This window comes from Colias eurytheme, chromosome 1 (genome assembly GCF_061535395.1).
Source record: "Colias eurytheme isolate Ceu_HAF_F1 chromosome 1, ilColEury1 Martin Lab GWU primary, whole genome shotgun sequence".
NCBI classification, from domain to species: domain Eukaryota; kingdom Metazoa; phylum Arthropoda; class Insecta; order Lepidoptera; family Pieridae; genus Colias; species Colias eurytheme.
Genome location: NC_142980.1, coordinates 4,759,788 through 4,830,226, shown reverse-complemented (window position 1 = coordinate 4,830,226; position 70,439 = coordinate 4,759,788). Strand labels below are relative to the sequence as shown.

The 70,439-nt window shown below is 32.7% G+C and overlaps 2 protein-coding genes across 4 annotated transcripts; one reads left to right on the top strand and one right to left on the bottom strand.

The window, feature by feature from the left end:
- Nucleotides 1–12,973: 12,973 nt before the first annotated feature.
- Nucleotides 12,974–68,456, top strand: LOC149910980 (gamma-aminobutyric acid receptor subunit beta-like). Of its 3 annotated transcripts, none has more exons than XM_090101677.1 (11): nucleotides 12,974–13,059; nucleotides 23,192–23,194; nucleotides 62,947–63,047; nucleotides 64,073–64,140; nucleotides 65,826–66,052; nucleotides 66,131–66,213; nucleotides 66,536–66,673; nucleotides 66,905–67,189; nucleotides 67,437–67,618; nucleotides 67,715–67,867; nucleotides 68,035–68,456. In XM_090101677.1, exons 1-11 carry the CDS (start codon nucleotides 12,974–12,976, stop codon nucleotides 68,197–68,199), a joined length of 1,491 nt encoding a protein of 496 aa, XP_089957803.1. In that variant the 3' UTR covers nucleotides 68,200–68,456. The 3 variants fall into 3 exon arrangements, with proteins under 3 accessions (XP_089957803.1, XP_089957796.1, XP_089957788.1); XM_090101670.1 differs by having other exon boundaries at nucleotides 67,694–67,867; XM_090101662.1 differs by lacking the exon at nucleotides 23,192–23,194 and having other exon boundaries at nucleotides 67,694–67,867.
- Nucleotides 16,216–18,296, bottom strand: LOC149910981 (uncharacterized). The gene is made up of 2 exons (XM_090101603.1): nucleotides 17,833–18,296; nucleotides 16,216–17,455 (listed from the first exon to the last, which is right to left on the bottom strand). The coding sequence occupies exons 1-2, from the start codon at nucleotides 17,844–17,846 to the stop codon at nucleotides 16,720–16,722; spliced, it is 750 nt and encodes a 249-aa protein (XP_089957729.1). The 5' UTR covers nucleotides 17,847–18,296; the 3' UTR covers nucleotides 16,216–16,719.
- Nucleotides 68,457–70,439: the final 1,983 nt, after the last annotated feature.

Here is a 70,439-nt window from a genome sequence, read left to right as displayed (position 1 = left end):
ACATCCGCCAAACTGTTAACAGTTTTGTAAATTTTTAAGCCATCAGCGAAAAGTGCGTAATTGCAATGTTTGATAGAATCACAGATATCATTGATGTAAGCAACGAACAGAAGTGGACCCAAATGTGATCCCTGGGGAACACTAGATGTAGCAGTAAACACTTTAGATTTGAAACCTTTTACAACAACTTCTTGACTTCTTTTATCCAATAAGATGCAATCCATTGTAAAATAGGACCCATATCATAGTTACCATAGTTTTTTATCTAAATATCGAGTCAAAACTGGACAGATCAGCGATTCAAAAACCTTCGATAATGAAGATAAGATAGTTATAGGCCTGTAATAATTATTGACTGGTCGCCCTTCTTGTGTACGTGCACAATTGTAGAGGTTTTCCAATATTCAGGAAATATACCTTGTTTTAGTGACTCATTAATTATTATAGCGAGAGGGGAGGCAATGGGGACAGCAGCGCGTTTAAGAAATACAGGAGGAATTCGATCCGGACAAGCACCTTTGTTTCAACTTGAGATGAACCTCTTTTTTTGAGACAATAACTCTTGCACAAGAATCCCAAGCAGCTTCCCTGTTCTGAACACAAATAGTTGATAAGGGTTCAGAATATATAGAAGAAAAATGCAATGCAAAAAGATTAGCTATATCAGGGCCGTTGGTCGCGATTTTGTCATTTAGGCACACAACAGAAGGTATGGAAGATGTCGGATTGTTGCGTTTACTATTTATAAACTTCCAGAAAGCTTTACTATCCTTCGAGATTACATTTTCGATCTTTAACTTATAATTTTGATGACACTGTGTAATTAATTTATGGGAACGTTCTCGTAATAAATTAAATTCAAACAAATCGCGTTAAAAGTAACAAATTAAGAAATACGTAGAATCTGTCAAGTTATCAAGAACTGTTGACAAAAGAAAGTTCTCTAATTATTAATTCATGGAATTATTTACACGTTAGACCGGGAGATATTGACACAAAATTTCGAGTCATTTGTAACAGGATGGCGGTTCTACAGGGTTCTTAGTACGCAATGACAAAAAGAAAAATGATGGTATGAACGCTGGTACCGGCGGCTTAGTCGCGTGGGCGTTAGTCCTTAGTAGTTAGTACTTAGACCCCTGTAGAACCGCCATCCTGTTACAAATGACTCGAAATTTTGTGTCAATATCTCCCGGTCTACGTGTTTTCGTACTATTTTTAATTACATATTTATTTAATTAATATCTTGTGTGTTTTAATGTTATTATTCAGCGACCTTGAACCTCTAACAATGCCTCTCTCTCAATCAAATAATTATATTTATTAATTAATTGCGTTTGAACTAGAATGTACTGAATTTGTTATCAAAGCTTTTTAATGGTAATTGAAAATACATTTAAATATGGAAGTATAGGTACATAATTTCGATTTTCATTTAGTTTTTTAACGTAGATACGTCAATACCAGGAAATACTTTTAATATTTAATAACTTTTGATTAAACAATACCTACTATTGTGGATCCTTATTCTTATATTACTTATTTTTCTAAATTAGAAAGCATTTAACCTTCATTTAACATACAATCGCAACCCCAAAAAACTACTGCACTTTAAATCTACTTCTCGAATCGAAAATCTATAGACCAAATCAAGAACAACTTCAGGAATACATTTGAACCTGAATTAATAATATCAAAACATAATGTTACAAGGAGACTAATGAGAACATTCAATTTACTCACCAGACGATTGGCCTTGACTCCTGTTAATCTTCTTCAGGTTAAACAGTAATCAATAATATTAATCCCCACTGAATTAACGCATTGGCAATATTGTTGTAATTATATAACGCAAATTCATGGAAGCGTAGGCATAATAGTATTAATGTACAGGGTTGCAATTTCCAGGAAATTTAAAGATGATGCCGACTGCGCCGTGCCCCGTCCGTGTACCGATCAAATCTATACTAATATTATAAAGCTGAAGAGTTTGTTTGTTTGAACGCGCTAATCTCAGGAACTACTGGCCCGACTTAAAAAAGTCTTAGGTAGATTAGATAGCCCATTTACCGAGGAAGGCTATAGGGTATATATCATCACGCTAAGACCAACAGGAACGGAGCAATGTGGGTGAAACCGGGGAGCACAGCTAGTTATTTATAATTGTATACTTTTTGTTTGAAGTGATTCATGCCTGATCGTGGCTCGGAGACACACGGCCGGGGCACGGCGTTGAAATGTTGATGGATATTTTTTCAGTTTTTTCTCTGTCCCGGCACGCCTCGGCCCCTACCACGGTGTAGTTTGTATCATGCTTAGTGTGATTCGAACCGTTGGAAACAGTTAGGTAAATAGATACTGTTGGTCTAACTAGCGTAATTGAGTTGGCAAATGCAGGTCACATTTGGTGGATAATTTGCTTTGCATCGCGTTAGTTTCAAACAGGCTTTTCATTTAGCAATGGTACGGGATAGTTCAACTAAGCTTGTAATGAATATTTCGTGTTAGACTTTGTTTTATTTATTTGATTGCTACTATAAGCTCTGTGTGGCCTGTGGATTTGTTCAGTTAAATTTGAAATCATTTTTACGATGTATTATTTAAATAATTTGGTATCGTTTTATTTTTATAATTTAAATAGATAAAAGTACAAAAATGTTAAACATAATTCTTGTTTATATTACTTACCTATAGAAAAAAAAGACGGGTTGCACTTCGGGAGTGCCGGCAGAAGTGAAAACTTGATTATTAACGTTCAGCATGTTTGATATTTTAGAATGGTATCCGTCTTACGCTGTGGTCTTACGCATGGAATATAAGGGCTAAAAAAAATCCGTCTTACGCTTTTTCGATCAGGCCACGTGTCCTGACGCGAATTTAAGATTTTATACCCAACGCCGCTAAAGAAGTTTTCACTTCAAAAATATATTTACAACTTACAGTTTACACAAAACCATTTGAAGGTAGGTACCAAAATTATAATATAGGTAAACCAGAATCTGATGGCAATTAGGGAAATCAAAATTTTGAGTGTGCAACCCTAGGGAAAATGGACTGAACGATTTTGATACTGCGTATTTTTTATTTTGTCCTCAATATCATTAGTCACATTAAACAAGTGGATAATACTGCATTTAATAATGAGATATCCACGTAATATTATGTAGGTACTTATTACATGTAAAATATTATACATATTACTTTTTTAAAGGTAATGGTAATACATAATATTATGTATTTACACATACCTATATTTGAATATATGTATATCATTATGACATGTGAAAATATGGATGTAATGATAATGCAGATCAAAACTTATTTACTATATTAATTAACGATTGTTTATAATTTTTTATAAAATAAAACAATAATAAAATAAAATCATGTTTATTTTCGTAAGTATTAACACATTATAAAATTGACTTGTACACCTTGGACTTGACAAATAGCCGAATTGGAAACTCCGATAATAAGTTTTGCTAAAATTATATTTTAATCAACAAACAATATTATAGTTACCTATTTATAACATTTTTAATTTAAAGTATCAAAACGGGTAAGTCCAACTAAGCAATAAAATCTTTCACGCGCTTTAAAATTGAATATTGTGATGTGTTTGACCCTTCTTCATCGAATATTTTTCTATACACATTGTAAACAACACCTCTTGCTTGTGATCGCAGCGGTTTTATCGACATTTCGAAGATTTTGAAGACAAAATCCTAAAAATTAATCATCAACACAAATAATTTGACAACCAATTTGATAGTTGTCAAATAAAGTTGCCACATGAAAATCTTTTATTTTTAAAATGTAAATATGCCATCAGATTCTGGTAGACCTATAACATCATATATTCAAAATAGTTCTGCAATTTACCTAAATAAAAACTTCATGCTTGGAAAAAAAATGTATAAATCTGTCGAATAAATAGCGCGGTTATGGTTACAGTATTCTTTTCAATTACTATATTATTAAATAATTTGGAAAATCCAAAAGTGCACGCCTCATAATTTTTTTTTAATAAATATTTATTAATTATTATTTTTGTTTATTTAATAACAATTAAACCACATCGAATCAGACCCTGAAAAATGAAAGGGTTCTATTCCTGAGCATACTCAAGCGTAAGAGAAAAAAAAAGACTCGATTAGTAAAGTATTTCGGTCGCTATCGTGTTAACAAGAAAAAGGATCCGCACATACAGACACACGGACGTCCAAGACAGAACTTTTTTAAACTGTTTTTTAACTAGTTTAAACAACAAAAATGACATCAAAAATATCATGAACGTTAAAAATAGTGTTTTTTCTTAATATGTGTGTGTATGTATTATCTTACAAGTGCAATGTATGATACATAAAGACATTTTAAGTTTGAAAAATCAGATGTTTTGCGCGAAGTGACAGTAGTACCCACCTCAACGCTTCGCTTATGAGGCGTGCAATAGGGTGGATCAAACGCTCGAGGGACATATTTTCACAGATATGAGAATATTATGTCGAGAGAATATCCCGATTGTGGTACAAAATACAAATGAGAATTTTTATTTCAATTTCATCTCTTATCAAGTACAATAAAAATAGGAGTTTAGCTTAGGTTAGCGCCATATTGTGACGTCATATTTATTAATTAAAAAAATCATAATATTATTGATTAATAATGTTTGTATTTAAATTCGGTGTAAACTCAAATAATGTCATTGATTTGAAAAAAGTTTGCAACGCGAATGAAACGCGTTCTAAACAATATTATTAGAAATAGATATTTTATAAATATTTTTCGTATGAATAGAGGAACAGTTAGTTATCCTCATCTTGGTACGACTTTCTTAATTAAAATGTTATTTTTATTCTTCCCAAATACACATAAGCGTGTATTGAAAGAGAGACTTAAACCTACAGAAAGGTCCGTTAAACGGTCCAATAAAAACGTGGTTTATATTGATTTATTAACGAAATTGTGAAGGTTTGGTTGTTTAATATCTATATAATATAATAGAAGCAAATCGACGGAGGCAATCATTATAAATTAATTATTTTACTGTTTTCAGTATTGGTAAAATATAAATGAATTTCTGTAATTTTGCAAGTTTAATATACCTAACATGGCCTTCGGTTTTATAAAATTACCTAATTTTTACGTAATGTTTTAATTTCAGATCAAGATGTTCGGTTATGACAATTATTAATGTTCATCCCCAACTCTATTTTTAGTACATTTTACATTGTTATCAACATGAAATTCAACAGAATTCAATACGCGCGTTATCATAACACGGTGTAACCTAGAAAGTTCCATTGCATCTAACAATTTCTATATTTCTTGATAAATTTCACACGTGCCGGAGTTACCAGGGTCGCTTGTTACAAGTTCTCTCTCATTAGTCGTCTATTACCGAGAATTCTTGCTCTCGTGCGAACGAAGTTTTCTAACTGCAAAATATAAAACAATATTATGCTAGCCTTTGTTGGGAAGTCTTTCCGGAATGTTTGATGTCAGCGTGTTCTACTATCGTTTACGCAATTATTTTATAGGTGTTTTGGCATGTTATGCGCTAGATCATTTCTCGGTATACTTTGTGGAATCTCGATGGAGATAGGTTATTTAAATTTCCACGTAATTTCTACGCTCTTTTATTTTCCTACTGTTTATTCCTATGTTATCTTTTATCTTTGAAAGTACGTAACGGATTTTGAAGGGGTAGCTTTAAATAAATATACTGGAATGATCGGCCGAGAAAAGCGCCTGTGCTGCTTGGTAGACCTATTTACTAATTAATTTAACTTTTCTGATACTGATAATAACTGATTCATAATTTTCCAAATATAGCATGATATTGCAACAAATTTTTTCACAAATTTTCAATAGTAAAAGAGAACAAAATTTTCAAATGTAAACGTATTTATATCCCTAACAATATATAACCCTCACGTTAACCTAACTTCTGTTAACAAAAAGGGATACGAATCCCCGAACAGCTAAGTTCCACCTGTCCGAATATCAAATTAAAAAAGACAACGGTTCTTTAAATATCGCACGGAATTTTTAATCCCTTTTATTCGGTTAGCAGGAACCGCGAAAGCTCGAGTGTGAAAAAGTCCATAGAAAATATTGCAAAGCGAACAAAAAGTAGTGATTGTTCAGAAGCTAATCGGATTACCACGGTATTTCCGCGGCGATACTACAGTTTAGTTTTATTACTTTCACACTTCTAACGCCAGAGTAGTTAAAAAAGTAATTACAAGAGCGCACAATGGAATAGCCGAGTTTTTGTCGATAAGGGTGCTTTTCCACATGTGCGAGGATGTGTAGCGAGGAATGTGTTCGTAAATAACCAATCATATCGCTTCATTTACCTCGCCTCACTTAGCACAGCTCTGGTGGAAACGCCTCAGCAGTGCTAGGTTAGGGCGAGGAATGTGCGCGAGGAATGCGTGCGAGGTATGTTTATTAGTTACATAATTTAAGAGTAATAGAATATATTTAAACGCACAGCAAAGCTAGACATCCTCGCACGACACATTTTGCACATTAGTGGAAAAGCACCCTAAAACAACACCTATTCGATATGACGTTGACGTTTTTATTTGCTCTCCGACTCTGAGTACACGATTGCTTTGTTCTTTGCAATCAAATAAAACCGCGCATTTACGTTTTCCGCCCTTTATAAGTTACGGGTTTTGTGGCTTGTAAATTTGTATGTCTATTCACGTATCTATGTCAAATTGTCGTTTTGATGAAGGCTGTTTTTTGTGTATTAATTGGGTTTTGTTTTATTTAAAATTTGACAATCTCTTTTGTTTTTGTTTTATACGTAAATTTATAAAATTTAAAACCGTTTTCGTAGTGTGTAAATTCTCCTTTTGAGGATTGGCGTATTCTACATCTTCTACATTAGAATCTACGGTGTAAAGACGTTCCGTAGACCGTGTACAGCGTCTACGGCGTAGATCGAACACAGGACCATCTCTTATACACACTAACCACGATACCAAAGAACCTATAACAATAATAATAACGTGTGAACACATCTAGAAAAGTGTTCAACGAACCACACATGAATGCTTCGAGGGCGTTTATCAAATCAATCCACTAGGTAATTATTGTTGTATTGATAATTGTGACATTGTAGGCGTAGCTAATTGATGTATTGTTGTCGCCTCACCATGCGAAGTAATCAACGAGATATGTACATATGTGTGTGTGTGTGTTTATTGCAGATATGTAATCTACATGTATGTGTGTTTGTTCTAGACACGCACGCTATGCCTAATGATTTCTATGAAGTGTTAAGGTACGATAAACAGATAGAATAATGTGATAAATTAATATACTTATTAGGTACTATTTATAGACTTGCTTTACAGGTATAAACTCTATCGCCCTGAACTGAAATTTGACAGAAAATGGTGAACGCAAAACGAGATGAAATATGAAACTACTAGAATAAACAAATGAGAAAAGAAATTAAAATTGTATTTGTACTCAATGCGGGTGCCATTTTAAAATCTACGCTTTATGCGGGTAATAAAACCTTGTGAATTTTTCAGCATATCTATTTTATCATATCAGAAAACAATACAAAAAAAAATCACTAATAACCCACGATAAATCAATAACACAAGAATTGTCAACTTCTATTAGAATGATAACAGTTCCAAGTCGTTCCTAAACGATTCATTGGAAAGTTCTAGAGGTCCTTCCCAAATACCCGCATTGTTCATAGGAGAACTAATTGGACGAACGGAGTAATTAACGTAGCGGTCAAAACGCAGTCCCCATTAGATTGCTATTGCTTTATGTCATGCATGAAGCAGTTAGTTGTAATAATTGAGAAACGTGACGTTTGTCCTTGTTTCATATGTGGGTACTAGGATAGCACTTCAGAGCCTAAGGAGTAATTCAAGCATTATGTATGCACCCTTCAAGTCTATGAGCTTTTAATTATATTTGATAGTTTCAATATTCAATAGGCTTCCCCACAGAGCGAGTAGCCTTGTGAAGCAATTGCTACGCGAAGCAGGTTTAAATATAAAACAATAGATGAATTAAATTCAATCACCAATATATTTTGTAAGATGTTTCAGAAAAAACAAAAAAAAAAGTACTCTTTATTTATCATTTAGCTTATAAATTACTTCTCTGTTCTTCCGCATCAAGAACATTATTCGTTAAAACATATATTCACTAAAGATTTGACGTACTTCGTAATCTTATTTCTTTTTCATTTCGTAAATGTACTCATTTTCTCTGATCTTAATGCACTCGTGTCTTTTTCTGGTTTTGCAAGCATAGAGTATTTCATGTTAAAATTTTTACCATTACGCGAGTTCCGAGTATTAAATTCCTTGCCTTTTTGCTGCCTTGGGGCTTAAAAGGAAGTGCATTTTAACTTTTCGCTACAAAGTGTACACGTTTATTAATTCATGGTATTATAATAAGAAGTTAATGTAAATTGATATTCTTTTTCATAACAAGTAACATGTATAAATGAATATTTGCCATAAAAAGATAATTTTATGCACAAATAATTAAATTTAAGTTAATAAACAGATTAACAATTCTAAAGATGCAAAACATTCGTAACCACTCATTCTCCTATAACAACAGTAAAATTACATTTCTCTTTAATTAGGTTTCCCAAGTGGTTATAAATAAAACAAATAGTACCTCAATTTTAATTGGACGTGTAAATAATACCTTAATTGCGTCCACATTCTGGTTAAAATTTTTCCCGCGGTTTCATGCAATCGCACTAGCTTACCGCGGAATTTTGTCGCGCGTGGTTTTTATGTGAAGGCATATTAACGGTCCGGATTAATACGATATTTTAATATTTTATTGAATGTTTTACAAAACTTTTGATAAAATATGCTCTAAGTGATCTGTATATTTTGACTGATTGATACAGATACTTGATTAATTATTTTTTTAAAATAATTTTTTTTAAATAAAGACCGTTTAGTACATTTCTTGAATCTACGTCCTACAGACCATAAAACTGAGTTGGACCAGCATACTTGGTAGCAATTCATGTATTTTCATTACAATTTTCCAAAATACAAGAAAAGTAAATCTATCCAATCAAAAATCATAAAACTGCGCTATCAACCCTATTTAATACAAGTGCTACAAGCAATTTAACCATATATAACACTTTAGTTTTCAGTTTTAACACAGTTATTAGTTTTTCTTATACAAGAAACACGTGTAAGTTTGAAGTGGGAGGCATTTGTTTTGTAGTGAACTGTGTCATCTGAGCCTTAGCTGTTACGTTATCATATTTTATTCGCAGTTATTCGTATGCTGGTATTATAGTTTACACGTTTAACCTTTTGTAAGCGTTAGGTCTTAAAACTATTTTTATTTTTCATATAAAGTGTATAGAACGTCTTATATGTTTCTTAGGTAGTTATTTATAGTTTCTAAGATATAATCTTTATCTAAATAATATGTTTTACCATGCCATTTTTGAGAAAGTTCAAAAAGTTAATTGAGATACGCACGCGGGTCATTTTATTTTAAATATATCCTAAACAAGAAGTTATGTAGAACGTAAAATAATACCTACATGATTGAATTAGTCCAATTTTCACAGTCTTGATACGTCCTGTTCAACACACATTTCCATTATTTACCAATAAAAACGCACCTACATTTTCCATGTGTCATTAAAATATTCAAAGCCCCGTTTAATCAAATAGCTTCCAACATATTTAGCAAAATTACTTGTCATGGTAAAGCAGCATGAATACGTCTGCACAATTCTTAGACACAATGCGCCTAAATTACCCAGCCCCTTGAAAAGAACTGGGCAAGCAGGTAAAGATATACATGTGTAGCCAGCGGCTATACGTAGTAGTTTGATTTCAGTTCTGTTAGTGATCCAATATTCGGAATCTGGCCGTGAAAACCTTTTAGTGCAATGAACATGCTAAACTTGAACTTTGTTGTAAACAAACACGTTTGTTTATGGACAAAAGCGCTTCCAGCGATGTTTCTTATTTCGAACGAAAACTTGGAATCCTTGAAAAACGAGTTTCTGATACACTGACCGTGGAATGGTTTTAGCTATGCAATGAACACGAACTTGAACTTTTTTTGTAAATAAATACGTTTGTAACGGTTCCATTACAGTAAAAGCGCTTCAAGCGATATTTTAATTAAAATCTTTGATATGAGAGCTTTATTTATATATAGATATGTTGGTCTCCAATCAGTTTATCACCGAGTCTATATCATTACATAGTATAAAACAAAGTCGCTTCCCGCAGTCTGTCTTAAGCTGTTTAGATCTTTCAAGTTTTATCTTAGTTTCCTATGCTTAATCATGTATTTTAGCCGACTTTCCCAATAATGACGGCGGTTCTCACTTCGTAGCTTATAGTTTTATGGATATTCTTCTATCTTGCTAACATTTAGGGACTTAAAAACAGTTAAAAGTAGCTCCGTGTTCATTCTATTACAATATAGATATATAATAGGCAACAATAGTGGCATTCCATGTGTTTGATCTATCGTTAAACGAGCGCTTAATAAGAAAGTGTCAATTTGATTCCAGCACATACAGAAAATGCAAACATAATTATTTTCAAAGTCAACACCCAGTAGGAATATTTGCTTATAATATGTAATGGGCGACACCAGCCGCTAGTTATTTACTAGGAAGTAACTCTACCTCTATTTACACTCTTAATATACAGTATGACGATATTGCTCTGATTTATTAAAACATTATTGTTCAAAAAGGTATTAGAGAATACAAAAATCTCGTAATTAAACGTTTACAGATTATTTCGGCGCGTAATATTTTGGCTTCTTAAGCTTGTTAAGATTAAAGTAAAACAATATTAGTATTTATTAATTGAGCTTCACGGTATTTAATAAAGGTGTATAAATCCTTTTATAAGCTCAACAAAATGTTTTATTACAAAATAACTTCGTTGAAAGCTTTTTATTTATGTAATAGTTGAATGGCTATCCATTCATTGTGAACAGTTGGAATTTTATTCTGTTTAGGTCAATTTAAATTGGATACGATTCACGTTATCTGAAATATATCCGCTTTTTGAACAAAACCTTTTTTATCCAGTTTGTTAGAGCTGTGGAAGTTTTTAATCCTTTTTGTTTTATATACGTTAGTTCGCTGTTAGTAACTTTCAGCCGAATCGTATTCAACCTTTATTTTGTCTGGACTTGTAGAATTGTAAAGATTTTTTTATATAGTTAAAGGTAAAAGGTTGATAGTAAATATCATAAAAAAGTGGATTCAGTTAGCAATGTTATACCATTTGTTAGGCTTTTTTGTTATTATTAAAGTTATAGGTATATACCTATAACTTATATAAGTTAGCTATATTATGGAATAGGTTAAGTAACTTTATTTTTAACATAAAATACGCAATAATATTATAGTATCTTAAAAATAATTTTTCCCCTAATGGGAAGGCCATCAAGATTGATGTTAATTTTGGTGCCTAAATCTTCGTTCGCCTTCATAAGTTTTCTGCCTCCGGATTCTATTCTCTGGACTATTTGTAATTAAAAAAATGCGTCCGCTTATATAAACAAGGAAATATTTTACGGTGATGCCATAAAGCTGTTATAAATTCTTTGTTAAAAAAACAAAACAGCGGTTTATGAAAGAAAGAGTAGAAAACTTTTAATCAAGGAAGATTTGCGTCACTTTTTAATTAAAACTTTTTATGTCGGATTTAAAATATATAAACTGTATGACGTTGTTTTTTTATATTTAAATACTTTTAGTTTTTTTTTTATATTGAAACATTAGTTAGACTTATTCAAAGCGTATCTTCATTCAAATATTAAAAGTAAGTTCGATCGATTGAAAATAAGAAAGTTCGTCGTTCGCGCGTTCGTCGGCGGCTTCGGAACTTTTGGCGCCAAAACGCAACGTGATTCGCGAATATAAACAAAATATTTCAAAATTCAGTTTATTATGCCTTTTCTGTCATGTCTGTTATGTTTTTTTTTGTTATTTAAGGAGCGGTAAAAGTATTCAAATTGAAGAAAATTTATTTGAATTGTGGATGCAGTCTCGTTGATGTCTGCTCGTCTATATTTCGTCTATGCGCCATATTTATGTATTCGACGTTTCTACAGGCAAGGATTTTGCTTCTTAGTTCTTTATTAATTACTTATATTTAATTTTCGTTAATTTTATATTTTTGCCGGGGGATTTCACTTAATTTGCTATGAAACCACACCACAGATTACATAAAGATGGGGAAAAACGGAATACTACTTTTTTACTGCCAAAAATAACAATATGTGTACCTAGGTGAAATCGTGTGTGTTATACGTGTGTAGGGGTTTTTGTAGGAGTCATTTAATATGGACAGATTGTGCTCCACATAGCTAATGCGGAAAATAAATAAAGCATCATTATAGCGGTTTTATACCGCAGTTTCGACCCACGGGTACTTTTCATAGCCAACCTTAAATTTTTAATAGCGTGAATTTTATATGCACCACATTGTAAACTGCGATAACACAATTTGAGAAATTGTTGAATTTGTCCGTCGCTTTGAGGTTAGTTTGGGATCGATCGGAGCGATCCTGTCATGTTTGCGGGGATCGGCCGCGCAGCCGTCGGGCGCCGGGGGGCCTGCGCGCGTTGAACCTCGCAGCCGCATAGCGCCGGCCCGCTGTACATGCGTGCGGCGCCGCAGTCGGCGGCCCGAGCAATCGAAAGTCACACGTTAATAAAACATGAGCAGTGGCGGCAAGACGCCGCGCTGCCTCAAGACGTTGCTTGACGCTCCATAAGTGGTGCGCTTCTGAGAGCCGTCATTGCAAAATAAATTATCGCGGGCCACGGTCGATAAAAGTTCGGGCGCAAGCGCGAGTAAATGCTGGTGGTGAAGCCAAGCTATCGCATTAGCTTGCCGGTTAACCGAAAAGCGGTGGTGGTTGAAGCGTCCGCACGGGCGCGGCGGACGTAAGCATGGCGTCGACTCGGCCGCGCAGCGTGCGAACTCTCGCGGTCGTATTTTCCCTCGCTATCGCCTGGCTGCCGCATGCCGACCAAGCGTAAGTATCGACGAGAGGTAATCATCCCGCTCATGATGCATCATTTCAGTCATCATTTTGGCGCCCGAAACCCGCAAAGGCCCGCATCAATCACCGCATAGCGAGACTTCGCGTGCGTTCCGACCTTCCATTTCAGATCGTTCTACGCATGTTGTTTACAAAAAAAAGTTTTAAAAAGTTTCAAAAAGTTTTTAAAAGTAATGAAAAAGTTTTTAGAAAATATAAAAGTATGTTTAAGTTACAAAAAAAATAAAATGGGAAATAAAAAACGAATATATATTGAATAGTAAAGTTGGAAACGGCGGAGTCTGCGGGCGGGACCGCGCCATTCATGCACATTTCACTTTCGCTCTCGCTTGCTGGACATAACATGGATTTACAACTATAATTCCTGAATGTGGCATTGTAAATAAATGTTTTCGAAGCGTGCGCTAAGTATTTATTTATAAGTAAAACGTGGTTATTATTAAAAAAATAATATTTTTGAATATTAAATAGCGAAGGCTTAAAAATATTAAAAAAGAGTAAAAAAGCATGGTACCTATAAGTTTATATTTTATATATTTTTTAAATGATCCATAATATTATTTTAATCAAACGATTATTTTATTTTGCAATGCAAAATATTTCATTTTTTTAATTATTATTTACATAATAAATTTATTTATTAATTAGTGTAAAAATATAAAAAAGAGGTTGTTATGATTTTCAATAATTATTTTAATTATCGAATATTTCTAAAATACAATAAGTATTATAATTAATTATTATTCTTATTTAGATACTTAGTCCTGCAAAAATGACTTAATTATTTATTATTATCTTAGCAAATTACACTTAATGACTATTTTTATATTAAATAAGCAAAAAATAATTGAATAATTATTTTATTATATTTAAAATACTTTAAAAATGACAAAAAAATAAAGGAAGGAACGAAAACATCTCAACACTATCAACACACATGCTATATTATGTCTGACGAATCAATTATATAATAAAGAAAACTTTAAAACTAAGTAAAAGTTTTAAAAGCTTCGTAATTTTATGAATATGAAATCATGGTTGGAAACGAGGTGTGAGTCAGAGCGATTAAGTATAATTACAATTTATACGATAATTTGCAGCTAATTTTCTTCAGTAATAGTTCACCCTTATTACAAACACGAAGGTATCAATAATTTTACTACACGAGTTTCACTATTATTATAAGCTACGTATGCCACTTAATACTTTACTAAATTATAAGCTGAATAAATATAGTTAATTAATTATAAGGATACTAAACAGTCTGCAAAGTTTATTATTCTATCAATTAGTTGATAATCCACCAAACTTAGTTGCTGTTTCAAAAAACTCAAAGTTTCGCCTAGTTTTCGTTAACTGGTAACAAATACTACAATCATAATATTCGCTTAGAAAATCAAGATTGCGAAGTTTTGCAAAAGTTAGACGTTCTGTCTATCCAAGGAAACAAGATAAATGTTCCTTGAACAATAACTGTTGTAATTTCAATAGAAATGAACAAAGGCTTTCACGATTCATATTAAATTTCATTTACTTGGCCATTGTATTTTTTAGCGCTAATTAGAAGACTAATTAAAAGCGCGATAAAAGTCAACATAACCATGATGCAAGAAAAGTGTTAAAATCAACACAGATACGAAAAAACAACTCTTTCAGGATCCTATCATGAAAAAAAGCTAGCCCCTAGGCGTATGATGTAAGTAATAATACAAAATTACAATTTCAATACACTACTAAAACTATCAATGGAACCTCTAAAAAACTAATCTACAGATAATAATCAAACGCGACCAAAAACATCACGAACACACAACGAACATAATGACAATACAATAATTATTAATGTAACTACAATGTCACATCCTAGGTACTTACATCGTAGCTCCGCTATGATCAACCTTGATATAATTGCAGCCTTCAGCGTACGATGCTTCGTCTAGCCGTTCAGTCTAGCCTAGGGAAATCCTAGAATTTCGAAAAGATCTTGAATTACGTGGAAGTCCCGCATCAAAGAGGATGTTGGTCTACTAACCTAGATACCTGCTTGCCCTATCTACTATTACGAGCACAATAATACAAGGAATTTAATATTAGCAAGCTTTCACTTTCTTGGAATATTACTTTTATTCTGTTTACATTTTTTATCTCGCTTCGGAATTTAAAGTTGAGATATTTACTATTTCATATCGGTTCAACGCCACAATACGCAATATTTACGGAAAGAAAATCTTTTTAGCTCAGTTTTCCAAAATTTCGGTATTTAACACACGATTGTTAATTAATTCTATTTAACAATGAAATATATATTATTTGTATACCTACAGCTAACAAAATAAAAATGATATTTAATCCTTTTCTGCGTTGACATAAAATCACATACAATGAACGGCTGGTTTTAAAATGCTCTTAATGAAAAGTAATTTAATTTCATTGCAAAACGTATTCTGAATCAACGAGTTTATTAAAAGGCAAGTTTAATTCAATGAAATAAAAATCGTATTGAATTGTTAATAAAAGGTAGACGCTACCGAATTTTAATTTACCAAGGCGTCGAAATAATGAAGCGCAAAATTTATTAAACTTAATGAAGTGAATTCATTCTTTAAATGGGACAAACAAGCGTTTTGAAGCTCTACTTTTTTATAAAGTATAGTATTGATTAAAGAGATATAGTCCAGTCATTTTAGGGACTAAATCGACATACCCTTTATATTACCACGTTTTGGTATCCTAAAACGTTTTGGCATCTCAATATTCCCGTATTTAGATTTAAAATCAGCGGTCAATCCATTTCTATCGAAGTGTATCGTGTTTCTGCAATATAAACTAATCTTCCTTAACACTTAAAAATATTTCCCCGTTGAAGATTGTTTGTAAACATCGGGCAATTGGAAAATAAATGCAAAGAAAACGTCAACACCTTGAACTGTTAGTATTTGACGCAAAAATTTCGCGATTTTAAGATATATTTTTCGATAGTACATATTTTAAATTTTTATAAACCAAATATTATTTAGCCAATTTTTTATAGCTTATAATATATTGTTTTGTTTTTTGTTTTTATGTTTTGATTGTAATTTTATCCAATATGTTGTTATCTTGTTGGTATAGTCAATAAAAACCCAGGTGCACGTTTTACAAGAAAAACTTTATTAAGATGAAAAATATACGTGTTACACGAGCAATGTCCGCAGAGAAGAGGAAGTACAAAACAAAATGTTGCCATTACATGAAAAGTGACCACAGATTATTGAAGGCGCAAATTTATTACAACACTCCTCCTAAATTAATGCCTTCAGAATGCAACAATTTTACAATTTTACAGAAATTTAACTTTTACTGTTAAAAACAAACACATTATAATTATTACACGGTACACAAAAGTTTACATTTACTGCATAGCTCTCATTTAACGTTTGCTACAATACTCAACAATCTTAACTTCATACAAAACAAATAAAAGAAACAACTTAACATTTTCAAAAAGAAAACTAATAACTTAACACTTGTTATTTGTTAGAATTCTAACAGACAGTTTACAGAAACAGTTTTACCTTTTATACACAGAAATACATGAAATTAATAAAAATAAACAAAGTTTACATTGGCTTATACAATATAAATAATCAAGTGTTACTGGTTACAATATTGAATTCCAATTTTGTCTCTCAGATAACTAAATTTTACTTTAGACAGTGGTTTGGTAAAGATATCAGCAAGTTGCTCATCGCTACATACATAGTTTAAATCTATAACTTTACTATAATATTTCTCTTTAATAAAATGAAATTTAATATCTATATGCTTACATCTTTTATGAAAGTTTATGTTTTTTATTACACTTATGGCACTTTGGTTGTCTAAGTTCAAACATACTGATTTTTGATTAAATTCACCTATATCACATAACAATTGCTTAACCCACATAGCCTCTTTGGTCGCAGCGCAGGCTGCCATGAATTCAGCCTCGGTAGTGGAGAGGGCAACTGTCTGCTGCCTTTGAGAAGCCCATGTGACTGCTCCTCCATTCCTCATAAAGACATATCCCGTGACTGAACGTCTAGTGCTGGGGTCGTTTGCATAATCGGCATCACTATAGCCAATGATTGTGTTAGGTTCAGACATTGGAGTGTAACATAGACCATAATCTTTAGTCTCTTTTAAATATTTAAAGATTTTCTTAACAGCGCTCCAATGGTCTTTGTCATAAGAATTTAAAAAACGGCTTACCAAACTCACAGCATATGAAATGTCAGGTCGGCTTACTGTAGCTAGATGCATCAATGAACCAACCGCCTCTCGATATGGAATGTTCCTTTCATTTTCCCCTTCTCTTTTTTCTAGTTTTAAATGTGGATCAACTGGAATGCTGTTGGGATTACAATTATATAAATTAAATTTGTTTAATAACTTTTCAATATAACTTGCCTGATGTATGAAAATATACTTGTCACATTTCTCTATTTCCATACCCACAAAGTTTCTGAGTGAGCAAGTTTTAATTTCAAATATTGATTGTAAATCATTAATCAACTCCTTTAATGTTGATTCATCTTTTGAAAATAATAATCCATCATCAACATACAGACATAGGTAACATTTTTCTCCATTGATAGTGCCAATATACACACATTGATCAGCTTTACTATTAACTAGTCCAAATTTCTTTAAAACAGTATCAAATTTAGAGTTCCAGCATCTGGGAGCCTGCTTTAAGCCATATAAAGATTTATTAAGCTTACATACCTTGTTTGCATCATAGGTTAAGCCCTCTGGTATGGTCATGTATATGTCTTCTTCAAGCTCACCATACAGGAATGCTGTTTTAACATCTAGCTGTATTATCTGAAGATTCTGTTGGACAGATTCTGAAAGTAAAATACGTATGGAATCATACCTGACTGTCGGAGAGAATGTTTCCTGGTAATCGATACCTTTTGTCTGTGAATATCCTTTGGCACAAAGCCTTGACTTAAATCGTGGACCTGTAGTTTCCTCTTTAATGCGAAATACCCATTTACAACCAATTATTTTCATATCAGGGGTTTTATCCACTAAAGTCCATGTGTTATTTTGTTGATGAGAATAAAGTTCTTCGTTAATTGACTTTATCCATTTAGCAGCATCAACAGAATTAATTGCTTTTTCATAATTATAAGAACTTCATAATCTGGTTGATCTCCATAGCACAGGTAAGAGCTTTCACTTTTATTTTTTAATATTTAAACAGATATATTATCATCCGACGAGTCATATTCAATTTCTTCTACATTCTGAGTTTTATTTAAACTTTTATTTGTGGCTGATTCAATAGGCACATAATCTCTTTTCACTGTTGATTCTAAGAATATAGCGTCTCTGCTTTTAATTGATTTTCTTGTATTAGACGCTATAAATCTGTATCCAGTACACATCTCTTCTGGTGTTTTATAAGATAGCGATCTTGTCGGAGAGCGATTAACCAGGTACTCAGCTGTGTACGTTTGGACAACTGTTGGTCTGCGGACAGCTGTAATTGGTCTACGGACAGCTGTTGGTCTACGGACAGCTGTTGGTCTACGGACAGCTGTTGGTCTACGGACAGCTGTTGATCTGCGGACAGCTGTTGGTCTTCGGACAGCTGTTGGTCTACGGACAGCTGTTGATCTGCGGACAGCTGTTGGTCTACGGACAGCTGTTGATCTGCGGACAGCTGTTGATCTACGGACATCTGTTGGTCTTCGGACAGATGTTTGTCTGCGGACAGCTGTTGGTCTACGGACAGCTGTTGATCTTCGGACAGCTGTTGGTCTGCGGACAGCTGTTGATCTACGGACATCTGTTGGTCTTCGGACAGATGTTGGTCTGCGGACATTACTCAGTGCAACACATACATTTTTCATCCTCTGAAAGTTCAACTGACCCATTCTCTGGTGCCACGGGTAAGTATCTTGCTTGATTACATCAGATATGCATGCATAGCCACCAGGCATATTTAGGCGATACATATTATTAATCAAATTTGCTGTAGCTATGATAACATTTTTATTGTTCAGTATAGCACAACCATTCTTATTAAATCTTACTTGGCCACCATTGTTAACAATTTGACTTACAGAAAGCAGGTTTGTAGCGAGTTCAGGTACATATAAAACATTTGTAAATAATATTTCATTTTCATGGCCTCTATCGTTAAAAACACTCAAGCTAATTTTTCCTGAGCTTTGAACAGGTAGTGTTTTGTTGTTTGCAACTTTAATTGATTTAATATTTGAAGTATATTCCTCTATGAATAAGTTTTTATGTTTTGTCATATGTGCAGAAGCGCCAGAATCAATATACCAGTAATCAGAGCACTCAGAAGATGCTATAAATACAGCAGCATATGATGACCTGCTAGTCGGTTTATAAGAAATCTTCCGATCATTATTTACTGTATTTGATTTACACTCAGGACTTTTATGACCATATTTGTTGCATGTATAGCAGCGGGGGCCTTTAGAATTTCTTTTACATTTATTATTAAATCTCTGACTTGAAGCAAAAGCTCTATCACTATTTGATTGTTTGACATCCTGTAATAATTTTGATTTGACGGAGTCTGATGAAATTTTCATGCCTGAACTTTCTATTGCTATAATCATTGGTTTATAAGTTTCAGGTAGACCGGAAAGCAGCATGGTGCCGAGCCACTCATCATCTACTTGAAAACCAATATTTCTTAATTTATGAGCAGTAGTCATAATTTTACTCACGTATTCCTCAACGTTCGGACATCCCTCAAGCGTTGTGTTACATAAGTCACGCAGAAGACCAACTCGCCGTGTCAGCCCGGAGTCATCGAAGACACGAGACAAATTTTCCCAGACTTCTTTCGCAGTTTTAGCTTCTTGTATGTGCACATAATTTACCGGATCAACTAAAAGAATGATCTTTGATCTTGCTTTTGTATCTTTTCTCTTGTCCAATGTCTGATCATCCACAATGCAGTCCCACAGTTCTTCGTGTTGAAGATATGTTTGGACAGCAAAACGCCATGTGGCGTAATTATCGCGGCCTGTTAATTTCTCAATTAATGCCAATGTGTTTGACGACATACTGATATTGTTGAAAGAACTTTAACCACGAACTTCAGAACACGTGGCGTGACCGGTACAATTATTGTTACTTTTTCTTCGAGGTTTTTATACTGATTGACTATATTTTGTTTCGTAGTCTGGGCCCATAACCTGTTGTTATCTTGTTGGTATAGTCAATAAAAACCCAGGTGCACGTTTTACAAGAAAAACTTTATTAAGATGAAAAATATACGTGTTACACGAGCAATGTCCGCAGAGAAGAGGAAGTACAAAACAAAATGTTGCCATTACATGAAAAGTGACCACAGATTATTGAAGGCGCAAATTTATTACAACACAATATTTACCTACAATAAATAACTGTTTTTTTTTGTCCTTTATCTCTTTATCTGTTATCTTTTTCCCTCTAGTTATAATTATTAACTGATAAGGTTGCCTTGACAGAACGAAATTAGTATATATGTGTTTAATTTTACGCAAGTATTATACATTTAGAAATCAAAGATTATAACGGAAAATCCCCGTGACCACGCTCTCTGCAAAGAGTGCAAAACGTTGGGATAATAATGTAATAAATAAGTCGCACTTAAAATCCGTTAAAATCCTTAATTTCATAATTACGTTGTAATTAAAGTAAATAAAGTAATTATAAATAAAGTAAATTGTGGTGTACCTTTAACCGCTACTAGGCAATAAAAAAATAATACAGTCATTTTACTGATAGCTTTCCAGTAATTTCAATAAGCTACTTCAAATTATATTGACAAGATATTGACATTAATAATGAAAATTAATTTGTGAAACATAATAACCACAATATGATAATGTCGGAGATAAATGAGCTATGTGGTTCGGGAATTGGTTTTATATAATATTTTATTTTAATCCGTGTCATTATAAATTTAAAGTACAATATAACAATTAACTTCATATTCCTGTTCCTAGAAAAAGACAAAAAGATTAAACAAAATAGTTTTTGAACGAGACGTTTCGAATTCACAAATTTATATACTTACTTAAATTTACTCCTTTCATATTACAAGTCATAATTAATTTCATAATTACCTACTCATTTTATTTGCATTTTTCAACTTAATATACAGTATACATATTAAGCTAGATCTACGCCTAAAAAAATAGATTACCTATTCGTATTACCAACGAAGTATCTACTTAGAATGAACTGTCCTAAAGGCTTAATATGAATGAATATGAAAATTGGTAAAAGGTCTCACCAAATACACAATGATAACTAGCTTTACCGCTTTATCACGAGCAACGCGTTATCTAATCCGAAACAATGCTAAAATGGTTCATAGATCCTTTGAATGCAATCTAAGTGCTACTGTATGCCACAATTGTTTAAGTCGTGCCAAATACTGGGCTCGCAATGGTTCATAACTTTCAATGATTGTACCTGAACAGATAAATTTGAAGTCTTGAGTAGACCCGCTTTAGTTTAAAGTGATATAAAAGCTAGAAGGGATTTTATAGCATGAAGAAAGATTTTCAACTTTTGTTCAGTATATTGTAGCTAACGAAAACCAATTGGGTTGACGAAACAAAATTACTTTAAATACCAAATAACCAATAAACAAAAACCTTAAATACCATATTTATTAATGACAAAAAGTCAAAAAGTTTGGGGAAAGTCTTGTAGGTACTATAATTCCAAAATTAAACTTTAAAAATAGCCACCAACATGCTCTGTTTTTATGCAAAATGGAAATATTCAAAGTTTTCAAAGTTTACTTATATCTGGCAGTTATTCAATTTTGGGCATAACTTCGAATAAATTTGTAAACTCAAGTAAAGTTTTTAATTCATAATATTATTCTCTTCTGACTTCTAAGGAGTCGGTGATATTTTTAATGTTTCTTTTCCTAAAACATTATAAGGTGAAATCTTCTTTTAATCGCAAAATGTGTTGGTAAGCGCATAACTCGAGAACGGCTGAACCGATTTCGATAATTCTTTTTTTATTATATTCCTTGAAGTACGAGGATGGTTTTTACGTAGAGAAAACGTAAATATGTACCACGGGCGAAGCCGGGGCAAACCGCTAGTTATAGATAAAATTTTTACAAAAATATATTTTACTAGAGAAGTAATTACCTATAAAATATTATGTTACTTGATCTAGAAAGGATTAAAACTTTAATCAATATATTATATTAAACAGAAAATATAAAATAGCAGGGGAATAAGAATGCGATGATAAATAAGCACGAATAAATATTATTTCTTCCTATAAATGCTACGAAGAAAATCTAGTTAACCTAACTTAAAAAAAATATAATCTAAACAATAACTCCACCCAACTAGAAAACATCAATTAAATGAAATTTAATAAAACATCAATTTATCCAATTTTACACCAATACCGTTTCAACCCTATATTGCATCAAAGCACTTAATCAAATTTACCGTTCATCACGCAAGTTAACGAAGTATCATGCAAAAATTTACACTATAGCCAGGAAGTTCAAGCGCAAAATCGATTAATAACACGTCCATACAACATTGCTACGAAAACACGTTGAAAAAGGGCCTGTCTATTCTTCACGTGCCTAAACCACCAAACATTTAGATGAATATAATTTAAAATAGGACAGACTAGTTTTTATCCCGGAAATCACACTAAAACGAGATCTATATGCGGGTTTTCCTCTGCCTACGCAAAGTCGCGGACTGAAAACTAGTCATTTATACATTGCTTCACTAGTTGGGCCCCCATATAAAATATTCATTTAATTTTCCGTTTGAATATTATAAACTCTACGCGCATCCCAAAAATTACGTAAACAAGAAGCGAACGAGAGGGGAAAGGAGGCGTCGCGTCGTCCTTTCGATAATGAATAGAACATAGGCTTACAAATGTTAGGAGAGTACAATAAAAACTTTTAAAAAATCATTTAAAAATAATGTACTGCGTTATGCCAAAAGTCGTAGAACAAATGTTGTTACTTATGATGTTAGCTATCTTGTCCTGCGAGGTTGCTGGTGTTTTACAAGTAACCCTGTATAGTACCTTAATCTGAGAAAAGTGCGTTCAAACTATTCAGCTGTAGAATACTGGTATAGATACACATATTGTGTTTATGCTTTCAGTTTGATCGACAATATGCGGTTGCTTTGTATTCAATATTCATGTTTTGTGTGCTGACCTTCAACCTTGTTAGAGTGGGTAGTCGTTGGGTGGTTAGTAAATGGTATTGTTATGTATGTTGTATGAGTGAAAACGTCAAATAAAGCTCCATACAATTGAGAATGCAAATTGGCTATCTATTTTAAACTCACTGTTATTGGAACTTTAATTTACTGGCTTTTTTAAAGTCGATGATGCGGTACATGCAAATGTTTGTAGAGATATTTTCTATATAAACAGAGTTTGTTTTATAAGTATAAAATATTGTGCATTCATATATATTTAAGATCAAATACATAGTCGTGACGGTTATCGTAATGATAAAAATATAATACCTACAAGAAAAGATAAAAAATGGTCACTGACTTTATTTCCATTAAATATTACGATAGTCTAAATTGAAATAATTAGTAGAGACATCTTAAACTTTTCGATAGTGATATTATCTGGCAGTTTTTTTACATCAAAAAATTGTTTTGTAGCAGAACTCATTTACGTATATGGAAACATAAAGGTTGCTGTCGTAATTAATAACAATGGTTATTCGTTAGTAAGCTTATTTGAAAAACTATAAGTATACTGTTTATCTATGAACTGCAATGTTTCAAGTACAATCTGCCTTAAAACTACGTCTCTTTACTAAAATTAAACTTCACAAATAAACAGATCAAACCGGACAGTTAAGTTAAAATGTGGGTAGTAAAATCAATCACAATCTACAACCGTAGTATTTGTATTTCAGCGTACAATCTACAAATCTTACGGGCACTATAAATAAACAGTCTAGAAATACATTCGATTGCTATTTATAAGTGTATTGGAGTCAAATGTTTTACACAATAGTCGAAGTTATTTCATTGACACCTTTATTTGAAACTCTACAGATTTCCCGACGGTTTCTGAAGTGAAAAGTTCACTGACTTTGTTCGATTTAAAAGTAATATTATTATGAGTTATTTTATTGAAAAAAGTTTTAACTTATACGTTTTGAACGTTTATTCGGAGTCTGTTATATTTGGCAATGGTTTTTTACTGACTCTGATTAAAAATTATTCTTTCAAAATGACTATAATCTATACTAATATTCTAAAGTTGAAGAGTTTGTTTGTTTGTTTGAACGCGCTAATCTCAAGAACACCTGGGCCTGTAGACAAAGTAACAATTACAAAACGATAACGAAGTTAGAAATCGCAAAAATGTATGGGATTGACATACGCCGCGTTAGATCACGTGGTCTATCTAATGTCAATCCCATACATTTTTGCGATTTCTAACTTCGTTATCGTTTTGTAATTGTTACTTTGTCTAAGGCCCCTGGTCCGATTTGAAAATTCGATAAAAAGTAAAGCTCATATAATTATTATTAAATACCATAATCGATATGCTTTATAAATACATATCAATCCAATCCAATCAATACATATTTGATCCAATATTGCTTTATGGCTGAAAAACCTCGGATCAATACCAGTACGAGCAATGCTCTTAAACTGAAAATATTATTGTATAAATACATGATATTTGATTTTCATAAATACGTTTTTTGATTTTAATCAAAATGAATATGCATCCCATTTGTCCAATTATACAAGTTATGATTGTTAATCTGAAAATTGTATAGAACTTAATTTAACACCGACTACATCACTTTAACATTAGACAAAGGTACAAAGTGTTTTTGAGTAACTAACAAAAATATAACAGATATACTGAATATTATGAAAGGTAAATATTAAAAATGAACTATAATTTATTTGCCCGTAGCAAGCACATAATACCGAGTAGGATGAGTAATTAAAAAATGCATCGTATCTTTTCATTCCACGGCGAGTAAATAATTTCATATTAAGGCAGGGTTTTAATAAAATTATTTAAAAATCTCGACTGAATGTTAATTGACCTAGTTATACAAGACTGGTATCATGTAAACTAATGAGACTTTCGCAATAAAGTATTTAAGAGGTTTTTCCGGGAAGATGTCGTAATTTTTATGTCAGTTTTAATCTGCGCTTTAAACGCAGTTTTAAACGCTTCATAATATATTTTACGAAGCGTTTTCTAGTAGAGCTCATTATCTTAACATATATTGAATGAAAGTTGTTAAAGTGAAACTTTTATTACATCGTCTCAAACTTTTTGGTCTGTGTAGCGCATGTCGCGTGTATCGCGGCTGTAAAAAGTAGCATATGTCCTTTCTCGGGTATCAAAATATCTCTATATCAAATTTCATGCAAATTGGTTCAGTAGTTAAGGCATGATTGAGTAACAGACAGACAGACAGAGTTACTTTCGCATTTATAATATTAGTATGGACTCAACAGATTCCCCAACGGTACCGAATACTTAATAGTACTAACGGCTTCTATGTTCGTCAAATTGTAGTTGTCACTATGAATTCTTAATCGAAACTCGGAACTACGATTTTGAACTAGCACTAGATATTTTATTAATTAAGTAGTTGGTACTATTAATGAAATTAAATTGCAATGGACAGGTGTTTATCGCGTGAGTACAGAAAAGCGGGGTGTTGGGTTTGATACTTGGCAGGACACAGAAGCTTATCTTAGCTTATCACTTAGGTACCTGCCCGTTAAGAAAATTGATCAGAAAAACAGATGCATAATGCATCTACCCCATACTCGAGAGAGGGACGCGGGAGCTCATTATTATTAATTTAATACTTTTGCTATAATTATTAACTACATGAAGAAATATATTCAAAAAACCAGAACAAACGAAATAAAAGTATGTTACGATTTAATACGTAAAAGTGAGAGAGATATTTTCACATCTTAGTCTTCTCTTTTGTTGCCATAATATGAAAGATTATTACTGTTTATACGAATCCATACTAATATTATAAAAGCGAAAGTAACTCTGTCTGTCTGTTACTCAATCACGCCTAAACTAAGGAACCAATTTGCATGAAATTTGGTATGGAGATATTTTGATACCCGAGAAAGGACATAGGCTACCTTTTATTGCGAAATATGTATCATGGGCGAAGCCGGGGTGGACCTCTAGTAGAGATATTTTGAAGAGTTTGTAACCGTCGATTCCTAACACGGAATTATATTTATAACATAAATTAATACTTAAGCTATCATATTTTATTTACAATTCGCGAATTATCGAAAAATATAATGGGCCTTAATGTATTACACGAAATATGTTACTTTTTATAAGGTATTCCATCATGTTACGCGAAGGTTGGTAACTAACCTAGGTTAACATAAAAAAATAATACAAAGCTTTAGAGTTTTCGTTTTACACTGATGGACAGACTGTTTTCATAATTCTTTCATAGTTGGACATATAATATTGAATCCCTGAGTGCTATAGGCTATATAATATTAGCTAGCTAGTAGGTACCATGGACCCAATAAGTATCTAGAATATAATATTTGTCCATGCTAGTACTCAATAAAAGCAAAATCCCCTAAAACCAGTGGATTTATGTGCTTTGCCAAATGTTTATGTAAGAAGTTATATGTTTAATTTATAGAATATATTATAAATTGGTAATATAAAGGAGAAGAAAATAAGAGTGTCTCTTCGAACAGAATCTGTTCTTGTTAGTGTTAAGGGCTTATCATGTCACTTGGAGAGTGATAGCGAAAGTTTTTAAGACTCCACATTTAAAAGTATCTACTGCACCATTTACTCTTATTATCGAATATTTAAACCAGCTGCATTAATAACAACACCTGAAAATCAACACCAAGAAACCAAAACTCAAACTACATTTTCAGTGTGAAATCAAATAGAAATGTCTTCACAATTGAAGTTGAAAGCCTGTTAAAAATAGATACCACTAGGCGATAACGTCTTGACGCGAATTTGCTTGATTTCAGCGGATAGTTTATTCTGGAAACCTTGACATGGAAACGGCCTATGAGAATATTTAGTGGCACTCTAAATAGCACCTAACTATTAATATAATACGACACAAAATGGAACGTATAGTGGACTAGAACGTAGGAATGCATATTATACATACAATAATTTACTTAGTATTAAAATCATTAACTATTATATACAAAAATTAGTCATGCGTAAGAACTTATTTTAAACTTTGCAAAATGAAATGAGTAAAATATCATGGTTTATAATTTAACACGCTAAGGGCCGGCGCCCACTGCCGGCACGGCACGGCATGGCACGGCAGAGCATCCCGCGGCGTGCAATGGCATCCCGCGGCATGCCTGCTAAAAGCCCCACTAATGCTGCATAAGTTTCAACCTTATTTCAACTAGCTAGCAATCATAATTCCTCGACCCCAAAGCAAGACACGTCATGCCGCCGCATCCTGCGGCGTGCCGCGTCATGCTGCAGCATCCTGCGATACGTCGCGGCATCGTGGCATCGAAATAAAGTAACTTGAATTCTAAACTGATTGAAATAAGATTCAAAATAACTTCATTAGTAATAAAATCCTCTGCCCTGCCATGCCACGCCGTGCCGGCAGTGGGCGCCGGCCCTAATATGTCTTCCTAAAATATGACACATTTTACGACTATATTTATTTAATTTATTACTGTCAAATATACAAAATGAAGCATAAAATTCTACAGTAATTAATCCAATATCGAATATAAAGCCCCAATCATTCGTAAACAAAAGCTCATAATATTTTATCAAGGATTAATTACTTTAATAAAAAATGGTTGTATTAATTTATTTGATTATACTGTTTTATATAAATATTCTGATCAAACTTGTATTATATTTTATTTGTTTTCAGTGAATTGCATTTATGAATAAATAATTAACTCTCAATTAAGATCATTTGGTTTAATTACTCTTCCATTTATAATTTATCAGAAATTTGCTTTCATCGTAATCCTATTTATAATAATTCATGTCAAAATTGCTATGAATACCGATAGCTTATAAATTTTCATGTATTTAGTTCAGTGTAGTTACAGTTCAAGAATTTCAAATAATTTAAAATGTTATCAACATGTCGTTTGTAGCTAGATCTTCTAAAGTCACACAACCGAAACATCTAGAAATGTGACTGCAAAAACCTCCAAGGTTCAACCAAAAAGCCATTTTAAGGTAAAAAGACTCCAGTCTAAAATAGCCACAGACAGATTTTCGAGGATATATACACGCGATAGACTTTTGAAGGCAAAGCATGTATAGAATATTCTGTTTGACTGACGTTAACGAGAAACGTGTTATTTTAGCAAGGAAAAATATTAGTTTCTTAGAAGAACCTATGAAGCAAAAAGCCGAAGCGAAAGCGAAAGCGAAGTAAATCTATAATAATTGTGGAAATGTTTGAAGAATACATCCTTAATTCTAACATTATTGTAGCGTTATCAATATTCATGGAAGGTTGAAAAAATGACAAAATAAACAATATTTCAATTCGGCCCATAAAGTCTTAAATTGTCCATTCGGAACAAAATGTACCTGTGCATCTATAGTTGAGCCATTTTAATAGGCAACATTTGACAGTTCAACAAAATTCAACAACGTAACCTAGTAACGACGACATAGAATAACATGATATTTCATTTTGTTAGAACTGCACATTTGCTTATCTTTTTTCAATTACGATTACATATTTATAATAATAATGACCCATACAAGTAACTTTAAGATTTAATTTTACTGATAAACCATTCTAAACATAGTAAACAATTTTTGATTTAAATAATTTACTAAAATAAGTTCATTACTGGGACAGGGATTCGCCTGATGAATTTTAAAATTGACATGTGTTTCAAGTTCGATTGACAAATGTTTCAAGTCCGTATCGATTAATTCACTTTAATCGATGTTTTAAGCAGGTTACCTCTCTTCGAAGATAAAATTGATAGAAGTCAAATGTTGCCTATTAAATTGGCTCGACTATAATACCTCGAACTACCAAATTAATACACCACTATTAAATAACATTCAACACTAAGCAATTCCAATTTACTCTAACAAACTAAAGAGCTGAAATCCACGGCTTCAAACGATTAATTTAGATAGAATGCCTGGCATCCAGGCGTCTAGAATTTTGAAGTGCAATGAAGACCTTAATGTTCACGGACAATAAAGGAATTCTTCGAATATGAGAATTGCAGAAACAATATATAAAATGTGGAGCAAAATTATGTTATTTTGAGTTCCTTCAAATAACACTGGAAAATAGTATTCGACGTTTATCGCTGTTTTGATTGGCTTGTTATGTCAACAACTTGTAGTCAAAATTGGAATTTTGCACGGCAAAAGAATGTTCTTTTTGGCGAATATTTTTGAAATTATTCCCCATTTTTCGCAGCATAAAACAGCGAACTCGAATTTTATTTACAATATTCGTTGAATGTATATTGAACGTCGGTTCTTTGCATAGAAATCTAAATAACAAGACACATAGAAGTGCTTTAATGTCATAATTCGTATGAAAACCGCTGTCGCCAAAATCAACACATTTAAACCGATAGCTAAACAGTACACACAAGTAAACTATGCCTTTTATTGGACAGCTTGATTTTAGTGAAAACTAACTTATCTATTGAATTAAGCTTTTGAATATGTATCCTAACGCACGAATTTACGGTTAATTTTAGAATAACATCCCTAAGTATATGAGACTTTTTGCTCCAATACGAACAAACGTGATAATAAGAATGGTCGACTGTGTCATTCATTGTTATTTCGATTACTATGGTGACACTCGTAATACTTGTAAATATTCTATAATTTTAGGGAAAAACGGCATTATTTCTAAAAAAAATATTTTCCGATGAAATATTATTCCTTTATAAGTATAATTACAACTTGTGGAAGAATTTCCGCAATGGGAATTGCTGAAACACACCATGTATACACTCATACGTCTCCAGAGCAACTGAACAGTGACGAATGCACTGGTGATGTGCAAATCACCTGAGTGGCGACAAGGTCACGCACGCTTACGACTTCTAGTGTCTTGTTATTTAGATTTCTATGGTTCTTTGAAATATTGCTGTCTGAATAACATTAATACTGATCAAAGGCAAACACGGGCAACGCGATCCAATTGTTCATGTAGATGCATTGTGAATCCTATCCTATCCTACTAATATAAAAAATGCGAAAGTCTATGAGGATGGATGTATGTATATGTGTAATGTGTATGTTTGTTTGTTACTCTTTTACGCAAATGCTACTGAACCGAATACATTTAAATTTAGCACACATATAGAACGTAACTTGGATTAATACATAGGATAGCTTTATCCCGGAAATCACACGGGAACGGGAACTATGCGGGTTTTTCTTTGAAAACGCGGGCGGAGACGCGGGCGGAAAGCTAGTAGAGTATAATATTGGCACGTCTGAGCTTTAAATGTCCATATAATCGTCTAACTTTGTTTGGAACACGCAAAGTCATTAAAACTTCATTTAGTTCAACTTTTACATATAGGTAGTATATAAAATCGCATGCACAGTTAGCTGATTTGAATTGGCCCGAAGTAATTACGGTTTTCAGGCGATATATATATTTGCTACAACTACTAATTTTATTCCGTAAAAACTTTTATCAACAAAATTAAGAAAGTCTTTAATCCATCACATAAAGTGGATAGAACTGATAAACATCATCTTACACATCGTAAACAAAACCGGCCAAGTGCGAGTCGGACTCGCGCACCGAGGGTTCCGTACAAACCTGCAATTTTTTTTCACGGGTTCAAGGCAATTAGATCTAAGTATTTGATATGAATTTCAACTTGATAGCTCTACGCGTTCATGAGGAAAAAAGTAATAAGTTTATATTATTTATTAAAAAATAAATATATATATTTTGTAATGTAACTAAAAATTTAAGGTTTTCGGAAATTTTCCTTTATGTGTGCTATAAAACGTTGCTTCATGCCAAATTTCAAGATTCTAGGTCGACTGGAAGTACCCTTTAGGTTTTGATTCCCTTGCGAGTACTTGTGAGTTTCAAAATATGCAGCTTAAATTGCTGTTTCTTTTGATTGCGTTGACATAGAAGTTTGATTTTGTTACAGCTTAAAGGTATTATAGACCTGAGTATTTGGTATGAATTTCAATTTAATACCTCTACGCGTTTATGAGGAAATGGGTAGTAAGTTTAAAATTATTAAAAAAAATATATTATGTGATGTAACTAAAAATTTACGGTTTTCGTAATTTTTCCAAGATTCTGAGTTCACGGGAAGCACCCTGTAGGTTTTGATTCCCTTGCAAGTGTCGAAAATTTGCGGCATAAGCGGCTGTATCTTTTGATTGCGTTGGCTTAGAAGTTTGATTTTTTCACAGCTTCAAGGGACAGTAGACCTGAGTAATTGATATAAATTTCAGCTTCATACCTCCACGCGTTCCTGAGAAAAAGGGTCTTGACAGACGGACGGACGGACAGACGGACAACAAAGTGATCCTATAAGGGTCCGTTTTTTCCTTTTGAGGTACGGAACCCTAAAAATTACAAATTTTTCGGGTGATAAATTATGTAATAAGCGTAGGTAATTATTGCGAGCTTAGACAGTAACTACAAATTACACTAAGTATAACTCTTATTGGCAAATCATGTCCAACTTCGGTAAAACCACAGAATCAAAAATCAGAGATAATGTTAAATTGAATCATGATTCATTCATGGAAAAAATTTGACTTTATGGAGTTCGTGATCAACAGAAGGAATGAGAAATAAAATACAAATCCCATCTTAGTAATAGTAATGTATGTACCTACTTGTATATTAAATAGTAGATTTGATTATAGAATTTCATAAAACATATTATTATTCAAAAATAATTATTATAAGCGGTTAGACAAGTGGGTAAAATAAATCAAAACAGTCACCCTAAATTTTAAATGAAAACACGCAAGAAATGAGCAAACCGCATATTCGTTGTAGGTAATTTTAACAATTATATATTATGTTTGAAGTGATTAAGCATATTAATATGAAAAGAAAACCAGAGTATTTTCCCTTACATAAGATTATAATTTTATGAATGTGAAATTTCTTTCCGCTGAAACATGTTAAAATTCCTCTATTCATCAACATACAATTTTGAGAGACATATGTATTCAGAATAAATCCACATCTTTACTCATCACATATAACTATTAGGGTTGTCTCAGTTTCTACATCGTGCTTAAATGTCAAAGTTCATGAATATTAGTTATTCTGAACTGATAATAATCGTAGTGATTTGTATACATTATTATGGAATTGATGTAGAAAAGTGCATGAAATGCAAAAATAAGAAGATCTAAAACAAATGTATAAAATAATTGCTGTAAATTAACAGAGAATGTTATGCATAATAGATAGATAGAAAATGAATAAATAGAATTCGAACTTTGTTTCAAAATATATTTAAATTGAAAATCAATTGTGATGCGTTGCGGCGCGAAGAAAATTATCAACAAAATTATCAATTGAAAAAATATAGTTTTTAATGTTTGCGGCTTTGACAACCCTATGCAGTTAAGCTGCATTAGTTGATTGTTAAGCTTGTTTGATGTGAGGGTAGTTCTCTAGAGACTTGCTGTGGTTGTTTAAAGTTGTTGTTTATTTATTTCTCATTAGCGGCATGATTGTTTTACAGTGAGTGCTCCATTAATGGATTAGATGAAAATGGAGGGTAATTATGTTTGATTATTTGTTGTTCTTATTGTCATTGTTAATCAATTTATAAGATGGCACATTGTTTTAAGTAAAGATTTAAAAAATTGTGTGATTTCAATAGTGATGTACTTAACTGTTTTAAGCAATTTGTAACAGACAAAATATTTTTGAAGTGAAAACTTTTTCTGTAATGAGTATTCCTTAACTCGCGTCAGGACACGTGACCTGATCGAAAAAGCGTAAGACGGGTACCATTCCAAAATATCAAACATGCTCAACGTTAATAATCAAGTTTTCACTTCTGCCGGCACTCCCGGAGTGCAACCCGTTTTTTTTAAATAAACAATTTGAGCCATTAACAGTAATTTTTACTTCATATTACCCATATTTAAATCGTAACAATGTTTTTATCACTTGAGAACATTTAAGGTAAATCTTAACCGATTGTTATATTATATCTTTAAATTCCTGACCTAAAATTATAAAATTCTGTACTGTGTTTTTAATAAATCTGGTATTTAAAATCATTAATTAACGATCATTATATCATTCATTCATTTATGAATATTTTAGATATTAAAACAATAATACCTACCTACTTAAAATTATTTAGAACAAGACTTAAAATAACATTATTTATTCTCTTTAATTAAAGGAGTATTACATATACGTGCAATGCAAGATAAGATAAATTCCAAACTTTATACATAAACGGCTGATAGAGTCTGTATGAAAGTCAGAGTCTAATATAAATAATTGACACTTTTTTTAACATATTACAGCTTTTTATACTAGTAGGTACCATATGAACGAACTCGGATTCAACTAGTAGTATAACAACCAGTAGTCATACAAACAGAATATTTGATACAATTCTCATACACGTAATATAAGTTAAAAGGCGAACGTTATTCATAGCTCTGGGGATTTAACGAATGGCTCGCTCAGTTTCAAAGCTCAATTTATGAACGGGTGATATGAGAGAATTTCTAGAACGTTCTAGAGAGGAAATTAGTTCTCGCTATGTTAAAATTGCTTTAAATATTATATTTTACACTAAGTTGTTCGTTTTAGAACGAGAAGTAGTTAATAATTTAAATGTAAGCTTATAAGGTGACGAACTTTAACATTTAAAATACGATATATTCGTTTACGGTTCCATGCGGGTGTTGCATATAATATATTTAATATCAAAGAATTTTAATAGTTAAGCTATTGCATAGCTTCTTTCGCGGGCCTTGAGCGCGGGGACCGATTCAAGAAATTCCGTAACAAACAAACCTCACGCTCCCCACTCCGATCACGGGCTCGGAGCGGAGGTCTGACTTGAAGGCATGCTATGGCACTAGGCACTCGGGGACTGCCGCGGTAAAACTATTGCATGCTATGCCTTCAAGCCACACCTCCGTGCCCGTCGGAGTGGGGAACGTGAGGTTTTTTTCGTTACGGAATTTCTGGAGTCGGTCCCCGCGCTCAAGGCCCGCGATAGAAGATATGCAATAGCTTAAAAATGCTCCAGCTTACTGTCATTTTAATTCAAATATACCGCACCTCCAAATATACGATACGATACAGCTAGAAAATAGACTCCTATTTCATAAGCCGACAGTTAGAGCCATCAATTTAGCAGAATTTATTTCGCAGTGCCACAGTTACGTGCGGATTCTACGGTATTCCGAAACTATCAAATTCGCTCCATTACCTAAACTCGTATGGTTTTCACAATAATTCCTACTATCGAATACCGTCTATTATCCATTTAACACGTCTATCGGTAAAGGATTTTTGTGGTTTTGCTTTTCACCTCTGCATTTTTGTTTTTATACACGCTTTGGTTATTGGATTTAGCTTTTAGGTTAGTTTTAGCTTACAGCTTTCTTGTTTTAGAACGTAACTTATATGGATTACTGTTTTGATAAATGTAATACCTAATTAGAACCGTAGCAATACGTGTATACTGTTCTAGAATTATAAACATATTTTGCTCTAATTATATCATCTATTCAAGCCCTTTAAAACAACGAAATGTATTGTAAATTTATCATCTCATGTCGGTACTAATGTTTATTCTTAAAAAGAAGCAATTGGAATGTTTTGCTTACTGTGCAAATGTTAATATAATATAATGATAGTCAAACGCGCCTATGTTGAAGTGGGTCAGCTCGTAAATTAGCCGTAATGGTATGTAAATAAAGAAAATAATAATACGTCGTTTATTATATGCCTAGTTGACACAATTATTTCATATTTACGTAACAAAAGTATTTTTAGTTTAATTGAGGCTATTAAAATACTAAAGCAGATTGTAGGGTTCTTTAACGCTTTATGCAGTTGAAAAGCTCTATTTTGGGACGGTTCATTGTGCAAAAAAGCTATACATAATACAGTGGTAATCTGAGGTTTAAAACGAACGAACTAAATGAATTTGCTGATTTTTATTTAAGGTACCAAATATTTTTTGATTGTTCACGGTCGCGGTAAAAAGAAATTTGTTGTATCTTTTTTCATAAATTTATGGTGCCGTTAAATTGTTATTATGAAAGTTGTACTATTGTTTTATCAAAACAATTTTAAAATAATTTTAAATTTTGATAATTAACGGTAGAGTATATAAAATGACTTACCGCTTTGATACTGCGTATATACCTATAACAAAATCATTATCTAATATATAAATTGATTCTTCAAAGGTTATTGAAAGTAATTTGTAATTCATTTTATTAAATTAATGCCAAATATACATTTAAATAAAAAATGCATAGTACAAGTTATTTATGCCTAAATCAAGAATGCATCGTACAATATTCATCTATCTGTTGAAAATGGGTAGAAAGCGCACTAGACTACAAGCCCGCATAGGACAAAAATATGGGTCAAATGAACCACCATGGGACATATCTAGAACGATAGCAGAGCAAAAAATAATAAGATTCATCACTATGCCGTCACTTGTAAGCTGTCCAACTGAGTGCAGATGAGAATTGAAAAGTACAGGTAGACTCGGTAAATTTTGGTCATATATTTTTGTACGGCATTCTTAACCATCGATAGATCCATTAAAAATAATAAGAAACCGCTCAGTGCCGTACAAAAATGGTGGTCCACCAAGTCGGAATTTTTATTTAATTTCCGAGAGTTACCGGGGGTAAATTTGGTCATTTGACCATGTACGGCATCTGTGTCATACTATTGCTATACTGCTTTTAATCCATTATTCCGTAACGCCGTACAAAAATCATGGGGACAAGGGGAAAAAATCGAGAGTTGTAATCCCCTCTCTTTCCCCACTCCAGGGGGTCATTTGACACAACACGAAATAAATTTATTTTTAAAGTATTTTATGCATAGATAATATTTTTTCATGTGCCGTACATTTTCGTTGGTTCAAAGAAAAAAATCCATATAACGAAATATTTGCTTTATATTTTTATAATAAAATATAAATATACATTAATATTAAGAAGCTCGAGGTGGTTAATTATCACCTTGGAAAGTCGGAGTCAGGTGGAATGGACTCCGTTAAATTGATGAACTAATAAAAAAGCTATGAACGAAAAGATGTGAATTATATGCAATCAGTCCATGAATACAGGTAAAGTCACAAGCAAATGCTAGTAATATATACATATTCAAAATGTACAAGTAAAGCGCTTTCAAATGATACCAAACACTGCATATTTATCTTAACTTTATTTTTTTACTCTGTATGTTTTGTCCGCTAGAGGGCGCCACATTAGATTTTGTGAAACCCCATATAGCCTTTAGCTAGCTGGTCGTTGGTTATCCAGTGAACAATTCAGACGCCTCTAATGATATGTCATTTGTCGAATTCTGATAAGTAGTTTAGAAGTTACGAGGGAATAGATGAACATACATACATGACCTGTAAACAACCATAACCCTCCTTTTGCTTTGCCGTAGTTGGGTAAAAATATGTTAATGCCGTACTGTATCAAATGGCCATAAAGCACTCTTAAAATTGTAGCTTTCGTCACTTTCATCAGCCTAAAAGATGTGGTCTGCACAAAAATGTACGGCATCGTTTTTTCCTAATTTATCTATGTTAATACTATTTAAAACAACGGATAAAGTGTAGAAAACTATTATATTTCATTAATCTACGATGTTTAAACTTTAACAAAATTTCTGGTTTTGCATTTCTCTATAACTTTTTTTAGAACGGTTTCTTTTGAACGGCAATACTATACAACAATTGAATTTTACAATATCATGTTAAAAAAAAAGTTCCCGTACAGGGTCAAATGACCTTACAGCTCTTTATATCAAGAATTCGATGAAATTAAGATGATTATTGGTATACATTTAAAAGAACAATTATTTTTTGACGGCATTGCTTTTAATAGTACTTTTGAGTGCTAGATAATGTTTTGGAACCGAAGCCGTACTTAGTCAAATGACCCCCTGGAGTGGGGAAAGAGAGGGGATTGCATCTCTCGATTTTTTCCCCTTGTCCCCATGATTTTTGTACGGCGTTGCGGAATAATGGATTAAAAGCAGTATAGCAATAGTATGACACAGATGCCGTACATGGTCAAATGACCAAATTTACCCCCGGTAACTCTCGGAAATTAAATAAAAATTCCGACTTGGTGGACCCACATTTTTGTACGGCACTGAGCGGTTTCTTATTATTTTTAATGGATCTATCGATGGTTAAGAATGCCGTACAAAAATATATGACCAAAATTTACCGAGTCTACCTGTACTTTTCAATTCTCATCTGCACTCAGTTGGACAGCTTACAAGTGACGGCATAGTGATGAATCTTATTATTTTTTGCTCTGCTATCGTTCTAGATATGTCCCCTGGTGGTTCATTTGACCCATATTTTTGTCCTATGCGGGCTTGTAGTCTACACATAATTTAGACGGACGTTTAAAATGTCTAGTTGGAGTTCGTAAAGCCAAATTGAAGGTTCTTGCTGGTTGGCTGAAGCTGGCAGGCGTATGTGATATACAACCAAAGTTTCGCCCGCATATTTTCAGAGTTCCGTAACGAAATGGTAAAACGCAAGACTTGGAACTTTGGCGACAGTTTGTCGGCGCGAAATGTAAATATTCATGGGATTTTTATTTAAATTAGTTATCAGAAGGTTAAAACTATTTTAGTTTTCTTAATGAATACCTTAATAAAATACAATTAACGTCATGTATCACTACATAGTATGAAACAAATCGCTTTCTCTGTCCCTATGCCCCTTTGAATGCTTAAATATTGCACGCCTCATAAGCGAAGCGTTGAGGTGGGTACTACTGTTACTTCGCGCAAAACATCTGATTTTTCAAACTTAAAATGTCTTTATGTATCATACATTGCACTTGTAAGATAATACATACACACACATATTAAGAAAAAACACTATTTTTAACGTTCATGATATTTTTGATGTCATTTTTGTTATTTAAACTAGTTAAAAAACAGTTTAAAAAAGTTCTGTCTTGGACGTCCGTGTGTCTGTATGTGCGGATCCTTTTTCTTGTTAACACGATAGCGACCGAAATACTTTACTAATCGAGTCTTTTTTTTTCTCTTACGCTTGAGTATGCTCAGGAATAGAACCCTTTCATTTTTCAGGGTCTGATTCGATGTGGTTTAATTGTTATTAAATAAACAAAAATAATAATTAATAAAGATTTATTAAAAAAAAATTATGAGGCGTGCACTTTTGGATTTTCCAAATTATTTAAAACTACGGAACGGAATTTGAAGCGTTTTTTAATATATAGTGTGATCCAAGAGGAAGTTTGTAGTATATAATTTATTAGGTTATAGACAAAGCGGGCGAAGTCACGGGCGGTAAGCTAATAATGTATAAAATACGAAAGAATCAAGAATAGATAGGTAATAACCTACAATTACAGGTAAGGTTATTAAAGACTTATTTTCAAATAAAATTCCGATACCTCTGAAACTACGGTTAAATTCTTCTTTTTGCGCATAAAACAACAAGTCGTTTCCCAACGTCGACGGCATAAAAACAACAGTGAAAATATACGAGAATTGGAAATTATTTTGCTCAAGGCGTATTGTAGAGAACGGCTGCTAACTGTATTTTACCTCTAGAGATAAATATTCAGCGCAGATAAGCGTGTGGAGTTTGATCACTTTTCCTTTGTTCTTTATTAAGCTCTCAATGGGCTTAACTTTTGCGATTCAATATTGTTTTTTAGGGAATTGGATAACAGAAACGTATTTACTGAGAGCGGTACAAAATTGATACAATTCTGAATTCTATAGATAGTGGTGCTTTAGTTACATCATTTATGCAATTTTATTATCTCGCATTCTACTTAATGAGAATTTGGTAAATTATAAGAAACTATTCAATTTATTGCGTATTCTCAAGACAAATATTATCAAATTTTCTCAAGACGATGTATATGTATAATTGTATATTAACTAAATTATCAATACGTACTGTAAAGAAATACAAAAAAATATCAAACATTGTAAACCTAAAAAAGTAATATAACAGAAAGAAAAACTTCTCAACTCAGCCTCTCTTCCTAATCTCGTAAACAACGTCAAGTACACTTAAATCGCAAATAAACAAGCCAGAACGTAAAATATAAATAGCATTCCATTGAGCATTCCTTAATTGAATTGAATCTATTATTGGAAATACGAGAAAGTTGATAGTAAACAGAACAGCGCACTATTGAAGGTTCCAATGTAAACATGGTTAAGGGAATCGATTTTCATTCACGTCTGGATTTCCGCGAATGCACTGTGCTCTTAGGGTGCTTTTACACAAGATATGTGCGAGGATGTGTAGCGAGGGATGTGTTTTTAAAGAACCAATAGCACATTTCCCTCGCCTCGCTCAGCATAGTTCTGGTGGAAACAGCTCAGCGGTGCTAAGTTTTTGCGCATACAAAACAAGTGTGGGATAAAGCTAGGAATAACTGCGAAAGATCTGTGCGAGGTATGTCCGTTAGTTCTATAATTTTGGGCAATAGCAATATAACCGTACCGCACTTTTTCTTGCACAGCTTTTGTGAAACCCCGCAAATTTTCACAGCACAGCTAGACATTCTAGCACGACACCTTTTCCTCGCATATATTCCTGGTGCACAAGCAGCCTTACACTCTCAGCTGATGTGGATTCCCTTATGGCTCGAATACGTCTAGACTATTTGAGTTAAAACTTCTCACGTTAATTGTGTTTGAGCGTTCTATTGTGAAAAGTTCTTTGATATGAATTGTGAACTAATGAACGGTTTTTGAAGTTTGGCTGAATTGTAATTGGTTTTGAGTGGATTATTGGTATGATGGAGATGTTATTGCAACAAAATCATGCAATTCCTAAGTTTTAATTTTGGTTAATTTTAAGATCTTTGCTTCTTGTCTTGAAAAGGCTTGTCTCTAAAAAATGTTGTGTGCATAATGATGAAGGCATTATATTATTTTTTTAAAGGCACCCGCCATCTCAGGGTGTTCGTGCCTCCTCTGGATTATTTGTCCAGAGGCAGAAAATAATAAGTTACAAAAAAAATACAATAGGAAAAAAATGATCTAATTAAACTAATGGGTACAAATAAAATTGCCATAAAAATAACACAGAAAATTAAAATGCACTAGTAAAATAATAGTAACAAGCCAAACATAAGGTCAGAATCAAATGAACATTAAAGCATTCGAATATTACTTTGTATTAATTACTAAGCAATGATGTATGCACGATCTGCCGATGTACCCAAATAAATAGATAAATAAGTAGCAATAACAGTTTAAATAATATTTCGTTCAAAAGTTATAAAAAATAATAGTTTTAAGGTCGAATAGTGGGGAAATTGATATCAGGCTATTATTCCTTATCCATGTAAATTGTTTGTCAAATAATAAGCTTGATCAATTAAATATCGCATATGCTCGTTAATTATTCATATTTCCACTGAAATGGAAAATACGAGGTTCACATAATACTGTAAAGAGGTAACGCTTGAGAGTTTGTGACATTGTAGGGGGAAATTACCATATCGAGGTAATTCAGAAATAATTGGTTCCTCTTTAGAAAGTTACTATAATGCCGGGTAAATAAGGTTATTTTTACACTGACTCTACCTGGTCATAACCCTGGCTAGGAGGCTAGTAATAAATACGCTTATACCGCTTTTCATGTTTTAATAAAGTTTACGGTAATTACTATATCATAAAACTGTATCATAAACCAGCAGTATCACAAGCAGATTATCATTTTTCTTAACAAAAAGTGCTGTGATTAATCGACGCCCGTATCAAATAGCAGTAGCTGGCACTCACATCTGTACAGCTATTTACCTGGCTGGCTGCCATTTTGTAACTAAACCAGGCCAAACAGTACCATTGCGTTTAAGTCTAAATGATATGTGGCAAACTGTTATCGCAGTCGACAAAGTACGGTTCATGTGCGCGCAATTTTGAACCCTCGCACTCGGATATAAAACCTCAAGTGCACTGCAGAGGAAATATTCTCGAGGGTACGAAAGTTTACAAAAATATTCGCGCAGCTCCGGCACACCTGAGGTTTCTAACACTTAACTTTTGTACCGCGAACAGATCTTTTAATTTTTTGCACCAAATACTTTCGGAGTAAGTCTTTGTAGACGGTTATTTCTTTTCGGGTTAAATTTATTTTGCTTTTAAGAAATATTTATCGAGAATTTTCTACTTCCTTTGATAAGCTTTATTGATAAAATGGGGCTTATTTATTTAATATTTCAGGGTGGATTTTTTAGAATCAACTCACGTTTTTTCCGCGAATGGAGGAGAATGTATTCCAGTGATCGGTAAATAAAAACGAGTGAATACAGAGAAAAAACTCTCTATTGATATTTCACACCAAAATTCAAACGAATTTTCCAGAATTGTTAAGCATATTTGGCGCATTGGTTTTATATCCTCCACATCAAACGATTTCGCGTCGAAATTAAATTAAATTTTAAACGAAATTTATTCCACGAGAAATAAATACCCTATTAAAATTGATAGCATCGGGCATGATCTCATATTTTTAAAAGGAAGCAAACTATTAATTTGAGCGGAGATTTAATACAACGCGCGATTTAATCATATTATTTTCATTGTAATCCAAATATTGGTAATTTGTAATAAAATACCGTTTTAAATTTCTTCATAAACGCATCGTTTGGCCTTTAAAATATCTGCTGCGGAAATGGTCAGGGCCACACGTAGTTTTGTTCAGAATGTAGGTATTCCACATATTATTATTATTTTATGATTTGAATAAAGACAATATTATTTCATTTGATCTTTATGCGAATATGATCTAGGAAATTTACGCAAGTGGTTGTAATCTACTATATAAAAATAAGTCGGGTTTTCCTTCCTGACGCTATAACTCCAGAACGCACGAACCGATTTCCACGGATTTGCATTCGTTGGAAAGGTCACTGGCTCCATGAGGTTTCTAGCAAAGAAAATTCAAGAAAAATTTCAACAGAAAAGCGGGAAAACCGGGAAAGTCATTTTTCACATACAGCGCCTTATGTAACATTTCGTTTGGTGTTTAAACTATGAAGGTGGTATTTAAACATAAGGTGGCGAAACGGAGTTCGCCAGGTTCGCTAGTAAGATATAATTGTATGAGTTCTTGTTCACAAAACTTCAAATCTATTGGAAACAAAATATTTATTCATTAAAAAAAAGTATCCATTCATTTTATATTCAGATCTTTTCATGAATGTTAATACTTTAACGACAATGCCTATAAATAAAAATTTGCCTATTTATACAGATTACTATTTGTTTTTAATTAAATATAGGAACAAATAATACAATATGAATCCGTGATACAAATAAATATTTGAACGGGGACAATAACCTGAAGGCTATTGTAATATTTCTATTATTATATCCGATCTCATTGAGAAAATACGTTTTCATTTACACGTAGTAAGTACATAACGTGTTTCACTTGTTATACTATAATAATAAGTTCTCATTCATAATTATTTCATTTACCATTTAACTATCTATACTATCAATACTAATTAATAATTACTAATCTTAATATATATAAATCTCGTGTCACAATGTTTGTCCTCAATGGACTCCTAAACCACCGATTGTAATAAAATTCGCACACCTTGTGCAGGTCGATCCAACTTAAGAGATAGGCTACTTTTTATCCCGGGAAAATGACGCAATCCCGGAAATCCCACGGGAACGGGTACTATGCGGGTTTTTCATTGACTGCGCGGGCAAAGCCGCGGGCGGAAAGCTAGTAATATTATAAAGCTGAAGAGTTTTTTGTTTGTCTGTTTGTTTGTGTGTTTGAACACCCTTATCTCAAGAACTACTGGTCAGATTTGAAAATTTTTTTCGGTGTTAGATAGTCCATTTATCGAGGAAGGTTATAGGCTATATATTATCATAACCCTAAGACCAACAGGAGCGGAGAATGCGGGTGAAACCGCGGGGCACAGCTAGTCATAGATAAAATTCATAACATCTTCTATTTAAAATTAATCCACAAAACGATGCATCACTTAACTGTATTAATAGTATCACGTTATTTGACTAAAGAGTTATTCCAATTCATACAGTTCACTTCCTAAAATTATAAATACACATTCGTAAATTTAAGCTTATATTTAGAACATCCAAAAGTGAACAATCTGTCCTAAAGAAGAAAATCGATGGAGGCAGGGAGTGGCCGGATTTCGGCTGTGACGTAGACTGTTTCTTTGAAATCTCACAATCGTATTATTTCTTTATAGGATGATTTTCTTTTAGCTTACATGCCGCCGTCTAGAATAACTAAAGTTGCTTTAAATCGAAAAAAAGCCGTAAAATGTATGTGTGGACGGAAGACATCAAAAATATATTTTATAGTACTTAGTTTATTCTTTAACTTATATTAATAATTGTATTTAAATGTCTCTGCAATAGTCATTATTTATTATCCTCTATTATAGGCATATTAAGTACTAGGTAATACCGCAGTGTAGTTTAGCAGTTACAACTATTATTCCTACAAGGAGAATCTTAGGAATACATTTAGTATCTAACTTAGTAGGTATTCCACGCTGCTTTTACCACGTTTTCTGTTTTAATGGAAGTTATTGAAGAATCTGATAATGATAATTTGTTAATTATTAATTATTATAAATTTATTTATTCAATTAGACTTTTTATAAAAGCACTTTTGCATCGTCATAACATTTTTTAAAATTTACCACAGATTTATACGAATACTTAATATTGTCATTCACATAAATAGAACTTTTATTGAAAGTATAAATGGATTCAAGTCAAGGCTGGTTATCGCACTCACAAGAGAGCTAGATTTGTCGTCAATCAATAAAATACATAAGATATTAAGTTTGTTTTTAATTGAAGCCATTTCTTTAATACGATACGTAACAACGTGCTACTTTGAGAATATACTTGCATAAAAAGAAAATATTTTACTCATAGTTGCTTCATTGTTTAATTGATTATTATTAATTGGTACGAAAGGTTTATCTTTTGAAATGCCTACATCATTGATACTTTTATGGGAATCTGTCTAAATTATTTTAAGAGGATCGATTTTTTTTTTAATTATAAGGGGCACCCGCCATCTCAGGGTGTTGTCTTATCTCTGGAATATAGTCCAGAGACTTCAATTTCATTTTTATTTAAATTTTAATAACTCAGGCCCCGGAATCACAGACACAATAGAAAATCTTTTGTGTCGTGGACCGATCGGGCCGTTCGGGGCTCAATGGGTTAATGCAATAAAAATACAGTTATAATAAAGACACAATATACAATATTTCCATAATTATTAAGATACTAAAACTAAAATACATAAAAATAAAAAAGCTCAGGATATGTACGTAGATATTAACTTTTGACTAAATGCAGGGTTTTTTTTTTATATGTCTCTGCGGACGCGGTTCTACCGAATACCCGCGGCCCCGTCAATAAAGCGGCACGGCGGAACACAGTGGAGTTTAGTCGGTAGGACCCTGCACTCAGCAGGGTGAGTCCGACATAACCCTGGGCTCTTCCCCCGAGTGCCCTGGGTATGCCTAAATGCATTCTCCACTATAAAAAAAAGGGTTTTTATATTTCGCCTCGTTTCAAATTATTATTTCCGTTTCTTTCATTGTACAGCGCTAAGAATATACATAAAATACTTTTATAACGACGTGCATTATTCCGCCACAATCGGAACGTATGAACGTTGAAAAAAATTTCAAATTGGAAAAATGAATTTCTCTTTTCGCATTCGAATTTTGCTCGTTACTTTTACACGTGTAGGTATGTAAGCATGATGATTCACGTGTATCGGTCGGCCATTTTGTTTTGCGAATGCATATTGGGATAAATATTTTTGCCTTGATGCTTTTGCTTGAATAACCTTACTAATATTATAAATGCGAAAGTTTGTGAGGATGGATATATGTGTAGATATTATGTTTGGTTTGAACCGATTACAATGAAATTTAGCACACATATAGAGAGTAACTTGGATTAACATATAGAATAGGTTTTATCCCGGAAATCCCACGGGAACGGGAACTATGCGGGTTTTTCTTTGAAAACTCGGTTGAAGCCGCGGGCGGAAAGCTAGTGATGGTATAAATGTGTTAATTAATGCATCGTTCGGAAAAAATGTCGGGTACGTTCTTTCATTTGAAGGTCAAAGTTTAATAAAGCAAACGGTCAGTAATTAAGGAAGAGAAAACAATTCATTAATGTTGTAACATTCGATGACCTTTAAAATTATTAGATAGTGTTGAGTGTTATAATTGTGGACTTTGTTTATGAATTTCTTGTATTCTCTTCGTCAGCTTGGTTTTATTGTAGGTATTATAATGAAGTTTATGAAATAAATTCAAATAATTATTTTATTTGTCTAGCCGCATCAAATCCGTTGTGTAGTTTTAAAGATGTAAGCATACATGATAGGGATAGGGACAGAGAAAGCGACTTTGTTTTATACTACCTAAAACCTAAAAGTAGTGATGAATATTATGCATTGTAGATGATCTTAAATTTCGCGAAGATAAAAATACAGTTACTTCAGTCTAATTAATAAACAATTGGACAATTTGCGAATTGAAAACAAAGCAATTAAAACTCTGATTCGAAGTGATTAGATTAAGTAACGAGGGCGGTTGATCAATGTTTTTTAATCAGGGCGGTTCCCGGACAATCGAAAACAATACAATTTTATTGTAAATTTAGACTGATTTAGAAAGAGTATATTGACGATTGATTTTAAATGTTCAGTATTTTTTGTTATTTAATTTAACGGGAGGAGCTATTTAAGTATTAGATAGACATTATGAATTTTATTTCACATTTAGAAATTGAATATTTTTGACGGATTTTAAACACGATTTATAATACCTATTGCAACATGCATTCATCATATTTTAATCACTAAAATCAAACAAATCTGAAATTAGTTATAGACACGTTAAATTGTATAAATAGCAATAACTTCGAGTCGTCGAGATCGTTGTTGCATATGAATGGGAATGATTTCAACATTTATAATACAAGAGGTTTTTTGAAAGTCACAATATATACATACTTTTATTTAATATATTATTACGAGTTTGCGCATTACTATAAAAATACTGATGCGCAGACTCCCAAAGAGACAATGCGGATAGCAACTATACACTATATCTATGTATACCTAGATAAACATGTGTATTTAGTATTTATACTTTGTATAGAACTAATACATTAAAAATTTAAGGTTTAACCTTTGAATATTAGCACGTTCTTTGTAAATTTAAGTGTTAATTCACGAGAACGAAATCGGATTATAGCAGCTTAGTGAATAGGATAATGGCGGGCGTGGTTTTCCTTTTACATCTATCCCGAGCTTCGGTTTTGATGTTTTATATTATGCAAACATTTTTTTTTTGTACAGACAGATATATTATATACTAGCAAGCATTAGAATGTAGGCAACGAAATTTCGCGCACGCATCACATAACATTTATCGATTCACCATTAAGACGGGGCTGCCAACATGCCTGACCAAAATGTTCAAAAGCAAACAGCAACGTTCTAACATTACGTAAGACCACGTGGTAAATAGTGTAATAACAATGAAGGAGGGGGGATACGGGTAAATCGTTACGCATGCGCACTAAGGCATGCCAATGTCGATTCTTCATCTTACGATCCAACGCCAGCTTAGGAAATCCCGTTGTGCATAGTAAAAAATTCATATCTCACCTACTTTTGTAATTGCCGGCGCTGCGTACATATTCTATTTTAGGTGGAACGTTCGGTAATTGTTTTGCAATGTATGCTGAGTGCTTTTTCAGCTTGAAATGTCAATTGTTTTATGAATTTGTACTCTAAAAGTAGGAGAGAAAATTTATAAAATTCCTGCCAAAGTGGTCTGCCATGTCCATCTTTTTCTAAGATCTTTTTTATGTATACCGTTATAATAATCGTTTAATGTTTATGTGAAAATGTAATTGTTCAATTACCTATTTGGCTAATATAGTTATATTTATAGCCAAATAGGTAATTGAATTTAGTACGTTTAGTTGTATTTATAATTGTCAATGTAATATTAACGTGAAAGTCTAAAAAGTAAGAACTTATGCTTATAGAAAATATCAGCGTACTTCATGCCAAAAAAGCTGTAACTAATAACAGAGGCATCGTATCGCTATTCAGCTTCAAAAGCGATTTTATTGACGCGGCCCGTATATTAAAATCTTGCCGCTTCATCCCTGCTTTCTATTAGTACTTTAGTATGATATAGCTGTATAATGAATTCTATAAAGTTCGACGATATTGCAGTATCGTGTATCAAGTTTCGCCATTTATTTTGAGATTATAACGCTCGAGTAGGTAAGGGGTTATTCAAATATCTACGCTAATACGAGTGACTAATGATATCTACATTAATATTATAAATAAAAAATGTTGGTTTGTTTGTTTGTATTCAAGATTCGTAAAACTAATGGACTGATTTGAAATCTTCTATAGGATATATTTTATTTTGTTTTTATCACGGGTAAGCTTGGGCGAAGCCAGAAGTTATAGCTTGAAGTTATAGTTGTATACATTACAAATCTCGTCTTAAATAAGCTAGTTACCTGTAAGTTTCTAGATAAATTATATTTATTAATTTTCGTAATAGATCCAGTAAATTATGATATACACATAAAACATAGATATTTCTTCTTATATATAAAATTCCCGTGTTACAATGTTAGTTACCATACTCCTCCAAAACGGCTGGACCGATTCTAATGAAATTTTCTGTGCATATCGGGTAGGTCTGAGAATCGGCTAACATCTATTTTTCATACCCCAAAGTGATAAGAGTGAGGCAGAACAACGTTTGCTGGGATAGCTAGTATTATATAATATCTCTATAATAAAAAGAAAATAAAAGGGAATACTAGGAGAATAAAAAAGAAAGTTTAGTTTTTCCAGGTTACAATAGGTTTTCTAGACGTCTGAGTAATTGCCTGTTATAGCGAAGTAGTAATTTTTTTAAATGGCTCTATCTTTCGCTCTTGAAACTATTAGTTTTCCAGTTTAAAATTCTAGTTAGTAATTTATTTTTCTAATTGGTATGCTATTTTTTATCATTGGGATATATAAGACTTATAAATGAGTAGGTAGTTTTATAATAATGTGTTAGATGTGGAAGATAATAAGGAAAATATAACATAAATTTATTTAGCACGCCACATGTAGCTAATACAAGGAATAATCCATACTAATATTATAAATGCGAAAGTAACTCTGTCTGTCTGTCTGTTACTCAAACACGCCTAAACTACTGAAACAATTTGCATGAAATTTGGTATGGAGATATTTTGATACCCGAGAAAGGACATAGGATAGGTTTTATCCCGGAAATCCTACGGGAACGGGATTTTCTTTGAAAACGCGGGCGAAGCCGCGGGCGGAAAGCTAGTTATATGTATATATAATAATTGAATTCAGAGAAAACTCCACATAAAACTCTACACGTGCACGTAGCCAGATAAGTTTTAATAAGCAAGAATTTACCAAAGGACGCGTTGGGTTATTTAAAATTTTCATATTATAAAGCAAGTAAATGAAAATCTCGTAACAAGCTTGCTGTGAAAATTTATATCCGAGAAATCCTTATGCAATTTCTTTCGCAGCAAGCGTGTATCTCTATATGAATAAAGTCTGGTAAAGAGGCATTTCAAAGGCGCTTGTAAGTCTTTTCAGTAGGACTCCGCGGTGAGTTTTCACTGTTGTGCCTTGGAAATCCCTTATTCATTGTGGAGAATGTGTAAGTATTTTTGAACCGTATTTGTGCTTTTCAACGTCGAGTAAACTTATATTGAAGAATGGAAATACGATAAGATACGGTACTTTTATACTGTATTGGTTTTTCTATTGTGTCTGTTCGTTTCTATGAAATACGGTGTATAAATAACGTTCTATTTCTCATAAAGGATTGAATGCCTACAACACCCTACATGTAGAATACATACAATGGGTAATATCTCGGTTATATTTTAGTGATTATAGAAGCCGCAATCTTTTGTGAAATTTAAAGCTTTAAATACGCTAAACGATGTGTGATATTAGATTTATCTTCATATGATTAAAATTATGTCACTATTTTGTTCTTTAAGGATCTTAAAATTAAATTATTTTTTAACTAGCAATAGTTAGAATTAGTAACTAGTAACACCTTACCATGGCAGCTTAAATATATCGAAAATTGGGAACATGTAAAGAGATTATTGTATTCTAGGTAACGACAAAATTAAAATTGCTCGCACTTAAAAATAAATGTTAGATTTCATGTTATTGAATTGATTTTTACTTGAAAAAATAAATTACTCTCTCCATAACATTATGATATCCAAAATATAGTAAAAGTAATTTTGGAAGTTACGCCATCTCCTTGAGATGGTTATCGTCATAGCTATATTATATTATATAGCTTATCTTTATTTTCTTTATTCTTTATTTTATTAAATATTAAATGGAATAATACCTAATGTATGAAATATAAATAAATCGTACTATATACACAATTTATTGTCATAAGTACAGAATTAGATTTCACTAATTTATTTTCACTGTAGGCAGTAGTAAGCTTAATTACGTCTCATATTACTTTATACTAGGAATTGGTAATTTCAATGTGAAAATAAGTCTATTATTTTCCATTTTCCAAAAATAATGAAGCGCTATTGTATGTGTTAATGATTAATTAATGTTGAAATTAATACTGATGAATATTCTAACGTACATGAAATAAAGGTAACAATATAACTATAATTTCGAAGGCATTTCTCATAATATTAAAAGTTACATTCGAGTGGAAATCTCCTAAATTATAAAATAGTAAACTATTCTAGTTTGCCAATTAAACTATAATATAATACTACTAGCGGCCCGCCCCGGCTTCGCCCGTGGTACATATGATAGAAAATAGATGTTGGCCGATTCTCAGACTTACCCGATATGCACAGAAAATTTCATGAGAATCGGTCCACCCGTTTCGGAGGAGTATGCAGACTAACATTGTGACACGAGAATTTTATATATAAGACTAGCGGCCCGCCCCGGCTTCGCCCGTGGTACATATGAAAAATAGATGTTGGCCGATTCTCACACTTACCCGATATGCACAGAAAATTTCATGAGAATCGGTCCACCAGTTTCGGAGGAGTAGGTATGCAGACTAACATTGTGACACGAGAATTTTATATATAAGACGAGAATTTTATATATATATATATATATATATATAAGATATAACTTGAAGAGTCGATATGAATAGAGCAAGTCGAGCAAAAATATGCACACATGCAACACTCATTACCATTTCATGAAAAAAACACCACCAATTTGATCCTACAATTATTTTCTCCCTACAATTTCGATAATAAATACCGTTTGTACTGTAATTAAGTTACAAACAACGAGAGAATGTGGCTAGACAATTATTGCATTTGTGGGTGACGCGTCCCCGTGAGTGGATTAACGAGCAATTAGTACAGAATGGGGTTATGCCACGAACTTAACACAGGTATAACCTAATAGTGCATTTACATACTCGTGCGAATGTCGAGGTGACGAGCGAGGCGAATGACGAACACGCATATGTATAGTGTGTAGCGACCTCGGTATTTTGCTAGCAAATGTTTTCGTTTTGGAGCACATTATATCGACTTTCCGACATTATTCATCTTACCATCTGACCAGTTGGCTAAGTTTCAACAAACACTGTGGAGGAAGGAAGGTTGAGGTGTAAATGCATCATAGCTGTATGTCGGAACGATTTGTGGTGGACACTCGATCAACGCATCAATGGTGTAATTCAAGATAGGACAAAAGATGGGAGCTAGTCAATTTGTTGAGTGATTGCCATGCTCCATCAGTAGGAGGCTTGTCGATGCTTGATGATCAATAGATCACAGTTAGGTACTTATTAATTTTTTAATAAAGTCGCAAACGGGCTGTTTAAAATTTGACGTCAATCTTTGTCTGTGTGTTTGTGTATGCGTGCTGTCTGTGATATCGTAGCACATCGTAGCAAACCGTAGTACATCGTAGATCAAATTTTAGTTGTTTTTTCTTTACGTTTTATAGCCAATTTAATGTAGTAGCAATATATATTTTCACTATTAACGTCTACTTCAATAGCATATTCATCGGTTTCGGCATTTAAGTTAAAAAAAAAACACATATTATACGTAACGTATACTATGAAAAATCAGAGTGAAAGATTTCCGAAGATGTTTCGATTTCTATTCACTAAATAAAAATATGTTCAATAATACAATCTGACATAAGCCGTTGTAAAGACCGATTTATTATTAAGTACTTCATGTGTACTCAATTACCAAGGTATAAAGAGCCATGATTACACATTTACTTACGTATGAAAATAAGCTTTCAGCGAACTATATAAAAAGTACAAAATAAAATCTATCATAGAAATACGTGAGTATTAAATAACAAAACATTTTCGATGAATTGAAATATGAATACGCAAAATATTTTACATACGGAATTGTTTACTACAGTGAACTTGAATACCTGACCTTGGCAATGTAATCAAAACATCCATGAAAATGAATTTTCACTCACCTTTCACAATTAAAATTGCTCCACGTGAAAAACAATTTTATAAATTTCATTAACAACTCGCTTACAGAAACCCAAATATGCTTGTGAATAACGCCTCTTACCGATTGATCGGAAAATTCATTTTCATTAAAGGTTGTAATGAAAATTGCTAGTACATTTTACTTTTAAAAGTAAAATGTCATTGAAATTCGAACTTCAACACAAAATGTGCATTGAATTTTTACGACGTTTTATTTGACGTGTTGGTTTTTAAAAACATCTTCATTTTATTTAATTATTGTATATTTTGGCAAGTTGATGGTTAAGTTATTTATAAACGAATAAACGAATAAGAATTACAAACCATTTCCTTTCTTTATTCTTCAGTGAGCCAGTCATAATTCTTATTAGGTAGTATTATTATTTTTAAAGAATCCAAACAAACTTTTGTATGTTTGACACAAAGTCATGGAAAAACAGTGTGAACATTTGGTTTGAATATTGGCAAAATTGGAAACATTTTATAACAGTTTTGCAAGCTAGTTTTTGTTATAGAAACTAGTGTTTGGAACAAATAAAATACTGACAGTTGACACGTAATGCTCTCAATATAGGGCGTGTTATATCATTTATGTTTCATCTTGTACAGGATTTTTCCAAATCTACGGTTAAAACTTACATTGACATTGTCTGCCATAACATAGAGAAAAGTAGTTAAATTATCAGAAACAAGTTGAAGGAATAAAATAATAACATGAGTATTTACCAATTTTAGATCATATTATTATCTATTTCTTTAGATTAATGAAGCAATAGTTCTCTACGTATTCTATGTAATTAGTTGTTTTTCTTTTAAAGATAATAGCCAATAATTAAGTGTATCATCTTTTATTCTTTGACCACTTTAAGTAACATTCCATTAACGACCATTTATCTATACATTACGTACTAAACTAATCAACACACATGTATTTGCAATTAATAGGATTTACTTAATTGCATAAATAAAGCGGCAGTTCCGATACAGATAATAAAGTTATAATGAATGCTAATATATTGTTACCGATAACGGGAACTCGATATATACGAACAATTTATTCATACTGTTTGTCAGTTAATGCGTTAATCGAATGGCTGTGCGACACTTGTTATATAAATAATTAAATGGGGATTCTGGATTACAGCGGGTAATTCCTACTGTATTTGGCTCATTATCTTATTTGGATCACGCAGTGTGCGTTTAAAATGAATTTTAATGTAAGGTTGCAAAGATAACGCATGTTTTGGCTTATATAACTGGTAAATTAGGAATAAATCACGCCTAAGAATAGATATTTATATTCTGCTAATAATTGTTTACCTCCTACTTATTTTCTTTGACAAACACCCAGTTTCCTTCCCAACTGGTCTTACAATAAATTAACAATTATCCCGAGGAAGTAGAGAAATAAGTACATCCTACATTCAGTTAGGAATCAATTTGGAATATAATTATTTCAAAGGTAAATATATCAAAAGACGGCTTACCATCTGATACGTCGAAAAAGGATAGGCAAAGGCGTATAAAATAATGTAATGAATTCCGCATAAATGACGAATAAAGGCTATTTATAGCATTTATGGAGTAATAATTGGAATATTTATTTTCAGACACGACCTACGTAAAAATGAACGTAATACTTTTATACGCCTCGTTATAATATTTAGGGGAATTAATTAAAGGTTAAATTAAGACTGTAGTCTTGTTGGAAGCCGTGCTGCCGATAGTTAATTTACTGATCAACGGCATGAAACACCTAGCTGTAATCAGCTTTACGCCTTCTAACCTAATAAATATAGGGGATGCCTGGTAATAGGTATTAAGTTGAGAATTAACGGCAAACACTTCTATTTATATACAGACCTTAAATAGATACTATTAACGTTATATTACGATGAAGTTGATAGAAATTTTAACGTGTAGAAGATGATTAAACTCAAACTCAAACATTTATTAAATCAATTAGACTTCTTCTAAAAGCACGTTTGAATCGTCATAACTTAGTTTTACTATTAATAATACCACTGATTCGGAAAGCAGTTTCTACGGAGAAGAACCGGTATAATATTATGAATATTTTTGTTCCTTAAGAAATAGATTAAACATAAATTATGGTAAGTGAAAAACATTATTATAATACCTATGAAAATTTATAAAAAAGGACACGTTTTCATCATACATGACTAATAATTTCCAATATTAAACAGGTTATTAATTCAACCAACATTACAAATGCTACAATAAATGTGGTATCAACTTCATTATATCCGCGGTTATAGATTATGTTAATGATTATTCCACTTAATTTATTATGTGGTTATAGGAATTTATAACAATAGGAACTTTTAAATATTCAAAAACTCTTGTGCTAGGTCTTTTTTTTTCTTAAATAACGAAAATCTTTAAAAATTGTAATGCGTTTTTTTACTGCAAGAAACATAAACGTCTAATTGTATATCTAATGATTAAGGTTTATTGCTGACATTTAAAACGATTGTTCAACGTATTAGAAAAAACATTGAGAAAAAGACACAGATCCATAACAACGTTTGTTCAAAGTAAAAAAAAGCCGTTGTGAAAAACACAGTTTTACAAAATTCTTGGACATTTCCTTCAATCCCAATAAATATTAAGAAATTGAATGAACAATTAACCATACATAAATTTCAAAGCTAGGGTGAATAGGCTATTTGTAGGCAGACGTGTATCCACGTAGACCACATCGCCGCATCCCATCAGGTGGGATTGTGGTCAAACGTCTGCCAATCTATAGATATAATAAAATCGTAAGAAAGTCTAAACTGTACATTGAATATTTTTTTGAGAATGGGGCGTGATCTATAACATATATCGAGGCCAAAAATAGAGTTTTTGTTAGAATTTTTGTCTGTTTTTCTGTATGTATGTCCGGGCTAATCTCAAAAAGTACTGCATGGATTTACTTCAAATTTGATAGCTTGAGACCTGAGGAAAGACATAGGGTAGGTTTTATCCCGGAAATCTAACGGAAACGAGAACTATGCCGGTTTTTCTTAAAAACCTATAACTACTATGCAGAAATCTAGTCCAACTAAAAACCAGTAGTTACATAACATCTGCTTCTTAGTTACCATCCAACAAAGATCGATAATTCAAATTTTGGTTACGTGATACGAATCGTAATCTGAAATTGTACCAACTTAACCCAGTTTATACAACGTTTAAAGTTAAACAGAGTTCGCGATAACAGTCACGAATTCATAATAGTTGCTGCGTTTCAGTTATTAACTATTTATATCGATTAGGAGAAGTTTTAAATTCTTCGTGTTGTTTGAAATTCATTGGTATATTATAAGTTTTAATTCGACTCGGTTAATTATAAGACAATCCCTACGAATATTATAAAAGCGAGAGCAACTCCGACTCTAATTTTCACGCCTAATTTCGATGAATTTACAAAGATAGTTTTAGACTTGTAAAAGGTTAGGTATAGGATAGATTTTGTCCCAGAAATCTCACAGTAACGGGGACTATGCGTATTTTCTTTCGACTGCACGCGCGAAGCCACAGATGGCAAGCTAGTAGAATATAAAAAATCATTCAATATTATTCATCACATAATTATTTACCTACTAGTAAATGAGCTTGGTAATTCTTGAGGTCTATTCTTGGAGCTTTGCTTCTGTGCAATCATGCTATTAGATATTCTCTTTGTGATTATAGTAACCATAGACGGACTTTATTTATGAATACTTGAACCCAGCTGCAATAAATTACAACGCTTTAGTAAATTATATCGCTCAAAGTTTAACATCGTTTATGATAAGTAATAGCTGAGCTAAAATTGCTAGATTAACGCAGAAAAAAATCTATGATATGTGTGTTAAAAACAATGTCCCCGTGACGTCATTTTATTGATGTGTATTTTTAACGAAATAACGATATTCCTATGTATTGAACAAAAAAATTGAAATGAAGCATTCTAAATAATTTGTTCTAAAATGTAATTAACATACACCATGGTTTTATTATGACTGCAGAGAGCAAATTGTAATCAGAATTCCACCCAAAAAGGTTATAAATTTTGTACAATGTTCTAAACTCTCTTTCTACATTTTTATTTAAAACTAGCGGTTTGCCCCGGCTTCGCCCGTGGTACATATTTCGGAATAAAAGGTAGCCTATGTTCTTTCTCAGGGACTAAAGATTGCCTGTGCCAAATTTCATCAAAATCTGTCCAGTAGTTTATGCGTGAAAACCATACATACATACATACATAATTAAAAACCTTTCCTCTTTATAATATTAGTATAGACGATACCCACAAAAGTTAAGATAGTTAAAAAGAGCACTGCAACCGCACGGGAACTCTCGAACTAATTAATCAAAGGTTGGAAGGTTTTATTTTTCCACTTTATAAGAGGAATCAGTGGTCGAGTGGAGTGGTTCTCAATACAGGCACCCTTGTGCGACAGATCAGTTGATACTCTTGGCGAATTTTCCAAAATGCTTCTCCCTTCATAAGACCCACTTTCGCTTGATGATGTTAACGATCTAATGTTTACATATTATAATTTGCATAATGGGTTTTAAGATTTTCGAGTGTGAAACGTTTGTATCACGTAGGTAGGTATACTCTATCTGGGTTTTATGTGATATTTTTGTGGACTGTTAATAGATTCAAATTTTAAGTAGTCAGGATTTAGTTATTTAACGAAATTATTTTTTTTTTCATTTTACTAGCTGATTCAATGGACAATTTTTCCCTATTTAGAATCTGCGTTCTTCTCCAAAATTATTAACTGAACGATCTGTGTTACTTACGCAGAAACACAAAATCTACAATAGTGAAAATACGGACAAATACAATTACATATTTTCATTCTTTAAAAATTCTCCAGTCTATAAATTGCGGTTTCGTTGCACCGCAGTGAGGCAAATTAAAATCGTTAACCGAATAATTGCATGACTGCAAACAAAGTTTATCAAAACCGAATTCCATTCAGTTACAAGGTGATGCTTTAAGCTGGTTAGCTGTAATTGATTTCGTTACGTGGTTCTGTGTTCGTGCTTTTTAGGGTTCCACACCGAAGCGGTAAAATGGGACAGTATTACTGAGACTTCGTTGTCTGTCTGTCTGTCTAGATCTCCAGATCCTCTCTCATAAACCGTGATAGCTAGAAAGCTGAATTTTTCACAAATGATGTATTTCCGCTGCCGCTATAACAACAAATACTAGAAGTTAAAAAAATATATTTATTAAGGGTGGTCCCCATAGTACGGAACTCTTAGTGCGCGAGTCCGACTCGCACATGGCCGGTTTTTTTTTTGCTTTTTACACGCTTGAACCGTTTGTTCAATTAATATCGGTAATGGATTAACGAGATGCGATAAAAACTTAAGATACCTTAGGTAGTTGGTAATGCGTTTATTAATGTTTGGAAATTATTCTCTTTTGTACCAATAATGGTTATGTATTTTTTTTAATGATTCAAGCAAGTCTCTGTAGCTGTTGTTTTATAAAATTAATATGTTATAAAACAAGCTTGTTTCGTTCAGATATTCTGTCTTTAGGGAAATACAGGAATAATTTAAATGAATATATCGTTATTTTATATTTTGTAGAGAACAAAAGAATAGTTTATTTATTTATTTATTAGTTATGTAACATTAACATATTATCATAGAAATAATAGAATTTGTATTCGATAATCACTTTATTTCGAAAGAATTTCTGGTACTGGGTGCAAAATTATTTAATTCAAAAAACACCTGAATTTATTAAAATCGCAATCCAGATTAGAATCTAATATTTTATTATTTATTAAATTTAGTGTTTAAATGAACTAATTTCTTACACTTTTGCTTATGACTCAAACGTTAGATACAAAATTTGCGTTCAACATCGATCCTAGTACACTGCAGTTACACACACAGGCCACAGCCCTCGTTCGCCGTAATTACTATTTTTTTTTATTTATTCAATTTAGTGGGTGTTCAAAAAAACGAATTTCTAATATTTTTCGCATAAAACTCAAACCTAACTAAATCCTCTTGGTATCTGATAGAGCGAAATAATATTTGATTTAAACCTGTAATTAACGAAATAGCAGTACAGAATGACTTAAAAATTCCTGTTTTTAGGGTTCCGTAGCCAAAATGGCAAAAACGGAACCCTTATAGTTTCGTCATGTCCGTCTGTCCGTCTGTCCGTCTGTCCGTCTGTCACAGCCGATTTACTCGGAAACTATAAGTACTACAGTGATGAAATTTGATGGGAATATGTGTTGTATGAACCGCTACAAAAATATGACACTAAATAGTAAAAAAAAGAATTGGGGGTGGGGCCCCCCATACATGTAACTGAGGGATGAAATTTTTTTTTTCGATGTACATACCCGTGTGGGGTATCAATGGAAAGGTCTTTTAAAATGATATAAAGTTTTCTAAAAAACATTTTTCTTAAAGTGAACGGTTTTTGAGATATCAGCTCTCAAAGTCGTAAAAAGTATGTCCCCCCCCCTCTATTTTTATAACTACGGGGTATAAAATTCTAAAAAAAATAGAGGTGATGCATGCTAATTAACTCTTTCAACGATTTTTGGTTTGATCAAAGTATCTCTTATAGTTTTTGAGATAGGTTGATTTAACTGTAATTTATTATATTTGCTGCTACGGAACCCTTTGTGCGCGAGCCCGACTCGCACTTGGCCGGTTTTTAATTTATGAAATTCAGTATTCAGATAAATAAATTTCAAAATTCTGCATCAAAATATTCTAACGAAACTAAATTCAACATCGATCTTGGTGCAACCAGACGTAACCCTAATTCTTATTTTTTTTTAATGCTAAATTCAAATAAATAAATTTCAAAATTCTGCGTCAAAATATTCAAACCTTAGATTCAAACTAAACTAAATTCGGCTTCATCCGTAACTAAATCCAACATCGATCCTTGTACAGCCGACGCCCTAAACTTCACTTTTGGGGGAGTTATATTTCTTAGCATTGCGGGTGTAACCGCCTCCTATGAGTTCCCCGAAAAATCGATTGATCCGATGTCAGCGACGCCGCTAATGTCAAACAACGTTGGAACGTTGCCCCGCTATGTACTGCGTAGAGCAACAGTTTTACACTAAAACAATGGACGCGAAATTCACCGCGGTTAAAAATGTGAGTAGAATTTATTTTTTTATTTTTTCACGGATTTTATTGTGTATAAATGTGTGTGGGAAATGGCGGGTTGGTTTGTTTATTTAAAAATAAAGTAAATAATTGGGTATAAAATGTTAAAATTTATATTTTTAATAATCTAAGAAAATTAAATAATTGCTTAAAAATGTTATATTTGATATTATTAATTTTGCTTAAATGCTTTTCGTGCAAGTAACGATGCTAGAAAAATTGCGAAACGATTCCGTATTTTGAACAAAAGGTTAAGCGTAATATTACGATTTAATTTTTTTAAGTAAAATATATTATTATGTCGAGACGTTAAACTCCTAAATTCACAGTAAAAGGAATACGAAAACACATACATTTTTAAATATATAATAATTACGTAGGTACGTTATATATATTATATGTATAGGTTATTATTCTTTATTAAAATACGTATTTTCATATATAAACGGGATTGATGCATGAAAGTGCTTTTTAAAAAAGTCGTATAATATAAAAATAATGACTTACCTTGTGTTGAAGCTTTTGTGAGTAATATACCTAAAATGGCGTAGCGTAGAAATAATAGCTGCCAACGCCAACGACGACGAGTGTAAAAATTAATATACGGCGAATCTATCTTATAATATAATATAAAATCTTAAAAAATTAAATAAATTCACATATAAAATACTTAAAAATAAAAAATAAACATCACCTCCACCTTGCATCATTTGAAAACCCGGCATAAAAACGTTCGGAACGCGCGTAGGAATTTTCTGGATTACGGGTAAAGGATCGAGTTTAAAACACAGATTCAATAAATATTTTTATTTGTATTTAAATAGAAAATAAAAAATAAACGAAAATGGTTAAAATATTACAAAGAATTATTTTCATTAAAAAATCGTCCATCGTGCAACCGCACGTATTCATTATGAGAACTCCATTCCTTTGTTCGAATCGGCACTTATTTTCTTCTTTCACCACCTAAAAAATTCTAGAGAAAAAATTATTAAAAATAATATATTATCGATTAATAGACAAATTATGTTGTATTTGTATGCTTCATTATTTCGTAATATTTTATTATTATTCGGGCAACTTTAACCACGCATGCCTAGAAGTTACCACCTTAATACAATTACGTAAGACGAAGCGCACCCTTAGAAAATCGATCTTTTATATAGTTTTCCCTATATGTATACATGGACGATAGTATTTATTCGTATATATATTTTGTATCCACATAATTTGACTATACTTATACTATACACATGCAACAGTATTTAAAATATACGTATTACATTACATACCATTTTTGTTAAGAAATAATATTACATAAAAATTGTAAAACAATATACAGTACATTGCATTAAGACATAAAATGGTGTGATATGTGACTATAATATAATTTACATACACAATACACATTTATTAGGTAAATAAAACTAAACGTGCTAAAACCATTTCTATGAGCCAATTAAAGTATGTATTATAATTATTGATGTTATCACGTGGGTTTTCTTAAATATCAATTAATGACAGTTTCTAAGAAATGAGAATACTGAAGAAGTCATTCACGCAAATATAATATAATAAATCTAATTTATTTCAATTGATACTGTTTGAAGGGCGCCTAGAGATTTTCATCGGCTTCTCAATAGAAATTGCCTTCCGAATGCGTGGAAATTTCTATATAATATAATGACGATTCAAGTTTCTACGGAGTCACGTTGTTCATACGTTTGAGTTTGAGTTTATATTTAGTAACTGCAATATAACAGGGCTTAAAATAAATAAAAGCGCATTAGATAGGAGATTATAGGTTATTAATGTTTATCCAATCGTCTTGACACTGTATATTGAAAACTATAAGGTTTTCTAATCGAATTTAGATAAATTGTTCCAATAATGCTACAATATTTCATATTATAGCGTTATCTTTATCTGTTTAAATAATTACTTGTAATTAAATACATTATTTGCATATAAAGACAAGCAATAATTTAAACACAAAGAAGTTGTGCTCGTGATATTATGTTATGTACGTGTACGCGATAATAATATAAAACATCCTATGTTATTGTTTATACTTAATAAAATATTGTATAAATAATTAATTTATATAATATATTAATTTCTAAAAAAGCGAAGCTTTAAAAATTAAATTGAATTTTGAAATGATTAGGTTAGACAAAGAAAATGTTGTTATTTATTCAACTTAATTAATTTTAAAAGTTATTGAAATTTTATTTTATATAACGGTTTTAAACAACGCCCCGTTTAAACGTTTTATAACTTTTTTTTCAAAGGTCATACGTACAATTTAAAAACGATTTCCCTAAACGTTCGTTCGTTTCACTTTATTTGCGTTCATCGATTTGATATATCCATTAACCACGATACAATTATCTGAAGATAGCAGATGATAGGGGGTAATAACATCGTAACATGTCCACCTACGCAAACGATCAAATGTCTTAGCTCGAATAATGGGTATCAATTTCCGCAAATCGATGGTGAACTTGAATTTCTAACAATTCACCCTCATTTTGTATTTAAATGAATTGATCCATTATCCTTAAGTGGGGTACTTTTGCTTACATGTGGGTTGTATCATTGTATGGTAGCTGTAATTTAACATTATGTTCCGTTTCAATTATTGATTTACGTATACATTCTTTATCATGATTTTCTCCTTCGAAGTTTTTAATAAAATATTATGAATTAAATAAAGTACGATAATTTGGCAATAGGAGTTCATATAAAATACACATGGCGAACAAAAGCAGACTTGTTTGAAAAATAAATTATTATTTATTGAAAAGACGTGTTCTGTGGAAATTTATTGAATAGACACCGTTTTCGTAGATACGAATAATTGTATAAAAATATTAATAATTCCGAAAAACTACATAAATACGAATCACAGGAATGAAACTTGAATAAATGATGAAAGAATACATATGAAAATGTACAATAAATTTCACTGAATAATATAAAATGCATCAAAGGAAATAGTGCGGCGGTGAGAATTTTATATTTCCTAGGAAATGCTCACTATAAAGTGGAAGTGTATTGAAAGTTTTTGATACTTTCACGATAAAGTTGAGGAAGATGAAATTGAGTTAACATTTTATAAAGAACATGGTTTTATTTACGTACTATATTAGCGTAGTTATTTTATTTTATACTTATCCATGTAAGTTAATCGTCTTAATATTAAGTAAATTTGTGCTTTAAACAACCCGAAAATCCTTATTTTTCAGTAATTATCATGATATATGAATTTTAAAGTGTATTACATTTTTGATACGCAAATATTTTAAGCCCGATCGCGCGAAATTACGTCACAATCATTTCCAAATTCCATTGCCACTGGCAAAATACAGTACCAATTACTGCCAGCACCATTTAAATGTTTCACCCTACAAGCCGGGGGCTTTATTGGGGTGAAAGAGGGTTGCGTTAGTGCGATCAATAATGTGGCAAGATATAAAAGTGCGACGATATATCCATAGGCACTCGCTCTATTTAAACTCGGCGGGCGGAACGGTCGGTCGAACGTGTTAATCAGGCGAGGTTATTGGCTCGAAAAATTGTATAAGCGGACCTCATATTTTGTACTTATAATCTATAGATAAATATAATATAACGAGTAATATGAGCGGAGCGATTATGAAAAATGTACGAAATAACGGACGAAACTCATGCGTATGTCTATGTTTCATAATGTCCATATTTTACGATCCCAAAAAATTACTGAGGAGTTTAAAAATATTAATAAACAGTACGAATTGTTTGCAGTGGTGCGGGCGGTGGGGGCATGTTCGGTGACGTCAACATCTCCGCCATTTTGGATTCGTTGAGTGTCAGCTACGATAAAAGAGTGAGACCCAATTACGGCGGTGAGTATATCCAATTCTGTGTTGTCTAAACCATAGTATAAAGAGAGAAGTAGGCCGACTCCCAGCGTTTAGGAGCGCATGGCACTCACGAGGCGCAGGGTTGTCACTTGTCACGTTCATATTTTAAATAATTGTATAAACAAACACTAAGTCACAGCAATGGCGCGGCCCTCACGGTACGAACCGAGCGCCGTTGTGTGCGAGCGTAGGTACAAACGGCACGATGTTCTGACCTTTGTTCGAAGATAACTTACTTTTATCTTTATACTATGTCTAAACCCCGAAAAGGGTCGCTTATTTGCAACGAGCTCACACGATTTGGGTCACCGTTTTCAAATGTTCGTATTATACACGATTATCATAATTCCTAAATTCGCTTGAGCTTGCAGATGCAAAACGAGCTGTCAGGATAGCTAAGCTTTCAAATAAATGACACGCTTTAAAGATTCACTGTTTGTTAAAATCATTTTAAAAACACATTTCCTGGAAGAGACGGTTTGTATGCAGAATATAAATGTTATTTTATAATGTTGTATCTAATTTAATTTCGTTGTTATGATGGAAACAATTCCTTGAAATAAAAGCGAGGATAAAATTCTCTGAATATGATTTTAAATTTTTCAAGTTAATTGGTAAAAAATAAACAAAAAATAAAAGATTGTTTTTAAAATTTCCTTATTTATAAATTTGCTGATCGACAGTACAGGTAAGTTAATTCTGAAAATTTTAATTAACCTAATGAGTTCGTGGCTTCGTGCTACAAAAATTTGTAAAATTATATTATATAGATAAATAATTGCATAGACCTAAATAATGTTTCGAAATATGTATTTGTGTATCTAAATAGCAGCACGAACTGATTAGCGATAGGTTTTCCATATTAGAATAATTATTTTACTGCGCTCGAGAAGCAGTCATCTACAGTTTTTTTTGGAAATTCATGTTGTGAAGAAATGTATTGGCCAGCATTGCAACAAAAGCGGTCGCGATGGGACTACTGTGGAGTAACCGATATGAAATTTCAGGACCACCCGTCGACGTGGGAGTCACCATGTACGTGCTATCCATCAGCTCCCTATCTGAAGTGAAAATGGTATTTAAGAGACTACTTTTACTTAGATGGTCATATTCACGGAAGAGTTACTCTTTTTCGAGCGACGGATTTATACGTATAAGTCCGCCTTCGATTGAGGGTTCCCGGGATCTTTGGTTTGGTTTTCACTCGCGCGTAAAGCGCTCGACTCACGATTGGGCTTGATTGCAGGTCCGCCAGTGGAGGTGGGCGTCACCATGTATGTGCTCTCTATCAGCTCCGTCTCCGAAGTGCTCATGGTACTCGTCCCTGTCAGCTCACGCTTGTCTCGGTCGCTCAGCCGCGCTAAGCGACCGAGCAGCCCCAGACACGAGGCTGCGAGCATGCCGGCGTCTTGGAGCAGACCTCCTGGATAGGTCGACACTACTCGTTGTTATTACTAAATTGTATTTCCTCTCAATTCCATCAGTAACCAATTGGTTGGAGTAGTGAGACCTTCCAGGAGCGTCGTAAAGGCATACTAAAATGTACTTTGCTATTAAGCATCCCTCCAAGCAAGACACTGTCGTTGCTCCATTGTTGTTATTTTGTTTTGAGCTTTTTATGTTTTTGAGTAGGTATTTGTCGTGACTGTGGGTTTCTTACTATTGTCTCCCAGATTGGCGTTTTAACACCTAAATTTCGCCACTCGCAATTTTCTTACTTTTTAGTAGTCTTGCTATGAATGTATATTTAATGTTTGTAATGTTGTCCGTGAGTTCCAGTTGGACGAGGGAACTTTTAATTTTATGATTTTCTTTATTTTAATTATAACGACCGTTTCGATTTTGTTTTAATTATTTTTCAACGTTAAATTTTTAGTTCCGATACCATGACCTTGAGAATTCAAAATTACGGTCCGCGGTGATAAGCGCGTTATTAATTGTCGATAAAATCGCGATTGTATTTTTTGTTGAATAAAGTGACGCTAATGGTTCACCCTTGATAACGGTTCCAAATTACACCGTCTAACTGTGACCAGGGTTTATGACCCCTAGTGGAAACCAAATCAAGGGGACTACATATAAAAGTCACTTTGAGACGTGACCATAGTTGATAGGAAAAATTTTAAGGTACACGTAGCGATACGTAATATTATAACTTGTTGAGATAAAAGCAGTGATATGATTGCAGTAAAATCATCAAAATTGTTTCATTTATTCCATTAATTCGATTACATGCGTGTACTTTAAAGAAAAATAGTGTAAAATAACAATACAAAACTATTGTTATTTTAAACACAATAAGATATATAGACGCAAGGCAGAAAATTAAATAAAAGTATTTGTTCAATCGTGAAGTAATATAGAAATAATATCAGACTTGTTTTTTAAACGAACTGCCTTGCTGTCATGACGATGTTTGATATGAATATTGAATATGTAAAAAAAATACGCATCTCGGCGGCAAATTTTAAATTGGCACAATTTCTCACTAAATTTTAAAGGGAACGTTTCTAAAAACAACAAGACATTTAACTATACATAATAATATGAATTATGCAGAAAACACAAAGCGTCTGGATGGATGTAAATGTTGCAAGAATCAATAGAATAAGACCGAAACGCGCACTGAAACGTCTTCTTTAAATATATAGCGAGAAAACGTTTACTCAGCAAATAAGCACAATTGCCGAGACGCATTCAATGTGTTTCTAGAACCCTGCAGCAAACTATCAGTTCCTACAACATCAAATAATGTTTCAGGATTTCACTTTGGATTTCTACTTCAGACAATTTTGGACGGATCCAAGGTTAGCCTATAAAAAGAGGCCAGGCGTAGAGACACTATCCGTCGGGTCCGAGTTTATTAGAAACATTTGGGTGCCGGATACATTTTTTGTTAACGAGAAGCAATCCTACTTTCATATCGCTACAACAAGCAATGAATTTATTCGTATCCATCATTCTGGATCGATTACCCGCAGTATAAGGTGAGGTTTTCAAAAATCGGTTTTGTTAAACCCTCTTATTTTGAATTGTTATTTAATATCATTGAAATAAATTTTCAGATTAACAATCACCGCATCATGTCCCATGGATCTCCAGTACTTCCCGATGGATCGTCAATTATGCAACATAGAAATTGAAAGTTGTGAGTTTGCTACTATGTCTTCCTATTTTCTTTGCAAATTAGCTGTTATATAATTTGATGAAACTTAACGTATTTTTGCTTCACCAGAAATATAATATGAAATTACCGAATACACCACAGTTATGGATATACAGATCCATTAAGCTGGACAGTAGATTAAAAAATAATGGGCATTTTCTAATCTCTGTCATACATTGCTCTCTTTTTCCATTATCACTTCAAAGTTTTCGCTTTGGTAGTTGGTTCATTCATTTTACGATTTATTAAAAACCCCAGTGCGATGGGTGCTTATTTTATCGTTCCATATATCTGCATGGTACAGTTGGCTACACCATGCGGGACATCCGATATAAGTGGAACGAAGGCCCCAACTCCGTGGGCGTATCCAGTGAAGTGTCTTTGCCGCAGTTCAAGGTGCTCGGGCATCGTCAAAGAGCTATGGAGATCTCACTTACTACAGGTACTTTGCACTTAAACAATTCACTCAAATATACCAGACCTAAGAGTCAAGAATGAGCCTTTCATTCAGATGGTATTACAACAACCAACTGCATGTTAATTGCTTTATTCGACTTCACTACTGTTTTAGTCATTCAACTTCATTTAGCTATTATATCTAGGTCAATATCGTCCATTCCGAATACTCGAGTATTATTGAATGATAAAATAAATTAAAAAATATTTTTTGCAGGAAATTATTCACGCCTGGCTTGTGAAATCCAATTTGTGCGTTCGATGGGATACTACTTGATCCAGATTTATATTCCATCTGGTTTGATCGTGATCATATCTTGGGTTTCGTTTTGGTTGAACCGAAACGCGACTCCTGCTCGAGTGTCACTTGGAGTGACTACCGTGCTGACTATGACTACCCTCATGTCGTCTACAAATGCAGCACTACCGAAGATATCGTATGTCAAATCCATTGATGTTTATCTTGGTACCTGCTTCGTGATGGTCTTCGCCAGTCTCTTAGGTAACAAATATAGAAGATGATGCGTGATTTGAAAATGAAAATTTATTGTAAAATTTTAAATGATGTATATTTTTTTATTGGTATATATTTTTATGTGGAAATTTTATGATCAAATCTGATATGTTAATATTTGCAGATCATATTATTTTGAGCGACGTTATTACAAAGCGATTTATTCTAGTTATTTCAGTGCATTGCAACTGTTCCAATGTAGGCACTTAACAAAGTCGATTTCTGTCTATTCCAGAATATGCTACCGTCGGCTACATGGCTAAGAGGATACAGATGAGGAAGCAACGATTCACCGCTGTTCAGAAAATGGCAGCTGAGAAGAAAGTACACCTAGACGGGCCTCCTGGCACTTCGGAGCCTCTACCACCACCCCGGACGAGCACACTTACTCGCCCGGCTCCACCAAGCCGATCATCAGTAAGTATCCTTCTTGCAGTAGACTTATTTCATCCAATGTATCTCCAAGAACCTGTTTTTCACCGCCTTAATTAGTCGTACAATCCTCACACGCAGGAGGTTCGCTTCAAAGTCCACGATCTAAAGGCATATTCAAAAGGCGTCACTCATGAAAACACGATCAACGGTGCTCGCGGACCCCCACCTCCCGCCCCACCAGCCCCGCAACCAGAAGAGGAAATCCCGCCACATCTTCTCCAGGCCTCAAAGGTTAGTTGATGTTTTATGACCGTATCTTTTAGTGATTAATAAACGTGTGCAATGCAAATGTTATCATAATATATCCGCAATGCGACTGTCCGCCAATGCGAAGGAGCGAATAACAAATGACCACCATGCAAATAATTTAAAGAAGTTAAGTTGGGAAAATTTTACAGAGCATCAACAAACTGCTGGGCACGACACCTTCTGACATCGACAAGTATTCGCGAATCGTTTTCCCGGTGTGCTTCGTTTGCTTCAATCTAATGTATTGGATCATTTATCTGCATGTGTCCGACGTGGTTGCTGACGACCTAGTACTACTCGGCGAGGAACATTGAATTATACGAGGACAACAATCTGGCGCAAACAATGGTACACGACGGCAGGCTCCCAAACAAAGACGGCCAATCTATGTATTGATATTTAAATTATATTATAGTAATCTCGACTATGTAGCACACTATCCTTATGAAATACATAGAATCACATGTATTTACTTCATTTAAAATGTAAGCGGCACGGCAACTAAACAGAACTAACTTCTTAAATGATAAAGATTTATGTCAATCTATACAAAATTTTATGTAGTCTTGTTAGTGTATAGTATCATAGTTTCTACAAAGTATCCTATAAGTATTGATTAGACATGAATTAGTAGCAATAGTCTTTGGGAATACTTAGTTCTTAAACTAACGACATGTCATTTATTGACAATATAAAATCGTCTAATATAATTTAGTAAAATTCAGTGGGTTATTTTTCATAACCATTTTTTATTGTACTCTTGATTTAAGCGATATCGAATAAGAATCAAAACGCTATTATTGTATTTCTAAGAAAAATATCTAACTTTGTACAGAAAAATGTAAAGTTAGTGCCTCCTACATGATACCTGACTTAGATTCAAAAGTTTCCTAATGAGGTGATGTAATATTATAAGATTACGTATAAAAAATATAAAAAAAAATAACTGGGAAGGAGAACGACGTTCAAAATGCAAGACCTCGGAGTTAAAATGACCACGGGTATATTATAAGGTGAATTGTAAATAATTATACATACATCTGTATTAATAAGGTACTCAATACGATTATTCTAGTTTTATATGTAAAAAATTAAAATATACTTATATAATTTTTTGTTTCAACTTAATAATTATACACCGGTAACACAATATTATAAAATTTAGTGCACAGTACACTTTTTTCTACGTGCTTAGATTAAATTTTTTTTTTTATTATTGTCGCAGTGACATAAAAGAAACGGTTTTCAATAAAATAATAAATTAGAGACACGAATATGGTAAATTGAATCGATACAAATCGCGAATCATTGATGAATTTTATTATAAATGACGGCTGAAGGTGCATGGCTGTTTAAGTTTGTAAGGCAATGAGAAACGATCGGCATTTTAATAGAATTCCTCAATGAATTTATTATAAAAAAATCATAAGATTTTTATTAAAAAAAAATATTCTGATTCCAGAAATTATAACGAGAACCCTAAAATTACGACAGATGTAGTTCCTTATAAAAATAGAATAAGTAACAAGATAATCTCTTTGGTTTTATTAAAAAACGGTTTTTATTATTTCCCTGTGGCAAATTAACTTTACAAGAGACGTTATAAGATCTTCTAAAATTAATGTAATTATCGATGCCTCTTCCTTTTTGACAATATTTTGCTGTGTTTTTATAAATAAATTGAAGCTTTGTATTTAGTTTTAAGGTGCCCGTCCGCCAAGATAATAAGAAAGATGAGCGATAATGTGGTCTCGCTTACGATGAAATATTCTTCAGAATTGGTATTGAAAAAAAAAATATAATCGATCTTTCTCGTACTTTTCTATTTTGTCATTCATCTTTCTCATTTGTGGTAAAAGGTACCCTTATTTTGAATGTATGCGGTATGATTCAGAACTTTTAAGAATGTCTTCAATGACGCATTACTTTTTTCAAAGATAAAACGTTGTATACAACATTATATATAATGTGTAATATATTTGTGAAATCATCTAAAATAACTTTGATAATATGTGAATACCTGATATTTTCAAAATCTTAATTTTGTTTAACGTTAATCTTTTCTGATATAGCTTAATTTACCTTAACATTCCACCAAAAAAGAATCGATGTTTAAATATACATGACCATTAAACGATGTTTTGTCAAACAGAAATCGAAATAATGGTCAATAAATAAGTTTAAAACATTCGTAATTCTTCGAAAAATCTACTAACTGATACTAAAATTCCCTCTTACTTTGATGAACCCAGTAATTTCACGCATTCGATAATAATTAATATACAATGTATCTGTGAGTAATTGGTGATTGAGGAAATATGTGTACAAGTAAATAGTGCTGTGAATTTTAATTTGTTAAAATAAGATATTTTTTACGATTTTTAATGGGGATAATGTTTAGTTCTCCGAGGCTTGGAACAACGGAATAATATTGTTGGTATTGTTTCTACATAAAATTAAGCAAACGCGTAAAATAATTCTAGAGACATGTACATATTATAAATAGCTCATATTACAAGTGTGAACGCGTTAAAAGAATTTGTAAAACAGTAGA

Bases quoted from the DNA above. Each gene is read 5' to 3' on its own strand.
- LOC149910980 (XM_090101670.1), top strand. From the start codon at position 12,974: ATGGCGTCGACTCGGCCGCGCAGCGTGCGAACTCTCGCGGTCGTATTT. The intron at 64,141-65,825 runs GTATTTAAGAGA...ATAATGTTTCAG, and splicing joins CCCTATCTGAAGTGAAAATG to GATTTCACTTTGGATTTCTA. The intron at 66,053-66,130 runs GTGAGGTTTTCA...ATAAATTTTCAG, and splicing joins TCGATTACCCGCAGTATAAG to ATTAACAATCACCGCATCAT.